A 69,571-nucleotide genomic window follows, 5' to 3' on the forward strand; every position below is an offset into this window, starting at 1 on the left:
AAATAGTGTTTTGGAACATCACTCATAGGGAGGTTACAACACGGAGAATACAAGGTAAGAAAGTAAGCAGATTTTCGCTAAATGAACATGTTCGTGGAGTCCTGTTGCTCAGTGGTTAGAGCACTCGCTTTGCAAGCGAGAGACCTGAGTTCAATTCCAGGCAGAGGGCGAAACCTTGGGCAAGTTTCCTTACTCCACACAGAGCCTAATAATAATCCCTCCAAAACCAAAAACAATAATAAATTGGTCATTTTCAATCCACGACTGTTTGTGGGACATTGCTGTGCGCAATTGGCTGCCGTGTTCGCCCACAAATATACAATCAATTCACTTTACAGTGTGTTCTCTGAAGCGCTTTGGGATGTCCTCCCGACGTGAAAAGCGCTATATCAAATGCAAGGATTATTATTATTATTATGTTCGTATCATACCAAATATTGACAATCAGGGGTAATCTACAACGACGACAAAATTATATTCGTAAAGCTACTTTCACGTTGGGAGGACATCCCACAGCGCTGGACAGACAGAGTTTTGGACCTGAGCTGGGGGTCGGGGTTGGGGAGGGTGGAGGGCAGGGAGCAAAGCAGGAAGATCGAAAGCACGGCCGAAGAGGAGAGTCTTGAGATGGGTCTTGAAGGAGGCAAGGGAGGGGGTGAGAGGGAGGGACTGTGGGATGGAGTTCGAGAGGGTGGGGCCAGAGTGGAAGAAATCCCGCCTGCCAATAGTGGGGCAAGCGTGACGGGGGATGTGAAGCAGGCTGGAGCTCGCTGAGCAGAGGGAGCGAGCAGGATGGTAGGGGGTTAGGAGGTCGCAGAGGTAAACCATGGAGGGCTTTGAAGGTGAGGACCAGGATCTTGAACTGTATCCTCTGTGTGATGGAAAACTAGTGGAATTGGCCGAGGATGGGGGTGATAGGGTCGCAGAGCCTGGTGTGCGAGAGGACGTAGGCTGCAGAGTTCTGGACGATCTGCAGCCAGTGGAGGGACGAGTTGGGGAGGCCCTGAGTTTGCATAATCAAGCCTCAATATAATGGAAGCGTGTATGAGGGTTTTGGCGGCCTGCGGTGTGAGACAGTGTCGGAGCTGGACGACATTGTGGAGATGGGGGAAGGCAGAGCAGGTCATGGAGCAGATGGGGTAGAAAGGGTAGTTGAGGCTCAAGACCCCAAGGTTCTGAACTGGCTTAGCAAGATGGAGAGTGTGACCATGGATGGATGCTGTCAGAATCTGAGGTGAGGAGGCGCTGACGGGAGCCAATCAGGAGAGCTTTGGTCTTGTTGACTTTCAACTGAAGAAAGTTAGCTCTCATCCAGGACTTGATGTCTGGAGTCAAGGGTGGAGGCAGAGAGGTAGAGTTGGGTGTCATCCGCATACATGTGGAAGTTGACCTTATTTCTGCGGATGATGTCACCAAGAGGGAGCATACAGATATTGAAGAGGATGGGACCAATGACAGAGCCCTGAGGAACCCTGCACGAGACAGGACGGGGGCTAGAGGAGAAGTCATTTGTGGAGATGACGTGGAGCCAGTGTGAGAGGTACCATCTGAACCAGTCAAGGACAGTGCCATGAAGGTTGAGGTGAGAGGAGAGGTGGTGTGGATGAGGAGAGAGTGATGGATGGGTGTCGAAGGCAGCAGAGAGGCCAAGGAGGCAGAGGGAGCCCTGGTCGCAGATGGACAGAATGTCATTTGTCACTTTGAGCAGGACTGTTTCTGTGCTGTGGGCGGAACGGAAACCCGATTGGAGGGGTTTGTGAAGGGAGTGGCGGGAGAGGAAGGAGCGAAGCTGAGAAGCAACAACTCATTCCAGGATCTTGGAGAAGAAAGGGAGGATGGAGTGGTAGTTTAGGACTAGAGATGGGTTTTAGGAGGGTTTTGTTAAGGATAGGAGTGATGACAGTGGTTTTTAATGAGGTGGGAACAGTACCAGAGGAGAGGGAGATGTTTATGATGTCAGTGAGTAGAGGGGCAAGGAGGTGGAGCTGGGAGGTAAGGCAAGGGGTAGGGATGGGGTCGAGGGAGCAGGTGGTTGGTTTGATGCATCTGTGTGAGATAGTGGGGATTGGTTGAGGCTTTTTAAACAACTGACTAACAAACACTGGTGTAATGCCAGGTGGGTACAGTCTACATAAAATTATAGAAATAGAAGATCAGAATTAGGTTGTCATTAATGAAATCGTTATTAAGAAGCGACTTCTAAACTAAAACTGAATTTAAACAAAGCATTATGCGTTGTGTATTTTATTGTTTAGTCTTATGATGACTGTAGGAATTGGGTGAGAAATGAGTTTAACCAACTGTCCAACAGAATAACCGAGACACGTGCAGAATTGAATAACTTTATTCCGGCAGCACATCCTGAAATACAACCATTTATATGAAGGTGAGACATGATTGCTGGTCTTGGACTTCGCAGATATTCATACATTTAATAAATACAAACACACTGCCCTAAATGATGCTTGGTGCTGTTTTTGATAATTGATTGGACCAGAAATCCAAGGAAAAATAAGGAGTTTCAGCTACTTAACGTGACATCGCTAAGCTGCCGAATCCACAGCTTGTACAAAATTAAGCCAACTTATGGTTCAGCTGCACATCATATAGGTGCGCTCCATAATTAGATAAGTCTTTCTGGAAGTTTGGTTTCGTGCACCACAACTGGAAGATAGAACACAGTACAGTACAGGAAGCAACAACTCGCATTTATGTAGCATCCCTTACGCAGGGTAGAGTCCCAGAGCACTTGATCCATGCATCTCTCAGCAGCAGCAGGGTATGAATTCCTATACGAACCTAGAACTTGGATATTGTATGAAAGTCCTTTTTCTCTTCTCTTCTCCTGAAGCTACGTTGATTCTTTCTGGGCTAGATTACAATAGATGTTGACAGACTCCATTAACTTGCGCAAGTGACTATTCATCACATGTAAACCTAAGCAGTGAGTGATTGTGGGCTATTTGACCAAACTGGGCAGCAAAGCTGTTCCAGTTGGTACCATGCACATCATTCTGTGGAAGGACTCAATGGATAGCAGTGAACCATGGGATCAGTGGTTGATTCTTCCCTCACAAGTCCAGCGCACTCGGGCAATTATATTTGCCCTGCTTGAGCTCAATTAACTCAGCACTAATTGGGAATAGAACTGTGACTTTCTGGTCAGTATGGCTTTGTTCTATACTATGGCATTGCCTTTACTCACTGGACTATTGATAGACCTATAAGATTCCTTGTCTTTTTTTAAAAAAAAGCTGAGTATTTATTTTAATTCCATCAACAATACATAGTTCTGTGTAAATTCCTCCGAAAGCAAACCTGTGCTTCTGAGAGATAGCTAAAAGCAATCAACTGCAAAAGGGATATCAGCGCAAGCACCACCTTTTCCTGTTTGGATCATCACACCCAATTGTGTTCTTTAATAGATTATATTTTTTGGAGGGGTTATGAAGGTTTTATGGTTGTTAAGTAACAATAAACATCTACGGCACTTTGAAGAGAAAAGATAGAAGAAAATTACAAAGCATCTGAATAGGCATTGCTGCACAGAGGCACACTTGTTCTAAATATCACACCACCCTATTAGTCATTTGTAGTCACATTACTCAGTGCTGAGTCACCAGACGTTTGTGCCAAGGCAAATTATGGCAGGAGACCACAAAGGAAAGATAAGACTTCAACTGTCTCTGCAGAGCAATAGCAAAACAAGATATTACCACTGCCAAAGATGTAATTTTGCAAAAGACATGAGTGTTCTGAAAATTTGCCCTAACTTAGGTCCAACTCTCTTTATAATATGAAACACCTGAGCACAAGTCTTAATTTTATTTAAAACATCCAATTATTTTTGTGTCCACATAGTACATGCATAAATATTGATGGGCTTTTATCCAATTCAGATTTTGCAGATTCTCCATCAACGAGCCATCTCTGGTAGTTCTAAACCCCAAGTACACAATCCCATAAAAAGTTACCAATGCTTCCTGCACTTAATAACAGCGTTATCCGTTCATTCCATCATCTATACCATGTTCACTTATTTCAATTTAAAACATTTTAATTTCTTTTAAAGAAAAGTTAGTTCTAACACAGTTGTGTTTTTGGTATGTCATGTGTGAACATATTTCAGCTAGGAGTTAAATATCCTTCAAATGCAAACCAATACTACACTTAGCCTTGATGATAAGAGCTTCACAATGACCGGATACGTTCAGTTAATGCTGGCTAATCAGATGCAAATCAACCTCCACCTTTTGTTAACAAACCCCCACACATCATGTACACACATTTCCTGTTTTTTGTATAAATGGACTTTACATTCAACTTGCTAAGTTTCATCTCATATTCCTGATCCGATTTACTTGATTTCTCCGATTCAATTAAAAGTTAGCTGTCAATCTCCTCTCACTAGTCAACCGGCCATATTAATTCATAACTTGATATTTTCTGCATAATTGATATTCCTAGAAGCACTTTCCCTTGTATTTTCCACAAAAGACTTAATCTCATGGAATGCCTCCAGTTAGGACATGTAGTATTGCAGGCAAAGGAGTAACAAAAATCAGCCAGGGTTCATGTTCCTGAGTACTATCCCCTGTTTGGAGGTCGGTTGAGAACAGAGATGAACTGATGGTTGAATAGCCAGTGAATTCTCACTACCTAAGGTCACTCACACATGGAGAATGATGAGGTAGAAGGAGGATGAATCTCACGGAATGCTATTACAGCATGAGTCAACAGAACTTGGATTTATACAGCGCCCTCCACGCCGGACGGCGTCTCAGAGCGCCTCAATGTCTTCAAAAGAGAGGTGAAAGAAGCATTGGGGTAAATATTCCCTGATTGGGGAAATTTACTGAATATGTTAGCTTTTGTCAGCCTGTCAACTTTTGAGATCACATTGGGTTAAAATGATTCCTGTAGCTTAGTGGTTAGAACACTCACCTCCCAAGCGAGTGGACCTGGGTTTGATTCCTGGCAGGGCGAAACGTTGGGCAAGTTTCCTTACTCCACATGGCTCTATTTACCTAGGAGTAAACAGTAAATAGTCGATTGGTGGATCGCTTTTCCAGGTGTAATAATCCCTTGATATATAAAAAAAATGTTTTTAAAAAAAACATGATCACTCAATCCTCAACTGTTTGTGGGACGCTGCTGTGTGCCATTGGCTGCTGCGTTTCACCCACAAAATATACAGTCAATTCACTTTACAGTGTACTCTCTGAAGCTCTTTGAGACATCATGAAGACGTGATAAGGTGCTATATCAAATGCTAGGATTATTATTATTATTAAAAGAAACTAAGTTATTCATAGTGAATCCTTTGCAACCTAGAAAAGTTAAAACGTGTGAAAAGTTAAGTGAGAGCAGAAATGTATGCCAATGGATTTGAATGGTCGTAGTGTGGTTGTATTTTTGAATGTGCTTTTTCCACCCAACCACCCAGACGTAGTGACATTTTAATATAAGATTTTTCTTTGAAGTGGCATGCTTCCTCGAGAGGTCCCACCCAGTAACCTAAGTAAGGACAATCCTGTGGTGTAGGTGAAGTATTTTCCTGATATGATATGTCTAATTAAATGCCCACAGTAAAACAATGCAGTTTTGTGAACCAGCACAAAACAAGGCATTAAATCCAATGCTGCTTAAGTTCCAATGAGGCCTAACCGGTTTCAAAGGTAACATATTTGCATATGAGTGTATCAGTGATACAATTGTACCATCGAACTGCTTTTTCTTTAGTGTCTTGTGAGCCAAACAATGTGTGTGTGTTTGAGTTCTAGTTGAGGCCTGATAACTTCTGGCTGACGTCAAACATCTGAACCTCCACAAGACTCCTTAATCCTCACCTGTATCTGAGTTTGTGCTGTAAAAACAAGCCACTTAAAACCACAGAAAACAAATTTTCATACCAACTGTCCTGTTGCTAAGCATTACCGATGAATGGATCATCCTATGATCCAACAGTGATAATTACCTCAAAGGTTTAGATTGTAGCTGTCAGTATTTTGCTCGATTGAAATCTTCTTAAGGTTTTGTAATTAAAAACGAGTGACATAATCGTTGGAGATAATATCGTTGTGAACTCTTCGATACACGCTCAGCGAACTAATTTATGGGATAGTTTACAACGGGTGACACTTTGTGAGAAGTCAAATGCATGTTGTGGGCAGCAGGTTGGAGCTGTTATACAATCTTCTGTGTATTGCATGCAGTTGTCACCTCCCACTTGGATTACTCCAAAGTACTTCTCTCCAGCTCCATCATTCACAAGATCAGCTCATTCAGAAATCTGCCGCCCACATACTGACCCGAACCAAACTCTGTACCCACATCTCACCAGTTCTGGCCCAGGCTCCACTGCCTCCCCATCACCGAATGGATTGACTTTAAGATCCTCACACTTGTGTTCAAATCCCTTCACTCCCTGGCACCTCCCTACCTCTCCGACCTCATCACTCTCCAATCCACCACTTGACTGGCACCGGCCTCCTGCTCGTCCCTCGCACCCGCCACCCCACCATCGGAGGTCGTGCTTTCAGCCACTACACCCCCAAAGCTCTGGAACACTATCCCTCAATTTCTCCACCTTGCCCCCTCTCTTCCCTCGTTCAAATCCCGCCTGAAGACTTTCCTCTTCGACCGTGCTTATGGTAACTTGCCCCTGGCTCGGAGTTAGGCTCCGCCACTGTTAAGCGCTCTGAGACACTACCCTGCGTGGAGGGCACCGAATACGTGCAAGTTGTTGTTGTTTTGTAGAATGCAGATTTTGCAGACGATACTCCATATGTTAAGTGTCTAATGTTTAAATCCAGATGAAACAATCTGAAGTCTGCCAAGCACCCTCTCTTCCTTCTTCCCCCAATTCAGTGCCAAATTACAGAGTAGTTTTGAACTGTGCTCAGACACTCACTGTGGACTGGGGTTAAGTTGATCAAATGGCAGACATATGTCACAGCCAGAGGTCACTTTCCATTGCACTTAGTCTGGGCTAGATGCTAACCTGGGTGCCATACAGGTGCTCACCCACTGTGCTACCTAGTGCGCACAGTCACTGAGCTAATGTTGCATCAAGCTGTCAGACATCATAAGCCGGTCTGAACAAATTAGCAAGACTCACAAGCCTGTATCCTGTGTTTTTCCTTTCAATGTCTTAAGCTTGGAAACGAAAGCTGATGTTTTCCAAATGAATTCCCCATTCCAGGAGACTGTACAATTGGAAGCAGATTACTGAGCTGAATGCATAACACCTGGAGATCTTACTGAACTGTTTCCACATAATTCTGTCCTTATGTGTGTTATTTCCTGATATGGCACTTGAAACCACGCATTAAAACTCTTATTGTGTGCTTCAGTAAATTGACGAGTCAATCTACTGCAACACTGATTATGGCCCAGATTATCTTCCACCAAAAATATTAGCAAATAATTATCTTTAGAATCAAATATCCGGCTATCGGGCCTTTTATAATTCATTTTGTCAAAGCACGTAAAGAGCATTGGTTTGTGTTTCTGGCATCACCAGGCCCAGTGAGTGGTAGGTGAAAACCACAGAATAAAAACAGACTCCTACTGTGAAAATAAAAATAAATTACATTTTTTTTAAAAATCACCAGCCTTCAGAGGTTCCTGACTACAGCAGAACCCACTTAAATACATACATAACCTTTCAACCCAGTAGCTTTCATCCTTTCATTAGCATGCTCTTATTATATAGGATGGAACAGAATGCCTTAAGGGGGTCAATACTCAAGTGCATGTGCGTTTGTTTTTTCTCTTTGTAATTATTCATTCCAGCAGCAAACAGCGATTGTTTGAGTTAAAATCTTATTCTATAAATCCCGCTTTAGCTTTGGGTGCTTCTACATTGCGAATCCACTGAGTGAGTTAAATAAGGAAAGAGTCGTGGCTGACAATAAATTCCACATGGGTAAACTCTGGCGATGGGTCTAATGTATAACAAAGGCTACCAGGGAACTACTTGAAGATTAAGCAATGTCTGGTATTCTGTAACAAGGCAACAACCACAGTTGAGGGGTCAACTGATGCTATAATCATGAAAGTAATTGATCAAAATTGTCTGAATGTATTCCTGCCTTAAAACGCATGCCAATATGGAAATGTGCAGTTCAGAAGGAGGCCATTCGGTATATTGAGTCATTATTGAGTATTATTCTAATATAATTACTGAACTGATCGTCAGTGGGGGAACTGCATGGTTGGTGACAAGTCATTTGCTGAGCTTTCCTTACTTTGCTGACGGAATGTACCAAACTGTCATTCAGTGCCAATCCTTCAACCCATAATGAGATCTTAAGCTTGTGTCACAAGTTAATTCCCTCCACTTCCAAGGTTTTTATCTTTCTTTTCTATGCATTTGATTATGTACTTGTGCTATCACGAGTAACATTTACATATCACCTTTTAAGTAGGTGAATGACTCAAAACGATAGGATTATCAAGTAACAGACTTGTTTCTGAAGGGAGTGTCACGTCAAACACTTGATGGTGTGACATCTCATGCAATTCATAAAACCCTGTGATTTTTTTCCATCTCTCCCCGCCCCCTGCCATTGAAATCTTGAAGTCTGCGATTGTATGTCCTCGTAAATGGGCAAGAACCTAATTCTAGTGGGAACGATAATAAAGACTTGATTTCCTAGAATTGAAAGAGAAATTTTATTTTGTACAAAATATAAGTTTCTTGTAGGCGTCACATGTAGTCTGTCCCATGTAGATATGTTCCATGATGGCAACTTGTACAGCTGGATTTCTTTATGAAACTATGCTTTTCCTTTCCATACTGTGGTCTCAAGCGCACATCTGACTCCACTTAGGTGAGTATTTGACAGTGACTATTTCTAAACTACTAAAAAATGAAAAAAGAAATTGGACATTATAATACACACAGTATTCATTCATGTCAAATGAATACTTTTAACGATCCAGTCCTCTTAAACAAACATTTTCCTGGCTATAGGACGTGTATTTGTAGTCCAGGTAACATAAAGACATATTCCTCAGACTATCCTACACGGTTTTCTGCCTTATTGATGTTTTGCTTTCTTGTTATTTCAAATAGAATTAATTCTAATAGTGGAAAATAGTATGTATTTTAGAATAAGTAATGTAATCAGTAGTTCTTATCGAAGCCCAGATAGGATCCATGGTATTTTGCTAAATAGAAAGCTAATTTGGGAGAATTCAATGCCTTGCCCCCTCCTTAGCCTCCTTCAAGTCTCATCTCAAGATTCTCCTCTTCGATCATGTCATCAGTTACACCCCTTCCCCTCCCTTCTCCCTCTCTGACTCCAGCTTGCGTCTGAAATGCTGTACACTGTCCAGCGCCTTGGGATGTCCTCCCGACGTGAAAGGCGCTATACAAATGTTGTTGATTATGTTCAAGTGATTCCACTAGAATAACACAGTAAAGTGCATTAGTAAAACAATAAGCCAGTATTAGATCTTGAATAATAGCAAATTATTGTGTGACTGATTGCTCACACAATAGCATAGTATACAGCTATCACTCTGTGACGGACTGACTAGTAAAAGGCTATGGCTTGAGTATAGAGAGCATTAATGCTCTGTTCAATACATCAAACAAACTTTGATCGAACAAAAATTCTAATCATTTGGATTGCTTTCCCCCTCCCCATTCACACAATCAGTTGGGCTGGACCTGATGCCTCTGTTAANTTTTTTGGCTGATGGGAATTTGGATCTCAGCAGATTGAAGCTGGGAAAACACGATTAAATGAAAAAATTCCTAGAGCCATATATTGAGCCTAATATGTACAAAAAGAGCTTGCTTCAGGGTTAAACAAAGTGATGGTACCTTGAGAGCAACAAATCACTTGCTGATTGGTAGTTATCAAGTGTTCCTCATCTTAACTAATGCTCTGACTACTGCAAATTTACCGCTCTATTTCTGTACTCACAGACTGACAAATCGTCTTCCTTTTTACATTATCCATTCCTATCAGATTTTATGGATTTTCTCTTCCTTTAATCTGCTCTCCACTCAAGACAAGTTCATCAAAGCCAGCCTCGACTTAAGTGCTGTAATTATCATTGTTGCTCTTTTCAAAATCCTCGCAAACACATGTCCTTTGAAGATAAAACATTGCATGCAATATTCTAAAATATGGTCTCACTTGTGATCTACATCAGGTTGCAATAAGTTGATTCATTTACAGTAAAATGGCTTTGAGTGCATTGCAGTATATGATTAGTTTGTTGATAGTAATAATCCTTGCATTTGATATAGCGCCTTTGAGACGTCTCAAAGCACTTCACAGAATATACTGTAAAGTGAATTGACTGTATAGTTTGATACTAGCTTCACTTTGCCTTTTCAGTGAATAATCAATAATCACACCAAATCCTTTTTTCTATCCCATTTCTGTGTCAAACAAATTACACCTGCACTTCCCTGTTTTATGATACCAATGTGGTTTTTTTAAAAAAAATATACAAATTTATAGACCACACGTGACAACCGTGAGAGAATGTAAAGCAGGTGGAACTTACACACCCATTTTTTTTCTTGAAGCAGTGAAGCTTTAAATGAGATACAAATACGAATCCTGTTCTATTTAATTCAAAAACCTTAGGGAAATGAATGTGTTGAACTTTCACAAATTAGGAGGCCAAGTTCAAAAGTGATAACGGCAAGTCAGTAGACTGAAGGTCAGGGAAACAAAATATCTACCAGTAGAATAACAGGACTTGTCATCCCCCTCCTCCCTGCCCATCCATAGATCACGCTTAACAGGAAACCGGAATCAATTAGGTTATTTCCTAAGGTCGGGGATGTCTGGCTTTGCATGACACAAATGGTGAGGCAGCCTGGGCCAGATGTAGCAAACAATTTTTAAACAGGCATTGATTTCATGCAAAAGCAACTTGACAACCGTACTTTGTTTTGGTGGGAGAGAAGAATGGGAATAACAGTGCATCATTTTTCTTCCCAGTCCTATCATTTCTAATCAACATGATGTTGCATTTCAGTGCAATTTATGCTATGGTATTGCGTGTTTGTGAACAAAGAAAAGAGCTTTGCCAGAGATATTTTAATGAAGTCATTGCCCCCCCCCACCACCCCCCACACTTTAAAGGGGCATTATTGCCTGAACAATATGTCTTACAAGACACTTTTTTAGAGCTGCCAATGCAGAGCTGAGAGATCCGAGGCACCCTACATGTGTGGTAGCTTTTAATAATTTATCATGGCAGTAGATCCGTTGTAAAAATCGTACATTTCTACATGCACATTGCTACATTTATACACACTAGAGAGTAATATAATCATTACCATCTGGTTCCTTTGTGAAATAGATCATATCTGCAATTACTTGTTATTTTTACCTTTATGTTTCTTGTCCGGTTCACCCTCCAATTTTCATCCCCTCCTCTCATCGTGCTCGGCTATAGCAAATTCAGCATTGGTCTCCCTTAATCAAGTGTTTATAAACAAGCTTGTAAACAAGCTTCACAAACAGGCTAACAGAGGTTGAGGCCAAGACTCTAGACTTAGTTAGAAACAGCTTGATTATCCAACGGGAAGACATGATGAGATGAAATGGACTAGAAGGCACTCGTCATCCAAACTTCATGTTAAAACTTCCAACTCCATCTTAAGACCCACGCATCAATGCATAGCCAAGATGATGTACAAACAGTTTATTTATTGGACTGTTGCTAACGCTATTCACGGATTGGCTCTGGGTCCCATCACCCCCATCCTCGCCCGGCTCCACTGGCTCCCCATCCCTCAGAGGATTGAGTTAAAAATTCTCATCATCACCTTCAAGATCCTCCATGGCCTTGCCCCCTCCTATCTCTCCGATCCACTAAGCCCCTATCAACCTGTCTGCTCACTCCGCTCAGCAAGCTCCGGCCTGCTCCATATCCCCCGCCCGATCATCGGGTTCGCCCTTCAGCCTCTCTGCCCCCACCCTCAGGAACTCCATCCTACATTCCCTTCACCTCACTCCTTCCCTTGCCTCCTTCAAGGCACACCTCAAGACCCTCCTCTTCGACCGTACCTTTGGCCACCCTCCTACCCTCCCTGATTCCAACTCCTCCACCCCCCGCTCGGCTCTTAATCCCAGACTGTTCAGTACCTTGGGACATCCTCCGCACATGAATGGTGCTTTAAAAAAAGGAAATTTTGGATTGTATTTAATACTGAACGGAGAATTATTTTGGGGGTTAGCCAGCATTTGCTTTTTCCCCTTTTCTACCTGATGAAAAATATTGGATGTAGGTGGTAGTGCAATGCAGAGCTCAGCACTACTTACAGTTCTGAGATAAGAAGTTTATGAAGTACTCTAGGTGTGGCCTCACTACATTATATAGCTCAAGTATAATTTATGAGAATCTAAACTCAACTAATTTGGCAATAAAGCCCAGCATCCTGCTTGCATTATTTATTGCTGCTCCCACTGCTCCATGATGAATGATGAGTCACATACCATCCTTAGATCTCTCTCAGGTTTCTTCTTTCTTTAGCATTTGCTATTAATTGGTGCTTTCAGGAAAAAATAACTGAACAACTCATCCCTTTAATAGAACTATTGGTCTGATAGCTTGTCGCAAACTCAATGGGCCGAACAGCCGTACAATGTTAATTTCTCTGATTCTCTTTAAAATGCTGTCCATTAACTGGTGCTGTATTTATCTCAGTTTCTAAATCGGTTCCCAAATCCTTGATATAATGTCACAAAGACACGTTAACATCAATTTTCATAGGGGTTTGAACAATGGGACATTGATAGAACGCTATTACACACTTGAATACTATGCACAACATTACTTAGGCGTTTCCTATACATCTCATCGAGGGATTAATCACAATAAGTGCTTTGGCACTGGCTCCTGCTTTCCCCCTCCCACTTTAGTGGGGTGTTGTCATTGTATTAGGAAGTTCTCAGGTGGACAGTCTCAGGAGCAATCAAGAAATGGGCTTTGAGGCATTTTCCTATGTGAAAGGCACAAAATAAGTTTAAAATAAAAAAAGAAGTCGCTGGTAACACATAGCAGGTCAGGCAGCATCCATGGAGAGAGGAAAGTGAGTTAACGTTTCAGATCGATGACCTTTCGTCAGAACTCATCAGAACACGTGTTACCAGCGATTTCGTTTTTTATTTCAGATTTCCAGCATATGCAGTATTTTGCTTTTTACTAAATACATTTAAATTGTTGATTCAAAATAAATAGTACCAAGTTGGCCTTGGGGTAACCTTCTGCTCCAAAATGCTAAATATGTATAGGAACTAGTTTGGGATGTAAATCAAGTCATTCACTACTGAGCCCAATTTTGAATCTTCCCTAGATTAATGAAATGAAACTCTTCGTGGCCCCATAACAGTAAAGTAATTTTTTTTTAAGTACTTCAATCTAATTCTTAGAAATGGATGAGATTGCAGTACAAATCCGTCTATATTTACCACTAAATGCTACCAAAATGTCGGTCTGACTCAGAAAGAGATCAAAGTATGAGTGCTGTAGGAAATGGAAATGTCACGCTTGTGCAGTATGATGTTAACTGTTAATTTTGTTCGACCAAAGATGAAAATTTGCAAAGATGAAACTTTGCTCTGCAGCTAATCCGTTACTGACTATCAATGTTTGCTGATCTGGAGTTCGCAACAGAAACTAGAGACTGGCACAAAAGTGAGGTTACCTGACAATGGAGAACCTCTATTCAATTTATTTCTTCAAATGTGTGTGCTCATCAAAGTAAAGGATGTTTATTCCTGGGAAATGGATCATGTCCCCATTTTGAGCACTCAGTGAGAGATTCCAAAATAATAATCCTTGCATTTGATAAAGCGCCTTATCGCGTCTTCGAGACATCTCAAAGCACTTCACAGAATATACTGCAAAGTGAATTGACTGTATATTTTGCGTGCAAAAACCTTTAACCATGCCCGCTAAAGCATGAAACAAAAACGGAAGTCGCTGGGAACACTCAGCAGGTCAGGCAGCATCTAAAACATGGTTGGATCTCCCTCCCCTCGGCACCACCAATGATCCTACCATGACTCCCATCCTACATTCCTTCCTCCCCATCTCTCCTTTCTCCCTCTCACCCACCATCACCTCAATGAAACCCACTACCTGCTGCCTCGACCCCCTCCCCATCAACTTGCTGGTCACCCAGCGCCCCCCTCCTCTGCCCGCTACTGGCTGATGTCATCAATCAGTCCCTCTCCTTTGGATCAGTCCCTGCCCCCCTCAAAACTGCTGTCATCACTCCCTCCTCAAAAAACCTTCCCTGGATCCCTCAATCCCCACCCATTACCGCCCTATTTCAAACCTGCTCTTCCTCGCAAAGTCCTAGAACATGTTGTTGCAAATCAACTCCGCGCACACCTCTCCTCCCACTCCCTTCAAACTCCACCAGTTTATTTTTCTACCTCTCTTTGTAACTCCCAGTCCCCTGATGTTCTGTCAGCTGCCTGACAGATCTCAGGGGCTGGATGAGCGCAAACTTCCTTCAACTGAATGTTGACAATACGGAAACCATACTCTTTGGCTCTCGTCAATGTCTAAAATCATACAGTTCTCACCTCCTCCACCTACCCGACCTCCCCCTAAAACTCTCTGAACCCATACGCAACCTAGGCGTCAGGTTCGATCCCCAATTATCCTTCCTCCCCACATCCGGTCCCTCACCAGCACCGCTTTCTTCCACCTTTGACGCATCGCCCATCTCTGCCAATACCTCACTCCAAAAGCCGCTGAAACCCTGGTCCTCTCGGCTGCACTGTTCAAAGGACCTCCTCTCTGGTCTCCCATCCACCACCATTCATAAAATCCAACTCATTCAGAACTCTGCCGCCCACATTCTTACCCGGACCAAACTCCACTCCCCAATCACCCCAGTCCTTGCCAGACTGCACTGGCTGCCTATCACAGAGAGGTTCGACTTCAAGATCCTCACCCTTGTCTTCAAATCCCTCCACTCTTCTGCACCCCCCCTATCTCTCTGACCTCTCTCCTCACAATAGTGCCCGTTGCCTTTGCTCCACCAGGTCTGGCCTCCTCCTTGTCCCCCGAGTCCTCCGCTCCACCATCGGTGGCCGTGTCTTCAGCCGCTACACCCCGAGGTTCTGGAACTCCCTTCCTCACTCCCTTTGCCTCGGCCCTCTCTTCCTATTTTCAGGGCTTGGCTGAAGACTTCTTTTCGACCACGCCTTTGGTCACCTTCCTCCCCCTCCCCCTGGCTCGGCCCCGGGATCCGTTACTGTGAAGCGCTCTGAGACGCCGTCCGGTGTGGAGGGCGCTATATAAATCCAAGTTGTTGTTCTTGTTGATCCTGAATTCCCAATCTCAGACAAACAGAACGCTGTGTGTGTCAGTTTCGTTACGTAAATGAGCCACCCTGTGCTTCCTCTGATTGAAAGTTCCAAAATAAGGGCAGTTTTGTGCTGCGAGGTTGTGCCTGCTAAGATCTGGGTTCAATCCCGTCAGACCATTACAGACAATCAATAGAATAGATTTTCACCCATCCGTCTGAGATGGATTCTAACCTGTGATCCTAACCAAAATTAGCAAGGCAAATGTACTAACTGATTGTACCATGCAGAATCCCCAGCAGAACCAAAGTCTATGGAAGCCATTAATAACAAGTAAATAACAAAGCAGTTTTTATAGCACAGTGCACAGAAAATACATCGGTCAGCCTGGGTTGACTGAAGCGCTCTTCAGTCATCATACCCACCACATCCACCACAACAGCCATTCCATACAAACGCAGACACACAGCAGGATAAGGAAATGTGTACCAGTGCAAGCACCATCGGCTCCACCACAAAACAAGCATTTATCAACGGCCTAGGATGTGGCATGCCCCAGAGAGGAAACGCAAACAGCTATCATTTTTAGCCGTTCATGGCAATAGGAGTAAGATTGAGAAGAGTTGGTTAGAGTCACCTTATCCCCATTTTAAAAAAAACATTGTATTGCAACGTCAGGAAGGGGACACGGGCTTCAGAGCTTTCATGACCACTGGGATGCTACCCTGTGTGAGGGGCGCTATATAATTGCAAATTGTTGTTGTTGTTGACCTGCATTCTATAGTGTCAGCCTAGCTCAGTTGGCAGCACTCTTGTCATGGAATCTGAGTTCTCTCAAATGATCAAGGTGGAGATGATTTACTCTGAATGTTCTTGTTCATTTATAATAATAATAATCCTTGCATTCAATATTGCGCCTTATCACGTCCTCGAGACGCTTCAAAGCGCTTTGCAGAATATACTGTAAAGTGAATTGCCTGTATATTCTATGGTTGCCAATGTAACCTTGTCTCATGTCATTATATGCAACTTGGATATTCACAATGGTAGACATTCTGATTTTTTTTTGCAATAGCACAATAGCTAGGTCATTATATTTCCACATGTGTGCAGTCCATGTCACCGGGATCCAAGGAAACCCTACTGTTCCTTAAATTTTTGTTTCTGTTTAACTACTGTATCTGATGTTCCTCAGATGTTGGAAAGTAGTCTTGGTAGTTTCATGTGTGATCTCCTGGATGTAGGTTTGAAGGAACTTCTTTGGAAATTCATAACCTATTGTTATCTTCAAAGCTAAAGGTAACACAATAGCCATCAAAGAGGATATTCCTATAATAATAATAATAATCCTTGCATTTGATATAGTGCTTTTCACGTCTTCTAGACGTCTCAAATCGCTTCACAGAATAGACTGTAATGCGAATTGCCCGTATATTTGTGGGGAAAATGTGCCAGCCAATTGCGTACAGCAGTGTCCCACAAACAGTCATGGAATGAAGTGACCAATTTATTATTGTTTTTTTCATGAGGGATTATTATCAGGTGTGTGGAGTAAGGAAACTTGTCCAAGGTTTCACGCTGCCGAGAATCAAACCCAGGTCTCTCGCTTGCAAAGTGCTCTAACCACTGAGCTACACTATCCATGGTATTACCCCTGACAGTTCAGGATGTTATCTATTGTGAAACTGAGCAATGCATGGCAGGAAGATCCCAGGTACTGTCCCTGATCTGTGTTGAATGAGATGATATCAGCCAGGGTAGATGAAAGGGTCACTACAATTGGTTTCAGTGTCGCTGGGTTATAGCAGGGAAAATCAGACAGGGTTCCTGTTCCTAATGTCTATTCTGTGATCACTGTGGGAAGGATATGCCTGTAAAGCCCAGCAATAGCACTGTGGGGCATTTTACTGAAATATCCCAAGTGATTGAGTAGCTTGCTGACACTCGGATAGAATATTGAGAGCCACACCTCCTATAGAACTATAATCCAGGCAAGAATCCAGGCTTCAGAATAACATTCCTGTCACTAATGGTGTATTTCAGTGAACATGTTTCTGCTGGTTCGAATGTTCTTTGGATAGGATACTTCATCCCCTTCCAAAACCTACTAATCCTCCCTCTGATCTCTCTCTACTATTGTACAGTTATTATTATCAAAAAGAACATTCCATTCACATTTTGCTACCCAATTATATGACTCAATTACATGATGTAATCTCCTGTGAGATCCTACTTCCCAGCCATTCCCTCCACTTCTCCAATTCTGGTATTATGAAAATAATCATCTCTTCTAGCTCTTTAGAGTGATATACATTCAGAAGATAACCGTCACAAAGCCCAAAGCAAAGAGAAATAAGCAATCAACAAACTAAACAAACGTGAAAGCCTGGAGTTTTGATAGGCCAGTGAACTGATAAGCTTCACTATGGAGCTATAACAAGTGATTTTTGCACCCAAAAATCATGTACCAAAATGCCTAATCTCAGAAGAGCCGTCTTGAGATGTGGCAAAATAGGGGTAACTCAATTACCATCTCTTCTTGGGCAGAGGGATGTTAGAGAGAGACAAAATCAGAGACCAGGTCATCACAGAGCCAGTTGGTAAACACGTGTCATAGTTAGAGGTCCAAGAACAGGTTGCATCAGGCTACAATGAGAGGAGAGGTATCTAAGAAATTAAATTACAATCATAGTAATTTTACAGCACAGAACATTTAACTCTTTCCGAATGGAGCTGTCTGCTCCAACCCCATTCCTTTTGGCTCTTTCCCCAAACCTTGTCTGCTCCACCCCTTTTCCTCTGGCTCTTTCCCCAAACCTTACAACATTATTTTGTTTCAATTGCAAATATTAAATGTGGTCATTTACAATTCTGTGCCTCCTGGCTATAGACCACGGAATAAAAATAGAGTGGTCAGTGGGTACAGCAGCAGATGGATCACATTACAGAGAGATTTTACGTTCAAGAGTGACAATTAACCAGATTCCCAGAAAAGTTGCATTTGTCAGAGTACTCACTGCAAGTGAACGAGGCCAATGTTAAGAGAGGGCCAGCCTTTAATCCATTTCTTCTGTTTGGCTGGTTGCCTTCCAACTTTCCAATGGTGAGGACTGAGCGAAAGACCCTCTTTTGATGTTTTTATCTTTGACATTTTGTCCTATAAATAATGCAGTCTGGTTCCCTTTCCTTTCTTTACTTGTCTTTTTTTTAAAAAAAGGCAATGTAGGAAGTTAATGTCTTAACTCCTTGCATACTGAAAGTTTGCCTTTGTTTGCCTACAAAATGCACTCCACATTAAATACTGTCAAGCACTTTGAGATGTCCTTCCAACTTGAAAGGTTCAATATCAAATGCAAGGATTATTATTCTAAGCACCCATTACCTTTTGTTCAAGTTAACAGTTTAGAAACACATACTTTCTGTACACTTCAGTTAAGAAGAAATCCTGAAGGGTACAAAACAAGAATAGAGCTTTTCAATCTCTTTCACACATTCTCCAATGTAACTATTTCTATATAAAGCGACCTGAGACACTACCCTGCCTGAAGGGCACTATATAAATGCAAGTTGTTGTTGTGGTTATTTTTTTTATCCTTTTTATTGTTTATTAGACGATCATTTGCCATTGCTTGAGGCAATTCTGCACATTTATTTTTCCCTTTCACTAGAAACGAATGAGTGGTAAACTGTTGCTTTGTGCCTCTGCTCATAATGCGTCAGGACAAAAACCAGGAAACACCATGTGATACAGTCACCAGCCAGGTTTCACCCCACAGTGGCAATTGTTTCCTTGAGCAAACTGGTTGAAGCAAAGAAAATGGGGATAGGGCAGGTAATTAGAGTTAGGTCAGAAGATCAGCCATGATCTTATCGAATGGCGGGGCAGCTCGAGGGGCCAAATGGCCTACTCCTGATCCTAATTCTTATGTTCTTATATATGCAGAAGGTTCTGCTGTCCTGATCAAACGGAAACCCTTGTTAGGTTTAGGGGTTAAGATTAGGGTCCGGGGTAGGGTTAAGGGTTAAATTCTTTCTAACCCAGGACACAGCCATCTTAAAGGCCTCCTCTCGGAGGTCAACTGTCCCGATTGACCTGAACCCCTCATTAAGGTCTGGTTCAATCTAAAAAATACCTTTATTGTCCTAGCAAAATTTTCCCAATGTGTGGTTGTCTATTGCCCACTATCTTCCCTCAGGTACGTTCAGTTGCAGTGCTGCAACTTGCATGGAGTCCATACCATGTTGTTTAGACAGTGGGGTGTGGAAAGGCGCAGAAAAAAAGAGCGAGAGGGGGGCAAAGGGAGTTTGTTTACCACTGGTGACACTGGTTCGTAGGCCTTTCGCTCTGAGGCCCAAGGATCCCAGCTCTACACCCTGTCGCTATGCTGTTTGGTGCTTTCCTGTTTGGAAGACAGAAAGAAGACTCCTGCAATGTTTCGCCAACACTATGGCTCTTCAAGGAGACTGGAGTTGGCTCGTTTGGTTAGAAATTTAGCAATTAGTTCCGCTCTCAGCAGTTTGTGAGAATGAAGATTCAATGAACCTCATCTTTGCTTTTGCAATAGTCACTGCTATTCAACTTCAACAGCTTTATTGTGTCCGGTTGGAATGTCAACTGTGCATTGAATATTTGAACTCATGGTTAGTTCTGACAAAGCACTAATGTATAAGGTAATTCTTTCCTCTGTGCTTATTAATCCTCATTTTACATTAGTGCCTTCCACATCAGGAGGACATCTCAAAGCGCTTCACAGGATTTACTGCAGAGTGTAGTGACTGTGTCTTTTGTTGGCCAATGTCTACTTTGAAGGTTTACAAATAGAAATCAAATATAGACTTCCGTATTCAATTTTCTACTATATCAAAGATAATAAATGTGATGCTATTTCCTCAAACTGTATTACAGTTTTATAACCAGACAAAAGTTGCGTGCGCCTTCAGAGGCAGCAACTTTGAATGGATATTCTGCTAAATAATAATAATAATCCTGACATTTGATATCGCGACTTATCACTTCTTCTAGACGTCTCAAACCGCTTCGCAGAATATACCGTAAAGTGAATCAACTGTATGTTTTGTGGGCAAAATGTGGTTGCCAATGGCGCACGGCAGTGACCCACAAACAGTCATGGATTGAGTGATCAAATTTTTTTTAAAAAAGGAATATTACCCCAGAAAAGCAATGCGGCTATCGACTAACAACCAGGTTCCTGCTTACTGTGGAGTAAGCAAACTTGCCCAACATTTTGCAATGCCCGAGAATCAAACCCAGGTCCTCTCGCTTGTGAGATGGGCGCTCTGACCACTAAGTTGCAGGACTATAAGAACAGCTGTACCCTGCAGTCGATTAAAGTGAATGAAATTTCTGGGCTGCAAGTACGATAGTGATTAGAACCCAATGAAATATTATGAGTCTGGGCAGTCATGTTCAAAAAGTGACTGAGCTGCACAAGTAAACTTAACATTTTCTAACCAAAATTTGCAAAAGATTAAGAGTAGGCAAACTGTTGGACTCAAAACTGCACGCTCAGGAAACATTTTGGATTAAAGTTCCCATCTAACACAGGGTGTGGTGAAATAATATTTCTTAATAGTACTTCTGATGAATAAAAGGTAACTGGATTAACTAAATTAATCTTCAAACTCCTCGCTTTCGACACACTTCAAAATTGTGCAGCAGTTGCTGAGAGATCCTGCAACTCAGGATATGATGAAACAGGACTAAATCTGTACAATTATGTCATTGTCAATGATGTCAATCGGGCTCCATTTGCCGTTTGCTAAATTTATCCTCACTCTCATTACAATCCACGTTCTGAGCCAGCAGCTCGAAGCATAACCTACTTGAAAGTTTGAAAGTCCCACTTGATATTATTGTCAATGACAAGATGGTCTCACTCCACCATCTAACCATGTTGCTTTGTCCAGCAGTCGACCAAATGCCTGTACAAATTGCTGTCGTTTAATTGCAATTTCATATAAACTGAGGAATATAGATTACGATTCCTACGATTTGAATTTGCGCACACCTTCAGTCCTTTAGTAGGGGAGAAGAGCACTCCATAAACGTTGATAAGGCACATTCATCTTGGCTGAAGTCAGCATCTAAAACCGAAAACCATTTGGACGTAACATCACGCATTGCATGCAAAAACTGGAATAGCGTGAGTCAGAAGTTTCAAAGAGGATACAGAAGTGGTGAATTGAACAAGCAGGAGGTTTTTTTTTGTGTAAAATCACTTTAATCAAGATCAACAGGAACAGTGATACTTTGACACATCTCTGTCTAAATCCCAGGGATCCACTAGATCTCCCTGGTTCACACTTTCAAGTTTAAAACAAGAATTGTGTATCAAATAAAGACATTCTCCCTCCCCCTGTTTGTGGGTGGGGAGGGGGGAAGATAAGTAGGATGGCCTGGGGCAATGACTCTAAGGAAACACAGCCAGTCAAAGCATGTTTTGCAGTAATCCATGGCAGACCTGAAGGCTTCAACATGTCCTCAGTCATGCAAACTAATGCCCTAACCTGCTAGATAAATGCCTGCTGCAAAGCTCTCCTTAGCGTGAGAATGACTCAGGGTCATTGTTGGGATACAGTAAGATAAGTTTTACTCTACATTTAATCCATGCTATATCTCATTTGAAAGTGCTTGATGCTGACTTTTGTTAGCGTTCATCTTGATATGAATAAAATCACCAAAGTACACCTTTTTTTTAAAAAAAGTACATGTTATCTATAAAAACATACATACATCACAGGCAAAACTTTCAAACATACACACTTTTCTGCACAGGCACGCACACTCTCGCACGCCGCAAGCTACAAAGAATATTGCCTTTTATAGGTTGAAATCAGTTGCGTGGAAATTGGAAACATCTTTATAGCTACATCTGTTTCAATTGGGACATGTGCTTCCTCTCTGATTAAAGCACATTGACCAAAAATACTTTATGGTAAAATATTACACAAAAGGACGAAAGTCCAACTTCTAAAGGAAACCATTGAGTTGTTTATTGTGTTACTCTGTCGTATTTTATGTGTTCTTGATCTTTTATTGGTTTAAAAATAATAACACCAATATTCTGTCTTCTGAGCTGAGTGAATGCAGGATTCAGGTCTGAAGAAACTTCTTAGGTCTATCTGGATGTAATTCTGCAGTGGTGACTCATTGCTGTTTTTCTTATTCTTGGCCTGGGTTCTCATGTGAACAGAGCTGTTTGCATTTTATCTTCACATTCTTTTATGTCTGTGAATCTATTTCTGCCAACTGCCCTGTGCCTGTTTGTACCCATAACATAGAGTGTTTGGGATGTCCTCCCGACGTGAAAGGCACAATGCAAATGTGATTTGTGGTTGTTGTTGCCAACCCTCTTACTCTGTATCTCTTCCGGTAAGAATGATTTGGATAAGCGGTTTTGTTGTTTCATTTTAGACGCCAAAAGCCAAACTTTATGCTATTGATTTGCATTGGTTGCGTATTGGATATTCTGTGCGTTCCTTCTAATGGCAACAGTGAGCACAAGGGTGGTATGACTTGAACAGCAATAATGGTCATTTTTGCAGGACAGGCAGGGTAAAGGGCTGATTATTTCAAATGTGATGTTGTGCGACACAGTATTATTGCTTCTCACCATCTTCAATACGTATGTGCAGTCTTGTGGGCTACGTAAAAAAAACTATGTAAAAAAACTAGAGAATATCTGGGGATACAGTATATAGTTTGGGACACGACATGTCACGCGACTGCAGGATGGTGGAAGACAAACTAGATGGACCTCGGTCTTTTTCCGCCCAGCAAATTCTTATGTTCAGGGCAGATGAATAGATTACATGAGAGCAGAATACACTGGTTTGAGTGAAGAGCAGGTAGTATTAATTTGTGTAGAGGCTCTGATAACTACACCTTTTTTTACATTGGAGCAATAACTTAAAACAAGTGAAATCTATTCTCTCTTATTTTGCCCTTTCATTTTTCTTCCTTTATCCACTAAAGGTAGAGTACAACGCCGTCAGTGGCAGAAATCTTCTGGGATTTCACTGAAACAGTATTTTGCCTGAATGAGCTTAGACTGGTGAGTGTTGGCAGGACATTACATTGTAGGAGGTATCACAGCCATGTACAGTCTTGTCCTTTACTAACATCCACACACAATCGCTTGCCAGCAGAGTCCCCGAGACAGCACTGAGCAGCAGAAATATTCGCTGATGTTTTCCTTCCTCGCCCTTTGTTGTTGCAGCATTTTTGCCTTCAGGGATGAAGGTGTGGGACAGTTCAAGTCACACCCAGAGGTTTTGGTTTCTAACTGGAGAAAAGCTCCAGGGTATTGGGAGGGTGTGTGCTGACTTTTGAGAGTGAATGATCTGTCCTTTTAAGGAATGTTTTGAGCTCATCAAGGAAAAGGTATCACTGCTGTAAATTGAAGGATCTCAACCAGTTCCTGGTAATTGTAGCCTGATGCTTTGCGTGTCAGACGTTTGTGAGTTCAAGCCCCAAATCGTGATTCTGAACTCATAGTTTAGGCTGATTGGTAAAACTCCACAGGGTTCTAGTGTTGGATATCTGGCTTTATTGTCATGGAGGAGAATACGTCTTTTAATATGACATTATTGATGGCATCAAGTTATCTGAGGAGAGATTGCTAGCATTTGGAAGGGAACGGACCAATTATGAATCATGATGAGCTATGGACCATTAAATGGGCTTAATGTAAACGAAGATCAATGCACATTGTGGGCATTTTGTAAAGAAACTAAAAACATGTGTGCTAATAAAGGGATGTTCATTAGCAACACTAGAAAAGAGTGATTGTTGGCCTTTTATTAGAAGTATACAACCAAAATGAAGCTATTACCATTTTACTGAGATCCATCCAGGACTTGAAAAAGCTTATTGTATCCTTATGTGGATTTTTGGTGAGGCCACATATAATAATATGCAGCATTGTTAGTGTCCGTGCCTTTCCATGCATGCTAATGGTTCTAAAACCAATTGTGTACATACCTCACCTTGTCCTTTGCCTGGGTAAAATAATATTGTGTATGGAAAACTTTCCCTGATTGATTGCTTGTTGTTAAGTAAACTTTATCTTTTTTAAGTGTTTATTGATCCTTTGGTAGAGTGCTTCCTTGTCCACAATTATAGGTTTTTTTCTATTGGGACGCAAAATCTCATATCTGGTCCAAACTACAAGGCCAGATTCTAATAACCCTATCAGCAGAGTTCTGAACACACACGTTACACGTTCCTAAATACTATTTAATCATGACAAGCAACTAGAAATACCATTCAAGACAGATTCATTGAATTGCATGTCCATTTTGCTTCCTTGATGTTGAGGTTATTGGGGAACTGGGTAATGTGATCCATGTTTCTACTAGGTTAGATATCTCCTTTACCAACATCCCTGTAGTTAGGTACCTTTCCTGAATATATTTTTTTACAGGATTTCTTATGTTCTTCATATTATCTGCAGACATTCTATTTCTAGCCAAATGACTGGTCATAGGTAGAGCTCCTTTGTTCAGCGACAGCCTTCCAGTCACTAACAGATGTTTAGTGTTATCCAAGCTTACATTGGCGTCCCATGCGTCTAGGCCAATGCTGGGCTTGGATACTCCACGCCTCTGCTCCATGCCAAATCCACCTCCTCCAGTTTAATTGTGTTTAATTGTTACTGAGTCATCCACTTCTGCAACTAACCAGCATTGTTGCGTCTCCCTTAACCATGCCTGCTCCGGTTAGTACAAGTTGTGACACAGATACGTTCGAGAATCTCAGTTCACCCAGAAACCAAGGGAGCCTCCTGCCTTTACGATCTAAGTGCGACCGACAATATGATTAAAATATAACCAGAAAGGAAACACAATTTAAATATATTTTAAGTATTTCTTGAAATTGTAAATGAAGCCTGGTCTCGGCAGGTTCATTTGGGAAACCGCTCCTCTTTCTCTCTCTCTCTCTCTCTCTGCCAGCACAGACAGCACAGGGTTTCCCTTTGCTTGGCCAAGCAGAGGAAAGGAATTTGCTTCAGTTGTTTTATCAAGTGCTAGTCTGCATGCAGCAATAGGAAAGAGTAGACTGGTTCACTCAGTCTTTCCAATTTGTCTGCCAAACATCCTTTTGCAGAGGCAGGCTTGAACTGGTGCTGGGGACCAGTGATCCATCTGTTGGGGAGGAGTATTGAAAGGATTCATAACTGATTGTTATATAAATGATTCCTACGTCGCATCTATGTCTTTCCTGCCTTTGTTGTTAAAAAAAACTGCTCTGTGCCAGTTTGACATTGTGCACATTGCAAGAAAGTTTTGAAACTACTTTTTATCATTTACTCTCTGTCCCAATCTTTTTTATTGTCCTTTTCTTTCTCTCTCTCGCTCATTAATTCTGCAGCTGGGTTTACCTCTGTTACGTTCTCCGCAGCTTTGCCAACAACAGCAACAACAATAACTTGTGTTTATATAACAGCAGTGTGGCTTGACACCGAGCCAGAAAGGCACAGGGAAATCTTCAGGTGTGATTTGAAGATGTATAGAGAGGGATTCAGCTAAGGAATTCCAGAGGTTCAGGGCATAATGGCTGAGGCATGTCACCCATCATTCTCTGGCCAAGCAGACAGACAAATGACTTGCTCCCAGACCTGGAGTAGAGAATGTGTCCAGGCCAATTTAGCCGTCCTTATTTCAATGGAAGGGGGAATAAGGGACCTAACCTGTGCACTATAGCTTGCGACGAAAACACGGCCTGAGATCATAAACATAATATACGGTAGATTATAAATACAAGCCTGCCTCTGCCACTTAATAATTCAATACATTGGCGGCACTTCAGTGATTGTGTTCCCTCACCTGCTGTCCAACCACAGCCCTTGACTTCAATCTTGTCTTGATGCCATGCAAGTTCATGAACACTGTGTAAGGTGAAACTTCCCACATCAGATTGTGGCAGTGGCAAATTTCACATCAATGAGAAGAGGCACATTTGGATTTGGCGGAAAAGGTAAAGAGTGAAAAGAAATTGTACCAATTGCTTTTCCTTGCAAAGCATCGTCTCGACCTGAAATCTGCATTTATCTGCATCTGGAAGATCGAGCAACTCTCTGATGGGTTATGTTGAGTGCCCTTTTATATTTTGGAATCAAGTTGCGTATTTAGTTCACCATTGAATGAAATTCAGTTTCAGCACTTTGGATTTGGTTCAAATGTAGCCACTGTTTGGTTTGGATGTGTTCCAGGTATGGCTTGGAGTTCCCTCTGATAAGGCTTCAGTTTGGTTTGGAATTTGGATGTGATTTGCTAGTTGAAGTTGGGATTAGTCTATAAGCTGTCTCAGCCTTGGCCTAAATGCAACCTTGCTTTAGATTGTATTTATAATAAAAGTTTACTTCTCCTTGTATTATGCAGGGCAAGGATGGAATGCACAAACTGTTTCGAGGAGAGCTGGACAGGTTAGGGGTGATACATACATTAGAGTCTCCAAGTTCAAATCCTAACGTTTGCTGAACAGTCACGTGCACTGGTATAATTTTGCTGGTTATTAGCTTGATGACGCCCTCTGGGACCCTACCCCAAGTGAAGAGCACTATATCAATGCAAGTTCTGGTTGTAGGGTAATTGGAACTTTATTTTAAAGGATATGGAGGTTAAACAATCTGACAGGAGATATCATATATTGGATGATCAAGGAGTTTAAGTAGCTTTAAGGAGTTCAACCAGGTGTTTAAGCAGCTAAGTAAGGTTTAAGTGGAACTGTTAGTTACAGCATGGGGGTATGCTGTCATTTCTTCAGAAAGAAAAGGGTTAAAGTTCTTATTGTGCCACTTGTGTAACCACACCAGAATTCCTGTTTACTCAGCAGGGCAGGGGTTAAAGCACAAATCGCAGCACTTTCTGCCTAACGCAGTGTGTGCAGTTCCTGTTACATCAGTTAGTTACATCAGTTGCGGTTGTGATAACCCAGTGAAGGGATTAAAAGTGAAGGGATTGTGCAAGGATTAAACGATCACTACCAAAGGTGCGGTGCAGCAGCGAGGCAGCAGTTAGATTTGTTTCACAGAAAGTGCATGAAACTCCCACTATGGTTGAGTGAGTTTATGCAGTGATTGGGTTCACCAGACAGAGCAGGAAGGCCTCAGATTCTATTCCCGATGTGTGCAGAGTTATCTGATCTCCTTCGGGGAAGCAGGCAATAGGGGGGTGATACTGTTAGCCTTGAGGCTCTGCCAACTGAGCAAGGTACCAAAGGAGAAACCAGTCCTTGTGAAACCACTCCCCCCCCCACCCCATAAAAAGGTAATAGGAGTCAAATACCTTCAGGAGGGAACAATTGTCAAGGAGCAAAACAAAAAAAAGGCACCCACATAAAATTTCAGCTTAAGGAAAATAATCGCAGATCTATATACAGTTCAACTGGAATCCAGAGAGAATGGAGACGCACACTGTTTGAAAAATATTGTTTCTTAATAGGAAGTAAGGAAACTGATCAATTAGGAAGAGTGTTTCCAGTGCCATCTGTTGTGAAAAACATTTGATTTTTCATGGCAGACGTCATCTTGGGGATCTTGTGTGCCTTATCCACATGCCCAGTGACCTCTACCCCTTCTCCTTGGCGTTGCTGAGGATTGCCGATTCATAGGTGAAGCACAGAGGTCTGTACAATTAGTGCTTGGACGACTTTGCTTCTGAACTTGACCTTTCCGTAAAAAACACATTAACTTTGTAACAAACATGAAAACTTTGATTTTAGTACTTAGGGTTTCTTAACTCAACACCTGCCAATATACTGTATCGTAGGGAATCATTCGGTAAGAAATTAGAGATCACTGTTGCTAGCAATGTCTTAAGGTCACAATTCACTCATACACAGGGTGACCAAAAAGTCGTGATGATTACCCTTAAAAAAATCACCATTTCTTTAAGACTTATTAGACATTGTAATGGTATCATGACAATGCCGACAACAACTACAATTTGCATTTATATAGCGCCCGTCACGCCAGACAGATGAACTTCCCATCTGCTGGGTAATCATACAATCATTCCCTTGCCCTCTGAAAAAAACCCTGTGTAAGATCTGCACAGTGTGCTCCTTCCATTGCACTTCCTCACGCTCGTGTTCAAATCCCTTCACTCTCTGGCAGCTCCCTACTTCTCCGACCTCTTCACTCCCCAATCTACCACCCAGCGCTGCTGCTCGACTAGCACTGGTCTCCTGCTCGTCCCTCGCAGCCCCCGCTCCGCCATTGGAGGTCACGCTTTTAGCCACTACGCCCCGAAACTCTGGTACACTCTCCTTCCATCCCTCCGCTTAGCCCCCACCTCTCCCCTTTTTCAAATCCCGCCTGAAAACCTTCCTCTTCCACCTCCCACTACCCACCGCCCCCTGGCTTGGAGTCAGGCTCCACCACTGTTAATCACTCTGAAATGCTACCCTGTGTGGAGGGTGCTGTATAAATGGAAGTTGCTGTTGTTGCACTTGCTGGGGGAGGAACAGAGTTGGATCTAACTATATCAGTGTTAAAGGGGTATTTGAGTAGTACACAAACAATCAATGCCTGTTTTAAGCGCCTGTTGCCTCACTGAACACCGTTACCTCTGAAAATAGTCAATACAAGCTTCCGAGGAGTCTTCAGCTCATCTCCAAGAAGCAAGAGTGTTCTGTCTGCCATGTTTTGCTGGCTCGCTGTGAGCGCACCCCAACAAGCAAGTCACTGGGGAAACTCAGAACAAAACAGGTGCGCAGTTCCATTCATCTTTCATTCTACCTCACAAAGCATAAACAGCAAGTTCCTTGCCTCAGTACCCCTTTGAGTACTTTGGAACCTGTTCCAGTTCTAATTGAATCGATTCTCAAAGTCTACTGCACTCTAACTCCATCATAAATCTCTGCGCACTTGACCAGAGAGTTTGTGTGGCATGTAGCGAACACTGTTGGAACCCTGACATCAGCCGCCAACGTTCCCAGGCAGAACGATGAAGGCATTAAAATGTCTGCTTAAGTGGTTCCAACTGATAAAAGTGGAATTTGTATGTCAGGTGACACAACAGTGCGCACTGGAGGTGATAATAATAATCCTTGCATTTAGTATTGGCACCTGGAATGCCAAGAATGTCTCAAAGTGCCTTTAAATACATAATAGCCCTCTCATTTGATACAGCGCCTCATCACATTGACGAGACGCCTCAAAGCGCTTCACAGGATATCCTGTAAAGGTGAGTGGCTGGGTGTGTTCTGTGGGCACTGTTTTACAGGGTTCTTGTAAGTGTACATTAGTATATGAGCTGTAACTTTAACAAGGACTCATATCTTTCAACACTGGCACTAGTGGCTGGTGGGGGAAACTTTACAGGAGAAAACTTTACAGTGCCCTCAATGAGCACAGCAGTGGATTTTCAATGTCCTCTTTCAGCAAGTGGTGTTTATTCTGTCTTTGAGCTTCTGCGCTCAAGGGAAGGACAGAGGAAATGCAGCAGGAGAACTGGTGTGTAAAGGTTTACACAACAGTACTATAAGTGACATATACGTGACACGTTCTGTAGAAAACAAATCAGTGTTATTGATATTTGATATTAGTTCCTTAGACAGTTGGAAGAGTGAAACCTTACAGAAAGAGTTGCTCAGCTTCACTGCCATATTGATTCATTTCCACCAAAGTTAAGAGCATTTGGGTGACTTTAAAGACTGATATAAGTCAGTGAGGGAAATCAGCAGAAAGCTACACCAACATATTAACAACGCCTGTGAGAATTCTGTGCTAATGTGGAAATACAAACTGTTTTATCTGTTTAACCCCTTCAGTAATTGAGGAACCTTTTCGGCTTCCAAACTCCCCACGGTTTCTCCTGGGCTGAATATTTCTAGCTTTCGCGGAGAGGGCAAAGGCTTGCTGCCATGAAGTAGAATTTGAGCAGTGTTTAAGGCCATTGCTTAATTCACAAAGACCTTAGAAAGTGGCGTGTGTTTTTTTTAAATAAAGGCACTGTCACTTCTCGTTCGGATTTCTGAGCAGAAACCTTGCAGCTGCCCTAGAAATGATGTGTCAGCTGCTTTGAAACTACTTCCTTCCAGCATCTTGTGCTTTCCTTATATAACAGAGCAGGGCTTGATTCTCGGCACAGTGATTCAGCAAGTGGCAAACCAATGAAATGAAGAAAGGCTCACAGAGAAACGAATAAAGAAAGGGCTTGGTATAAACTAGTGAGAGACCCTGTTTATTTTTGGGGGGTGGAGGGGTTTGGGGGTTAAGAGAAAGAAGAGGAGCGGTAGGAGTTGGAATGTATCACCCGGATTATAAAGCCAGATCTTAATCAATTTAAGGATCATGCTGGTAAAGGATGATTACTGGAGCTGTAGATGACTGTTGGCTTCCCCCAGTCTTGCTCTGTGTCTAAATGTGCGTGAGATTGTTGATCGACAGTGAACTGAAACTCAATTTTAAAAGGAGCAACATTTTATGTTAAAAAAAGGCTATGCCAGCGCCTTAAGCAGCGAGAGGNAAAAAAGATGATGTGTGTGTGGGGGGGAAGTGGGGGGGAGTTGGGGGAATAAAACAGGCAAATAAATCTGGTAAACAAATGCTCATTTAAGTCAGTAAAAGAGAGGATGTGTGTGTGTTTGTCTATGTCCTGACTGACAGCTCCTGCCACCCACGTTGGGTGGGGTGCCTGTGACTGAGCCCTATCATTTATCACTGGCAGAAATTCCACATGTATTGCATACAGCAGGTGAAAGTTGCTTAGATCACTGTATGTACTTCACAGTTCAGTAAAGAAGTTCAAGAGCAAGGTTGGGTAGTGAGCAGACTCTGTTGTGACTCAGTCTAGGAGCAACTATTTATTGACAGCAATTAAATCTCCACTTCCAACCTCCCTTTCTCTCCCTTGTTCTTTACTTAAGCTCCAGTCTGGGGTGGGGTTGTGGGGGGACTTAAAACCCCCCCAAAAAAACTATGAATGATCTGAGGTTTATTCATTCTACCCACTCCCTCTGACTGTGACCCTGCCTAAGAGAGAGGAGGAGACTTTTAACAGGAGGCTGTCCTTCCTTTTAAAAAAAGAAGTCATTTTTTTTCCTCTTCATAAGAAAGTTGAGCACATTTGACCAGCAGATGGGATGTTGTAGAGCTTGAAGTACAGTAACGATGTTGAAATACGTTCCTGTTCAGCACAAGTTCTCTCTCTCTCTGAGGGACAAGACCAGCTTAATTGTAAGTAGTGATTCAGAACTCTTTGTAAGAATTGCCTGTGTAGAAATCTTAATTACTGTATATTCATCCTGTACTGAGAGATGCATATGCACAATAACAGGGGACTGTGTCTAAAGGCAAAGTTGTCTGTGAATCATTCTCTTTTGAAAGTATTTCTTACTCTGGTGTCACTTTGCCCTTGACTCGTTGCAATGGTAGTGGGTTTCTGTACACATAGCACTTGTTGCTGAACTTGGCTTTAGAGCAAGTTTTGTTTCAGACCAGTAAGTTTGTACTCTTTTGAGGTTTTTTTTCTCTCCAAAAAACACACAAGCATCGGATTTTAGTGGGGAAAATAAGCCTTTCAACAATCTAGTTTTGCGCTTCGCCGAGACAGATTTTTCATAACATTTCAGCGTTTTGTTTGAGTTGAAGTCGAACAGAAACGGGTGACTAAATATGAGGAAAGAAACTACCTTTGTCTTCCTCAAACATGGCTGGGGCGAACCATGGAGCGTGGACGGGGAAAAATCTGCATGGAAAATACTTCTCATCTGAAGAAGTTTTTGTTTGTTTTTCTCTTAACCCTTTCCTCGTCGAGTCCTCGTGATACCGATGAGCTCGGAATTCCGATGAGTTCTTATTGCCTGTCTTTCACCCCCACCCCCGCTTCCTCTCCCAACTTATCTTTTGTTTATCTCCAGTAGTTATCGTTGTGTTTCACTGCCAATCATTGGTAGTTCTCGCCAACGTGTCTACCGGTTGCCTTTCTTGAGAACAATTCTCAATCTCTTGCTTGATGTTTTGACCTCATGAGATGATTATTATCATCAGAAAAATTCGCATCGAGTGCCTCACTCCATTCACCAAATGGTGGCGAAATTTGATCGTTTTAATTTTCTTCTTCTTCCAAAGAAAATGGAGCTCACAAAGAGTTGCCCACCTTTGTTGCGCTCAAAGCGTCCACCCAAACTTAAATATGCACTGGAGCCAGGGAGAGAACTAGTGCGACAGATTAGATCTGAATTCTGCTTGGAATTCATTGCACAAACCCGAGCCCTGCTTTAGTGCTTAATGTTGCTTGACCAAAATACTCATAAATCATATTTCCTTTGTAGGGCGAGCGCCATTCAGTTGTTTTCTTATTGCTATAAGACTGACTTTTAACAAAGGAGTGACTCCTTTCCTCCCGCCACTTTAGTTATATCAAATAGATTCTCATCAGCGCTCTGAATTCTGCCTGTTGATCAGCTTTGTGTTCAATTGCTTAATTTTATTGCAGGTTCTGCAAATATGAACTCAAACCTTATTATTGCGGAGATTGCAAAAAGTAGTTCCGGGAGGTGGGGTGGGTGGTGTGGGGAGAGGAAGAGATTGGTTTTAGATGTTCCACTGGCTTTGTGAAAACTTCAGCAGGACTATGTAAAAGGCGGTTAAAAGTCCGAAATTTTGCCTTGAGAACTACTCGGCTGATTTGGGATTATCTACCCTACTTACGATATGGAGACAGTGAGGTAGACAGTGTGGGAGGAAGACAGACAGAGCGAGGAATTCTGCCACAACATGACCTAAAACAATAATTTTAGACATTGAGTAAATGACTTGTAATTTAGAGAATCTGGTGGAAAATTTCATTCTATGGTGTTCCTGTCTGTCAAACCCCGATCACCAAAGCCTTCATTCCATAATTTGAAATGTCTGTGTTGTGTTGCCTTATTGCCAGGTCAGATGGCCCATTTTTGCCTGTAGTTAATGACCATAATTGGTACTTGAGGTTTTGGATATAAATAATTAGCGTCATAGACTGAGTAATCTTGAAGTCTGCCTTTTATTTCAATAACCTATTCCACATCCATGCAAAGTACTAATTTAGAACTGGATCTAGCGAAGCAGTCATATTGACTTTAATTTCGGAGCAACATTTGACAAAACATTTGGTCAGTCATAGTTTAATTTGTTTCCCAAATAAGTGAGTCCAGCCCTTGCGTGACAGCGTAATGCACACAAAAGGAAATCGCAATGTTCTTGGCGGCTTGGAATAAGGCGAGAGATTCTATACCAGTGGTATGTCAGGCAAAAATTGGTAATTGGACGAAAGAAAGAATGTACCTCTATGAGGGCGTCTCTTTTTAATGCAGACGTGGCTGTATGTGAACTTGACTCCACAGGTTTATACGAGAGAGGGTTCCGCTCAGTCAAACCTTCCCTTTTGAACGGCCTGTTACTGGGGTACTCCATTCACTTCTTCCATGCTCTCAGCAAAATGGTATCTGCCTCCCATTCCACGTGTACAGCATAATATGGCTTCAGAACTCAGTAGCGGAATTAGCTTCTCAGTACAAATCGCTAAGGATCCCGCTGGGTGGGAGCTCTGCAAATACCTAATGTTTGCGTGAAGCAGTTATTGTGTTTACTCACTGGTTTAATGAGTTTCAGAGACAATGTAATTAGTCAATTTTTCCAGTGAGTGGGGGGAGTGGGGGTTCGGGGAGAACAAGCGAGGGGACATTTTAGATTCCAAAGTTTAGATTGCTGCCATGTGGCGTAGCCTTAAATGGGACTGTGTGGAGGGGGGTGAGGGGGATGATGTTATTACGAGTGTAGATGTTCTTGTGCGGAAGATTACAAGGGAGTGTCTCGATGTTCTTCAATATCCTCTGTGACCAGAGGTTCGCTGACGTGAATCTATACATTGAAAAATTTCGCTCATTTTGAGTGCGATGTTCTGTCCCTCAAAAGCGCTTTATTTCCTTTTCAGCAAGGTTCACTGTTCCAGAAAAATAAGGTGTTTATTCCATGCCTCCTTTACAGGCACACATATATTTTAGTAAATAACATAAGATAAGGAAACTATTTTGGTGGATTTTTCTTTGAAATCATCCAAACCACGGAATAACCTGTGACTTGAATCCTCGGATTCATCAAGGGGAAAAAATAGGACAAAGTCTCTTTTTCTATACACAACTAAACTTTTTTAAAAGGCATTCCCCAGTTAGTCCCAATTATCCCCTCCCTAAAAAAAACACATTGAAATTAACCCTTTGACAACTAAAAGCTGTGAACTGAAGCCTTTCCGGGCTTCTGAAATTCCATGTCTCTATTGAAATATTATTACAAATACCGGATAATAACAATAATAATCATTTGATATAGCACCTTATCAGGTTTTCGAGACAACTCAAAGCGCTTCACAGAGTCTAGTGTGATGTGAATTGACTGTGTATTTTGTGGGTGAAACGATGTATCATAATCCACCACAAATAATGTACCAGAAATTTTTAGAGATATTTTTCCTAGCATTGAGGAAATGCACAGATAAGAGAACATTACTGATCAATATTCATTCTCTTTTCATTTTATAACATTTGTTTGACTTTAGTGCAAAAGTGTTCCTACAGCCAAGCCTTACAGTCTAATCCCAGCAAAAGGCCCATGATTAGATGGAATATTTCCCTTCCTACACCTAATGGATGCGGCATCCCTTGCTAGTGCTTTATCTCATGTTAGTCATTTTAACTGTGTATCTGTTAGACCAGTGTCTGCGGTATTTTGAAAGTTAGGAGGTGTTCTTGAAGGGTTGGGCATTGAGACACGAAATGTGGATGGCACCAAAAGAGGGGATTCTTCCGATTCTTGTCGGTAACTCCCAAATCCATCAAGGAGGGAGTAGGAGGAATTAAATAGAAAAGGAATAGGAAAATATCTCTAATTGACGCTCTCACCAATTTAGTTGTCGTTCAAGTTTTAGTACTATCAGCAGCAGCTTGAGAAAAGTAACGTCCTTTCTGCCTTCTGGGCATGATACGTGGCACAAATCAGTATGAGCGGAAGCTTAGAATACAAGCATTATTTATACGGTTTGAATTTCGGAAATATTATTATTTCCCTGTTGTTGTATTAATTCAACAATAGCTTGAACTTTATTGGGTTCGTCTGTTAGAGAATGCTCCTCTACGGTTACGGCATCGAGATTCCCTGGGTGGTGGATTCCGAGTTATTCTAATTGGCCATAGTTTAGCCAGAACATAAGAAAACTACAGTTTCAATCCCTCGACTAAAGATAGCAGACACCAATACATACACCCATTGGGCTGAAAATCCATTCTCTAACAGAGACGGGAAGATGGGCAAAGTTTCTCGGTGAGAACACCACTTAATTGGGAGTCATTTTTTTAGCCACTGAGTTTTTAACCTGAAATGAGTTTGTTTCATTTAATAATAAAACAATAATCCTTGCATTTTATATAGCGCCTTATCGTATCTTCGAGACATCTCAAAGCACTTCACAGAATATGCTGTAAAATTAATTGACTATATTTTGTGGGTGAAACGTGGCAGCTAATTGCGCACAGCAGTGTCCCACAAGTAGTCGTAGGTTGAGTGACCAAATTATTTTTAAAATGTATTTTGAAGGAATTATTATCCCCGGAAAAGCGATCCACCAATCGACCAACAACCGGGTTCCTCCTTACTGCTCGGTAAACAGAGGCGTGTTGGAGTAAGGAAATTTGCGCAATGTTTCTCCCTGCCTGGGAATCGAACCCAGGGTCCTCTCGCTTGCGAGGTGAGTGCTCTAACCACTGAGCTACAGGACCCCAATTGAATGCAGTTAAGGGAGCTCATGATCGTTAGAGAGTCTGAAGCCACTGAATGAATAAAGCAGTGATCACATAGGGAGTGGCTCGAGGTGCTAAGGAGAACTCAAGAGGTGACATTGAGAGACTACATTGTGACGCATAGTCGGGTGACATGCGGAAACCCCTCACCGTGCTTAAGAGTATCCAAATCAATCTGAGCTTTCCATGCATCCTACCTTCACATGGAAATCCCAGTGAGGTGAAAACTTGGGTAATCCCTAAATCTTTGGCAATAGGTATTGTTACACGATGTGAGCCATACTTAATGTCAACATAATCTTTCTTTAGTTCAGTAGCAGTGCCTTTAGTCACAAAATTTATATCGAAACAGCTCTTAATTAACAATAAAGTCACACCTGTAATTAAATAGTAATAATTATTCAAAGTGTGGTGGAAGGAGTTAATCCCATCAATGGCACATTGCATGGTTCAGTCTAGTTTTACAGCAACCGATATTATCTGATGTGAATTCCTTCCACGTACAGGAATTTTGCTTCTCAAAGAATCATTTCTTTTGGATTTCTTTTTGTTTTGTGTTGCAATCAAACTACAGTACCTTGTATGATTTTGGAGGCGGGGTGGGGAAATGGAAGATAAGAAAGAAAGAGAGAGCGAGAATGAAAGACAAACAGACAGACTAAGAGATAGGGAGATTGACCAACCAGCCGATAAATAGAGCCATCTCCTTATCCAGGCATTGGTAGGTCAGGACTTCGGGGCACTCAAATAGAACAGTCAGAGGACTCGATTACACTTAGCCGGGAATCGAATTTGCCGTCCCTTTGTAAAATGCAAGATTTTCTTTGCAGCAGGTAAAGCATCAGTTACCGCTGTGGGGCTGTTCCTAGCTATTACACAGGACCCAAGCCTGCCACAAGACACCCTGATTTAGGCGTTGCCTTCAAGAAGCTGTACTAATATTTCTAATTTAGAAGCCGCACCTTCTTAAATATAATGACCTGAAATTAAAGGGGAGTGGAAGCAACTGGATTCCATCTCGTGTTTTCTCGCGCTACAGATTGTGCAACTAAAATTCTGAAATTAAAATTTCTTCACTCTTCTGTTCTGATGTGTAACGCAGGCTCAGCCCAGATCACAGCAAAACCTGCTGCGCTGCAGTAAACACCAGCCTATTTCTTTTTTAAAAAAGGAATTTTTGGGGTATTCAAAATGCTTCCTTTATCCCTGCTTTGGGTTTAAAAAAAACAGGGAGTAACAGGAGCTTGTGGACACTCTGTACATTGAATGGCAGGTAATAATCCCATCCTCAAAAAAATGTGATCACTCAATCCACGACTGTTTGTGGGGACGCTGCTGTGCGCAATTGGCTGCCGCGTTTCGCCCACAAAATCTACAGTCAGTTCACTTTACAGTATATTCTGCAAAGCACTTTGAGACGTCTCGGCATTTCAGGGTAGGATCTTTAATTAATTTTTCAGGGTTGATATTAGCGACAGTAGAAAGGAAGCAGGTCGCTCCTGTCTGTCCAGATTCAGTTCCCACAAAGCTCGAGTATCAGTTCCTGCACACGTAAAGTGCACACTGGATAAAAAAAAAGGGTACAGTGCATTGTCTGGTGCTATCCAGTTTGTGTACATCTCATTATCACCTCTTGTTCGTGTAGAGTACATACCAAGTAAAAGTACAGCTCACTGTATTGTATATACAACATACGTGTTTCATGTCGGCTCCTGCACATATTCGATCGACCAACAATTAGGGAAACGGTTTCAGGAAATGCAGGATTTTGCGTCCTGTACTGTGAATGCCTGATTGAGCACGTTTCCCTCATTTTGGATCGAGCACATTTTTTTCCATCGTAAGGAAATGAATCACAAACTCACCCTTTACATACCTTCTCTAAGTCTCTGCACACGTTTCCATGTACGGTATCATGCTATTTCTCAAGACATGGAACAAATATGACTTATGCGAGGGCTATAAATTTTTTTTAAGAATCATATGTCTAATGCAATTCTATATCAAAGAAATTCTCTTACAAGAAACTATTGAATATCCATAAGTGCTGAAACTCATTACAATTAAAAATAAACAGTATGAATACATAGTGACATGCAAAATCTAAAATGTATATATTTTCAGAAAATTGTGAGCAGACTTTATAAGTAGAATGATATGAGAATATTAATACAGTAAAATAGTATAACTTGCTATATTCCATACGAGCTCCAATATAGGAATATATATATAAATATACCCTATCTGCACTTTAAATGCTTAAATAAGGTACTGCTTAAATGATGATCTGGATCAACACATTTAGATTTTAGTTAATTAAAATTGGAGCATAATTTGCAATACATATGAATAAAACCGGGAAGTTTTTTTTCGTTTGTAGAATTGAAATCGTAACTGTAGTTGTACTAAACATAATGAAAATGCTTCTGGTGATACTTGCAAATTGTAGAACAAGGAATGCAAATGTCACAATTCACCTGCTTTATCTGTACACTAAAAATGGGTTGTATGTCGTTTCCTAACATAGGGAGAGGTAAGTGTACAAGTGTGGAAGTAAAAGTGAGCTGTGTAATCCAAAGAGAAACGACTTACTTTTTAATCCAAAGAGAAACGACTTACTTTTTACAAGACACAATCTGAAGCAAAAGGTTGGTTGAGGCAGAATAAGGGAACTGTGCAGAATTACACAGCAACACACTGGATGTTGCTAATGTGGAAGCGATGGAAGGAGAAGTGACCAGATGAATAGCGATTGAGGTAACGAGTTAGATGAACAAGACATCCACGACAGAAACCAAGAGAACAGCAGATGTACAGGGAACAATAACTAGACAATAACATGGGAAGGCATCTGAGAAAAAGGTACACGGATAGATTACCCTGCTCCGAGGTGAATGTGTCAAATAATGGGCAGATGAGTGACCCTGAAAAAATAAATGGCTTGGCACAGAAAAAAAACAATATGCAAAGGCGACGTGATAGAATAAATGTCGCGAAGGAAAGTGTGTAGGGGAAGATCAAGATCAACAGCAGCAAAATCAAACTGAACAATCAGCTCACATCCTCCTGTCCACTGCTCTCAGTTGTTTGTGTGATGCACATAACTTAATTTTATTGCCATGCAAGCGATCTTTTGGATTATGCTTCACTAAATTGTGCTGGTTGAGTTTGACACCGCACCAACATTGAACGATAATCATGGTTGCCTAGAAGTGACTTACAGCCAGCCACCGACTCGAGGGCTAATAGAATCCACCCAGTGGGCGCCATTCGCAGGCAGTGTTGCTATCGACTAGTTTATATACAGCATAAAATAGTCTCCGAATTATTAGGAGAAAATAATGAGGATTTTTAATAACCCCACTCTCATGCTTTGTAACTGTTATTGGATCTTATAAATTATAAGGTCATTAAAATCTTCATTAGGTGACTTTGCCTTTGTACGCGATTCGTAGAATTATTATTTAATCTCTGCAAGACTGCTAGAGGTGCTCCTTTGCTGGAGGCACTCTTCTTTGGATGGGACATTAAGTTGCCATTTCTTCTGCTTTTTGGGGTGGTCCAGGTGGGCAGAAAAGATGCCAAGGCATCGTTTTGAAGAATAGTTAGGAATTCTCTGCTTTGGGGCTTACTGTTCCTCCCTGATCCCAAATCCGCAAAAAACAAACCTGAAAATGAAGTCCATTTCATTGTTGTTTTGGAGCTATATCAGGAGTCAATTAGTTCCCTGATTTCACCACACGTCAGAATAATAGACTACTTTGAGAAGTTTCAACATGACTAACACGTGATACAGTATTATTATTTCACATGTCTGTGCTGATGAGCATCCTGGTTTTGGTCAGTTTTGTGCCGACCGTAATTCTCAAACTCCCTAAACCATGAAATTCTCTAAACTTGTATCTTGTATCTACAGCAATAACTGCATCGTCTGTGATTTGTGAAGCGTTATATGGATGTTTGTAATGAAAAGGATGCAACACAATAATGATTAACATTTTTTAAAAATACACTTACTAGATCCATAACGAAGAGAAGCAAAGGTTATTTTGTTGGCCAATTTTCTCCCCCTTTTTTGCCTCTGCTGAAGATGCTGAAGGTACAGCTCCACCAATAGACCCTCTGGTACACACCAAAGTGTCCGTTCTCCGTGTGTGAACCTCGGAAATGAGTGTCAGCACATTACTCAATTATGGGGGGTCAACACAACTAAGCTGGACGCTGTCCTCACACAAGTGCACCTTCCAGCAGAGATCACTGGAATATGAGACAGTTGGCATTAAAGACAGTTGTGGTATTCCAATTGCTCCAATTGACTACCTTAACCTTCAAAATAAATAAAAAATAAATTGGCCACTCAATCAGCGACTGTTTGTGGGACGCTGCTGTGTGCAATTGGCTGCTGCGTTTTGCCCATAAAATACACAGTCAATTCACTTTGCAGTATATTCTGGGAAGCGCTTTGAGATTGTGTGATAAGGCGCTATATTAAATGCAAGGATTATTATTATTATCATTGACTGAGTTTGGCTGCCTTAGCACAGACCAAGAATTGAAATTGCACTGGCGTTGTGTTGACAGTCCCACTGGGTGTTTAGAGGAGCTGGACACAAGGTCTTAAGTACCTTTTCACAAGGAATAGACTTGTGTTTTATAACGAGAACATTTGCATCAAATGTTTTTTTTCATTTTAAGATGTCAAAAAAGGTGGCATGAAAATGAAGTATTTTCACATTTCACTTTTTTGTTTAATTCTCCAGAGCAGGAATTTATCATTTCTTTAATCGGCAATTTTTTTTAAGTGGCAGTCAGTTGCTTTGCTTCGAGGTAGGTCAAGTCTCGCTGAATTTTGGAGTCTCTGGTTTTAAGTCTGATTCCTTGATAAAGGAGTTTTGTCTTTAGCACTCTTTTAAAAGAGAGATTCGCCCCATTAGGACCCCCCCCCCCATAAACTTTTTGAAGAAGTGTCCTGATGGTGAGAATCCTGGTTATAAATGGATGCCATTTGTTATGTTCTCGATGCTGCGACTTAGTTTTTATTAGGCCCATTGAGAGATTTATAGACGTTTAAGCCAGAACAACCCCATATAAACAAAGCTTTGCAGTACACTGGTGACTACTCGTCCACAATAACAACTCGATTGGAGAAGGCCCAGTGAAAGGGGCAAAAATGGATCTTAAAAAAATTACAGGATTTTTGTGGGAAAGCTGGATTGCATTAAATTGGGAATTGTTTGATCGGAGTGTGTGATAGTCCCGAACACAGTCTGTGGGTCTGCCCTATCATTTCCAATCAGTCTGTCTTACTCTCATTCCAAAACTCACAAAAAAATAATTCTCTTGATTCATTCAGGCAGATCAAGTCCCGCCTAGTACACAGGAAAACCTACTGGGTTCAAAAGCCACTCTGGGGAAATGGCCTTAAAGGAACATTTGCTGCAGGACAGGGCGTTGTCTTAAATTTGGGTAAACTGCTGACAATGATCTGCTCTGAGAACTTTGATTGGACTCCGCCATGCGGAAACTCGAGGCTGCAGTAGAAATTACATCAGATGCAAAGGGAAGCTTTATTTCTTTTTCAAATCCTCCACTTTTCTCCCTCACTCGCTCCCAAAGGTCATCCGACTCCCTTTTAATTTCTGCTCTGATAAGGTTTGATGGTTGTTGGTCGCCATCCAGTACAGTGGCTTAAACGGCCCTTACTCACACGTGCGCCTTGACAGTGAGTGTTAGCAGGCTTTTCGACCGCAGGGGTGGGGGGGAAATTGACAGACTGCCGAGCCTGATCCCACCCTCGTCTGATGTCCACACATGCCCACCTCCCATTAGATAGAGGGCTTTGGATAATGATCAGAAACAGGATCTCTGACTGATTTTTCCCCTCCCTAATCCAGGATAACTGAGGCTAATTATAGTGCCCTGAGTACCGTCTTGGGTGAGATCTTGACTGTTTAGCTAAATGTTGCTTAGGGTCCACTGGACCATCTCGAGAGCTCACGATTTTTCGTAGAATCCAATCAGATGGCCACACTGCTTTCAATAGGAATTAATTATAATAATCCTTACACTTGATATGGTGCCTTTCACATCGGGAGCATGTCTCGAAACACTTCAAAAAGGATTTTCCTGTAAAGTACAGTGACCTGATGTTTTGTGTGGCCAATGTAATATTTTAATCGCACGCTACTTTGTTATTTAGCTTTAGAAACCTTAGTTATAGCAATTCAGTAGTTATTACACATAACTACAATTGATGTTATCTGTGTAATTCTGCAGAGGAAGAGACGGATATGGAATTAATTTTGAAGTGGTGGAAGTCATCCCCATATCATTGTCTTTCCATTCCCTGTTCTGGGAGTTTAATAATGGCTCTAATTTCATGAAAAGCTCATTTTCTTTAGATCTAGATGTCAACGTTGGATTTTAGGTTATTTTCAGTCTGTTTACCATGTTGCCAGATTCCCAGACTTTGGCAGAAAAATCTTGGGAATTCTGACCAGCTTGAGAATCATTACAACTTGTGGTTTGTGCACAGAACCAAAATAGCCAAATGACTCATAAGTACCACAAAGTACCTGACAACCGTCTCAGCATCCAGTCTCCAGGGGTTTGTCACCATTTGACTCCAGTTTTCGCCCATTGTTAAAATTATATCCTTGTGTTGCATTTTTGGTTGGGATTTCCTATTATGAAGATATAATGGAAAAGATTGCAATTTTAAAGTAACCCACTGTGCAAGCACAAGGATCCGAGTTCTTTCCATCAAAGACTCTGACACAGTTGTTTGCAGGGTAGCTGTCCTCATCTGCCAATAAATGTCAATACATGTTTTCGGATTAACTAACCGATAACAGTAAGTAAGTAAGTGGAGAGAATTAAATTGAGGCTGGATGACACAGATCGTTACTGGTGCTTGAGCCTGAGATTAGCTATGTTTTTTTTCTTATTATACATCGATGTCTTTGTGAGGAGGATTACATTTTATTCGGGGCTCCTTTTATTTGTTTTTATGGTCACACATCTTTGTGAGTGACAACATCTTGTTTTCTGTTGGCAATGTTTCCTATTGAGTGGCAGTGCCAGACAGGGACGTGTGTCCATGAAGAGATCGTATGATTTGACCAGTGTTGACATCAGGATTTCTTTAACTGAGTGACACGAGGAATGCTGCAACCAGCGTATACCGAGTTTTGTAAAGGAATAGAGCACCCTCTGCCACTGAATCACGTCATCAGTCCAACACCAAACTTGCTCAACACAGAGAAGCCAGTATCCCCTGAAGTCCCCAGAATTACACTGCAATCTTTTGGTAATGTTTATTACTGGTGATCATTTAACTGTCACATTCTCCATACCAATAGCATTTTTTTAATAAAACATCCCATCTGGACTGAAAGGCATCAACACTGTACAGTATTCAGAAAGAAAAACAGGACGTTTGTTATCACTTTGCAGTCATTTTCTGTTGAACTTTGTTCCATAGAAAGTCTCAGTTGAATGGGTGAAAAATAATTGTATCTGCCCTGCACCTCTCGCTATCAATCAGAAGAAGTTTAGATGGAGGCTGTAGCACAATGAGAGAGAGGACATTATGTGGAGGATAGCTGATTGCTTTCCTTGGCTTTAAAGTCAAAACATGGCTCAGAGGAGATCTTATTCCTTTGTAGAGATTATTTCTCTATTTATTAGATCTCTTTGCAGTGTGATAATCTTGCCCAAACATAGTGCATGCTCTCCCGTTGCAATTAACAGGTAGACCATCCCTCTGCAGTACATACTGTATGATGAGTCATTTCTCTAATGTAAAAGGGTTTTGCTAATAAACTGCAATATCCCTCTTTACATGTGCTTTGACTTAAACAGTATATTGTTTATCTAAAAATAAATCGGATATATTTTAGGATATTTGACTTTGTCCTCTTTATCCTGTATATGTCACTGCCGGTAATACACCCAAGTCTATGTGTACCTGTACACAAGTGGAGGATTGCACAGGCACCAGTACTGAAACAGTTAACACCTCTTAATACGGTGGATAAGTCAGATGAAAGGCGTGATTCTCCATAGCCCAACACGTCCAGTTTTCCATAGTGACTGTTAACAGAGAGAGCTTTGAACTGAGGCAGATGGGCAGTATTCACAGAGACTTTGTTTTATTGCATTCTTCAACCCCCATTAAAATTATTAGTCTTCTACCTCTCTCTGTGTGTGGGAGGGGCAATGGGCTGGCACCAATTCCTTCTGCTGCGATTTGAGTGAAAAAAATGATCCTGATACTCTCCGTGTAAAGATGATGGCTTCCATTCAACTGCTGGGAAAAGCAGAAACTCTCTGCCACTGTTTACCCTGACTAACACGCTAGCCATTGAGTAAAACTACTGGTTCCCGGCAGTCTAAAGGGTAGGTTTTGCAATCAAGGCAGCCTCTTAAAAGGGGTGAGAACCTCTACAGATGAATACTGCCTCAGATGGTGTCTCTCCTTGGTCTCTCCTTGTTGTTATACTGTCTCTCCATGGTAGTAGATTTACTCCCGGTTTTAGGCCTGGTGTATCATTTTTTACAGAGCGTGTTCAGAAGCTCTATAAGCACCAATTATGTGTTGCGCTGAAATTGTCTGCCACGTTTTGCCCACAAAATGTACAGTCAATTCACAGTTACAGTATATTCTGTGAAGCGCTTTGCAACATCACGAAGACGTGATAAGGCGTTGTATCAGATGCAAAGGTTATTAGTAGTATAACATGGGTACGATGAAAGATCAGGGAGTTGGGATTGGAATAATTAGCTCAAGTGCATCAGTTTGCACCAATTTGTTGGGCTAAATGGCTTCCTTCTATGCTGTAATTTCTAGGAATCTATGAAAAGGGAGAGTGAATTACAAACTTCAATTGATGTCTGCGCGTAATCTGGAAATTTTTCTTTTAATCCTTTGTCACCCAAACAAAGCTTCTACAGCTGTTCATTTCCATGGATCAATCCCACACCATTTATTTAGGTTTCTGACATTTGGAAAACCGTCAACTAAAACCATATCGCTTACCATTGAGAACACTGTCTAGCAAGCTTCCCACTACGTGTCCAGCTAACACCAGGAGAACTGAGAACCTAAGTCACAAGGCGTATTTTTCAGGCTCCTCCAGAGGAAACCATGCCACTGGCTGCAATGATGAACACTGACAGTAATGCGCAGTGGTCTAATGGTTCCCACCGACCCTGTGGCGTTTGCCCTGCGGTGGAAGTGCAATGGGTTTCACATCACCATAACATGTACAGATTTCAACCAGCTCAGCAATGTAAGCCTTGAACAGGAGACCTGGGTGTGAGAAGTCACAGTAATCCTACCTTTCCCGATGTGAAAGGCGTTATACAAATGTATTTTTGTGCACTCTACGGCTCAGTGTGCTGCAAGGTCCGAGCCCATAAACTACCATCCTGGCCTTTTAATTGCTGTCACATGCCTTAAAACGAGCAAAACTACTCTCTGCAGATCCCAGCGCTCATAACTATTCACACTGGGCCAGACGTAAGCAAGCCAGACTCCCGCATCGGGATTCTTTTTAATTGTTTTTCAAATCAACAGCAACAAGTGGAGTTCAAAAGAGCTTTTGATATAAAAGAAACTACAAAAATAAAGAAATAAAACCAAGTAAGGGGCAGGAAGTGTACACTTTTTTTATATATTGTTGAGTCGTAACTTCTGTGAGTAGTGGCTACAGGCAAAAATATTGTTTGGGATTGGGTGGGGGTGAGGGGGGCGTTGAGTGGGTTGGGAGTTTCAGCACCTTAGCACCAATAAAGCTTCGGCTACACTCCATTTCCAATACTGGTGGATATTTGTAGAGCTTCTTTAACTTGCTTCAAGGCCTTTAAACAGCATTGATTCCAACATGTCTGGAAAATCTTTTCACTGTGTATATATATATATATATACATATATATATACATATATATATACATGTATATATATATGTATATATATATATACATATATATATATATGGATGACCAAAAATTTGTGATACCATTACAATGTTTAATACGTCTTAAAAGAAATGAGAATTTTTATTTTTAGATAAGAGTAGTTCGATATCACGATATGACTCTTTGGTCACCCTGTATATAATACAGATTTGATAATATTTCATTTCAGAATATACCTTGAGGTGCTTTGTTTCGATGTCATTGATATACGAGGTGTGTTAGCTGCCTAAATGCTAACAGGCAGAGAAAGATGTGCGTTGTCTGCATCTGGCCCTCCATAAAAGCCGGTGCGCTCGTAAATTATCACAAGGCAGGAAATGGCTCCCTTTCGTTTTCAAAGGGAATTCAAATTGTTTCTTCCCTCCTTCCTGCACTTGCTTTGCTAATGGCATTTATAAAACCTTTAATTAGTCAGAAGCTTTGAAAAGGCTCAGCCTCAATTACAAATGATTTAAAGGACCCCTTCTCGCCCCCACCCCCCAACCCCGGGCAAACAGGAGCTGGATTGAAAGCAATCTTTATTACCAATCAAGCTTTGGTGGGGAATCTGAAGGTGAGAAAGCTGCTAACAATCCTCTGGGCAGACTGTGATCTGAGAAAGAGGAGAACTCATGACCACCCTTTTGGCGCCTGGTGATAAACTGGCCGAACAAACAAGGCGTCACTTACCTCTCCTAACAAGAGGAGAGCTTGCCTCTCTGATCCAGTCACAATTGCCTTATAACCTTCAGGCAAGCGGAGAGGGATTATGGTGTCCTGATTGCTGGCTGGGAGCCCTTTGTGAGCCGTAGAGGAGAATACTGCCCCTCGGGCGGGGAGAAATCCTCTGATCGTCTCCCGTTCCCAGCGCGAGGATTGTTTTTCTTTCTTAAAAATAAAACGGTAAAAGAAATTGCAGTCATAAAAAGGCAGCGACTTCCTGACCAAATGAGGACAACTCCCTAAACTAACTAGGAAGCTGCAAATTAAGGAGTCAAAGTGCGTAACTAAAGACGGAGAAGTGCTCGTGGAGCAAGATCAACAATTTTTTTAATGCAGCCATTTTGCGGTCAACAACAACAACTTGCATTTAAGTAGCGTCCTCAGGACGGTGTCTCGGGACACTGAGCTGGTGCTGCCCTTCCTTCCTCCGACAGCAAAGTACATTGACCCAGCGTCAATGTCAAGAGGACATCCCAAGGCGCTGGACAGTCAGGGATCCACACCCGAGCTGGTGGTTGGGATCAGGATGGGTGGGGGTGGTGAGGGTAGGGACAGGAGCGTGACTGAAGGTGCGGTCAAAGGGGAGGGTCTTGAGACGGGTCTTGAAGGAGGCGAGGGAGCACCACATGCTCCATCCGGGTACAGTGTCTTGAGGTCCTGAGGGCAGCCCAAATATTCTCTTTTTTGTAGGTTTTGACCAGCACACTGCATCCTGAAACAGATGTCACAAACTGTTAGCACAGCCATCAGTACAAAACACCAGGCAGGTGATAAACAGGGAGAAAAAAACTTATTGGAAGTTAAACTTGGATTCGGATAAAGCGAATAAGCCACTCGTAATTGTACCATATTTTTTATTTTTACATTGCTTGTCCTTTCATCAAAATCAGACGATAACGATCGGAAGGCTGTGAATTTTATCATGAGGAACGAGAGCAACAGAGTCTCCCTGTGGCATGTAGTGAATGGAAATTCGTGCAGTTAAAAATAATGAGCTGGTTCCTGTCTTTAGAATACGGCTCTGTTACTTTCCCAAGCGCAATTACTTCGAGGAAAATTGAACATGGACTGAACGAAAGCGCATGTTTCTTGTACTTTATGCCAGCTCCTTCTTAGTTAATCTTGGTTTAAGTATTTGCATCTCTGCATGCAGCTGTCAATCTATGTCCCAGGATCTGTGTGTGTGAGTGTCTGTGTTTCTGTCCGTATATTTGTGGGCCTCTCTCTATGTATCTAATAATAATAATAATAATCCTTGCATTTAATATAGCGCCTTATCACATCGTTGAGCCGTCTCAAACCGCTTCACAGAATACACAGTGTAAAGTGTAGCGACTGTGTGCTTTGTGGGCGAAAGGCAGCGGCCAATTTCTCACAGCAACATCCCACAAACAGTCGTGGATTGAGTGACCAAAATGTATTTTCTCGGGAGGGATTATTCACCCCGGAAAGCGATCCGCCAATCTTATGTCTGTTGCGTCTGTCTGTAAGTTTGCGTACGTTTCTGATCATCCATCTGTGCAGTGCATCTAAGTCAAGCCACCCTTATGTTATGTTAGTGGTGAGGAACAGAGCATTTTTTTCCCCATTTTTATTCCCTGAGTGCAGGTCTCCCAGCTTGGTTAAGAGTCTAGGATAGAAGCACAGAACTCCCTTACATTCCCTTGCCAAAACATACAACTAGGCAGAGCTGCTCCTACTGTGCGCTTATAAAATTTGTGTTTCCTGCAAAGTTTGCAAAGTATATTTTATGGCATCTCTGTATTAGAATCATGAATTGGTCTGAATTTTATCAGGTGTCAATGGGCACTTTGGCCCTGAGCAGTTGTGGCTTGCCTGTGGTAATTTGGACCAAAATAATCCAAATTCACTGGGCGTAGGAAACCTTTTTCCAGGAAACCCTCATCAATCCAGTATTATTTCAGGTCTTTATGTAAAAGTACATATTTCTAATCATCAGTGCTATCCTAGGAATACTGCAGATTTCAAAGAACAGTGTTATTCTGTAGCAGTTACCTCATAACTGCGTGGAATTCGCTTTGCAGCTGTTTTTAGTACTTCAAACAAACAAGTCGTTGCGCAGACGTCCTGGAAGTGACCATGGGATATTTTATCTCTGCCAATTTTTGTCCACTGATTTTTCTCCCTTCCCTTCCTGCTCATCTGAAAGCTTTTAACTCCCTTTCTTTTCTTAAATATTATGTTTCACACAACGGATGATACACTGGCACAATGACGTCAGGACATAATGGCCACCACCAACACGTTTTGAAACAGTGCTAAAAAAAAATGCAATGGTAACAGTGCAGGTAGCAGTCGGCACAGCTATCTGCTGGTTCATGATTGTAATGTACTCGCACATCAGTTTAGCTGCAGTGATTTTAGTGAGAGCAGTTTCAGAAACTGAGACTCCGTAATTAAACGTAAACGCCTCATACTCAGTTTTAGTCAGAACTTCCACTAAATTGTGTAAAGATGTGCCTGGCAGCCAGAGAGGTAAAGACTTTACATCCTGCTCTCCGTACCATGTACAGGAGACAAGCTAAGCTGTCCCTTATGTGCAGCTGTTTGTTTTTTCTCTGCTTTTCTGCTCCCCGTGCATTTGAACACCACAGGTTAAAAAAAAAAGGGTCTCGTCTCCCTGTTGACAGATGTTATCCTCAGCCAGTCTCTCCCTAACTCCCACACACCCCTCCTTCCGCCGCCACCGTGATACAAATTGCAAATTCATGGTACAGTGAGTGAGAAACATTGCTTTTGAGTCCAACGCTGAAATCCGCTGTGGAAGGTTCAAAGACACGAACACTTCAGTTGACCTTTCGGTATCAAGAGCATCAACAAGTAATGTAGGACCTCCAGGATGCTCTGAAAATTGCCAAATATACACTGGACAAAAAGCTGTAGGAACGCCTTTATAAACAGAAGCCAGATCTACAACATTTTTTTTTTAAAAAAAGAGACTGTTTAGTCTGAAAAAATCTTAAAAGAGGAATGAGAATTTTTTTTAACTGACTAACCAGCAGCGTAATTTCCAGTATAATTAGAACAGGTAGGAGCAGACATTGCCTCTTCTGTTAATCTCTCTGGGGGAAGGAAATCAAGAAAAAAGTGGTTCAAGTCCAAATCGTATCACATGATGAGAAGTCACGTAATCAGGAATTTAGGCCCTACACCCAATGCTTGGCCGAGCACCTAATGTAAATATCTCGAAGACGTGATAAGGCTCTGTATCAAATGCCAGGATTATTAATATTAGAAGTCAAGTTTAAATAACCCGAACTACCAGATCAAAGGATCGTTGCCCACACCGTCAATAAAGCCTACTACGTTCAAACAAAGATTTACCGTCTGCTAAATGCTGTGAAAGATGTCAAATCCTTCTCCCTGAATTTACAGCAAATATTAATTCAGTCTCGGGGTGCAGTTAGCATGACAGGTAAGTCGTCAGGTTTTGTTTGACTTTTTATAATGTCACTTCAGACCCCGGAGTCGATCAATAGCTTGTAAATAATTGACATAGCCCTTCTCTCTGCTCAGGTTAGAACTTTTTTTGTGACTTTTCTTTTGCCCGTGGTTGGAATTTGCTTCTAGTATCTCCCTGATGTTTCTGAAATTGATTTATGACACAATACATTACCAATTTTATTGTTTCAACATAGAGATCTAATGGATAGATCTTTCTGAGTGTGTGTTAATCAAGGTGATTGAAGACAGCCCCCTCTCCCCCCAATCCATTCCTTTTGTAACATCAGGTATATGCCCAGGCCAGGTATAGCTTTAGCCACCTGAAGACTAACACTCTCTGCTTAGCTGCAATACTAGAGATGACTATCTACTGTGTGTCAGTTCCATTTCCCTTATTGGAAGCTGCCGATAAGGGATTACGATTTGTCCAAGATTATCGGTAGTTTTGCATCAAGACATCGTGCTCGGTGGGTTGACATTGCCTTAAATTATTTAGTGTAGGAATGTTGCAATCTACAGAGAGAGAGACCATCATTCTGGGCTGAACACAAACCCCAGGAATGAAGCAAAACATGCTAATTTACTGCATCACCCACACTGCCATGTATTACCATGAGGAACTGGCAATCATCTAGTGTACTCTAGGTATACATCATGGTAGTATAATAATCCATTGCACTGTTAAAGCAAATGCTTATCACACAACTTTTGCCTTGGCAGGTATCTTACATGATGAAGGCTGGATTCCATCACTTGATGCCTGTACGGTTTGGTGGGAGCTGAACGTTCATTCGGTTGGAAATGTTTTAGAGCCACTTTTGCAAAAGGAGACCGATTGAAAATTGCACTGAGCTGTAGGGTAAGCTGTAACACCTGCCTGAGTTCAGATATTAATTGATATTTAAGAATTGTAAACCTTGCTTGCTGTGCTGTTCTGTCACCTTTGTAATTTCTGAAGAGAACTACTTGTTCTCTGGTAGTTGTGGGCTTGTGTGCGTGTGTCATGTGAGAGACACTCACACAGAACATGTGACATTAAGGAACCCAACACCATGGGATAGAATCCAATAACATCTTTTTAAAAAAAAAGAAAAGATATTCTTTCGCCTGAAAATGAAAGTCCACTCATATCAACTATAAAACATTCGCTATAGGTGGTAGGTAACTCAATGACTTGTGTAGTGGTTTTCTGCTCTAATGCTGCCAAGTTCCTGTATCAAATGATCAATGAATTGTAGAAGTATGAAATGCAACAACTGATAAACAGGTCATTTTTAGTCATCAAATTGAATGTGTTTAGTTCTTTATCATTATGATATTATTTATCATTTGTTTCACTTAATTACCTCTGCTAACTCTTTCAAATGTCACTGAGGAGGCAGCCTCTGAGAGACCAGGGTGATCGGCTTATGTTTCTCCTCTATTTCACCCTGTGAAGAAAAGCCATATCTTTTCCACTAATAGCCTGGGCATGCATTCAGCTAGTCTCAGACCTATGTCTTACTTCCTGGCCACCCATATTCTGCATAATCACGCTATCTCTGAAGAATATCTTTCAAATTATGCATAAACCCAACATTTATAAAGTAAGTACAGGAGGTAGAGCAGAAGTGAGTCCAGCTTGGAAATTCCCAATATTATCTTTGGATTCTCTCTCAAACGTAATAAGCCATCAAGGAAAACTACCTTCCAGGCTAAACACTCGCTATACAGGAGTGGAACTTGCCAGTCATTCTGGCATCACTGCTGCTCCCAATTTCCTCTGAAAAATATTTGCATTGGTGCATCGAGCAAAGGCTTTTCAGTTCTTAGGTTTTGTGTTCTCGTTTTTTTTAATACAATATGCAGTATTTTTCCCCAATTCTGGGGAAAAATGCAACTGACAAAGAGAAGTTGGAATCCAGCAAGCTCTTCCACGAGGAAGTGGCACCTTCACCATCCAAAAAAATGAAAGGCTTTAGAGTATACGGCTTTCAATTGAAGATTGAGTTATTTATTCCCTAGGTGAATTCTTGAACACTGATGGCTCTTTATTTCCAGTTGGAGGGGAAAACACATTGCAGTGATGGGGTTCATGTTTCAAGAGGTGTTAAATATACTGGATGTTGTTTAACCTTTTCCCCAGTTTGTCTCAATTCTCGTTTCACCCACAAAACACAGTCAAACCCACTTTACAGCATATCCTGTTAAGCGCTTTGAGACGTCTCGATGATGTGATAAGACGCTATACCAAATGCAAGCATTATTATTATTACCTCTCTGCAAGACTTCAGTGTGTTGTGCCACACTGATAGAAACTCACTAAACATATTTTTGAAGTTTCATGCTATTTCCATGTACTCTGGGGTTAGGAGATATTTTGTGCAGAAGCGGGAGAGGAACCCATAGACAGCGGAACATCATTTTAGGAAATAGGGCCCAAGTTTAAGGAGGAAAACCCATTCAGCTCAGCCTGTCTCTTCAATTTCTATTTGCAAAGGCCATGTTTGTTGGGTCAGATATTAGCATGGCATGAGAGACCGGAAAGAGGTGAAAACAAAGTAAGCTCGAGCTCAACAAGGATCTACACACGGAGATCGACTAGTTGACCTCATTTAGATTGCTTTCATTTCTCTTCCAACTCAGCACCAAGTTCATATCTCTGTACATCAGATAAACGAAGAACCTGTCCATATGAATTCTTTAAATGATTCTACATTCCTCGTGCTCGGAGCCACTTTATTCTCTTTCAAGTGTTGTAGTTAATACTTTCTTTCACATTTAATTATGGCCTCCACTTGTAGTTCAGCACAACACAAGCACATCTCCGATTTCCCTTCTCTTCATGACTTTCAGCACATGGATCATGTCTCTCATCATGTTTTCCAGTGAGAACCCATGGATCTCTCGTAGCTGCTCCTCAGAGTTCATCAGTGTAAAAGCTAAACCTCCTACATGTTAAATCAAATACAAGATTACAACCCCACTTCCCGTCTCCACCCCCTCCCCATCGTCTCCCCCCCCCCCCCCCCCCCCACCGTATTACATATCATGTGGAGCCACCGATTCTTATTTATCTAATGGCAGCCACAACTTGTGCGCACTGAAAGAACAGCAATGGCCTGCCTTTTCCTTCCTGAATGTTGATGTGAGCCGCTTTCAGTCCACAGCTCAGTACAGGGTGAGTACTCTGTAATTCTGTGTAATTTTAACATTGTCTCGTTCATTTCTATCTATTTTTGGATTTTGTTTAAACAGTGAGCTGATATCATCGGGAGACAACTGGGAAGGATTACTAAATCTTGTCAGCGCTGAGTTAACATTGACAGAGTGACGGTAATTAACAGGGAGGGGGAGGAAATTCTGTGGGTTAATGCAGTTCCCTCATACTGCTAGGCTGCGTGACTACTACCCACTTCCTCTAATGATGTCACCGGTATTTGATGTTTAATACAAATATTTAACAAAATGAACAGAAATCAACCGATGGAAACCAGCAGCGATGTTTGAGTTTCATGCGACGGGTTTCTAACTGCTGCAGTGTCCCACAAACCGTCGTGGATTTGAGTGACTAAATTATTATTATTATGATAGCAAGGCTTTAAGCTTTCTCTTTAGACTCTCGCCACCTGTTGGATTTTGACGTGTTTTTAGTACAATGGAATTTTTATTCTTTATCCTGTGATTTCTGTAGCCTGGGTTTCAAATGAAGCTGAAGGGCTTCAGAGACTTGTTTTTCAAGACAGCACAAGATAACAGTCCAGGGATAACACTCTCTCTCTCTCTCTCTCTCTCTCGCCCCTGAGCTTCTCTCCCTCAGCTCGATTCTCTCTAAAAGGCACATTTTTTTATTGTCTGTCCGAGACACTGGAGGCATTCACAGCTGGTTCAGGGTGCTGTGAGATGACCAATTTTGGCAGCGTGGAGCAAGACAAGAGTATATGCCAGCTTTCCCTCAAAAGGATTGTTTCAAGTCTATTCATTGCGTGTCTGATAATATCGTGATATTTTATTTTTAACTGGTGACATTACTGCTTCAGGAAGCTCCCCCTCTTCACCCGCCCATTACTAAAAAGTTTTGATTCTGTGGTCATTGAATCATGCTTCCTCTCTGATACAACCAGACGATAATGTCTGTCAAGCTCTTCCTGTCCAGCTGTATGCAGTAATAAAATTAATGTTTGCATTCGGCTTATTGCATCAGTCGGGGGCAGATCCACAAAAGGCAGAGGCCATTGACCAAACTCCCCCCTCTTGTGACTTAATTCCTCATTTTACTGCTTCCAGTTTCTGCGTTTCAAAATGAGTGTTCGAGGTAAAGGTGATGGTAGCGGGCTGGAGGATTTGAGACTCCTGAGGTGCGGTTTCCTGATCGTCACTCTGATGCTTTGAATCATTTTGCAAGATATGATGCACGTCCTGCTTCACCCACACACCCACCTTCTGGCAGATCAGCCTTTTCCCCCCCCCCCAGTCGCTCCCTCGTGACTGGGTCCGCTCCTATGTGGGATGCTGTCTCTCCCGACGTGCTTTAGAAGCGCTCCGAGACTCTACCCCACGTGAAGGGCGCTATATACACGCAAGTTATTGTTGTTGCCCTTCACAATCTTGCTCCCCCTCTTTACCTCCGCTGCCCGGGTTTCTTTCCGCTCTCCACACAGCTCTCTTCGTGTGCCCACTAATGATGTGCGGTCACAGCAATGGCTTCACATGCATCACAGGTCTAGCAATGACAACCAGCATGGCCTCCTACCTCCATCTAACACAAACTTTGCAAACGTCTGAAAGCATCTGCTGTTTTGTAATTGAGATGCCAAGATATGGCATAACAGGAAATGCTTTGGTATGGCATTGGATTACCAAAATAGCATTACGCTCGGGTGCTAAAAAAAACCATTACCACACAATAGTTAGTTCCTGTAATCCATTGCTGTCCATTGCTATATATCTTCTATACCACACATTTCTTTTGTTATCTGTAGTTTATGCCAACCAAGTTGGCACATCCTATCAAAATGTTGCTTTACATGTACAGTTCTCATGTGATGAGCTGTTATATCTGGTCCATTTGAAGGCATTGAACAGAGGTTCAAAGTGTATCCCCCTAAACTCTTAAGGTTTAAAGTCATAAAGGAGTCAATGAGGGTCAGACAATCTGGGTTACAGACTGTTTCTGACGCTCATCTTCTGCTGAATTGGACAATTTCTGCTTACTGAGCTCTCAACATTGTATCAGGACGGCTAGGAGTGGGGGAGAACACGCTCATGAACCTTGAGTACAGAGGGGAATCAAAAACAACAAGAGGAAAACATCATTTATTGAGGAACTGTGAGCGTGCTTGTCAATGTTGCTGCCCTAGACTTGACTTCATCTTCTGTTCAAAGCATTTTTTGGTAGATCTTGTTTTCACATATTCCCACATGATTTCACTTTTACTGCCTCAATTCACAGACTGCTTGTGTTCAACATATTGGGCTGTATCTGTGTTGGCAGGCATCTGTCTGAGTGAGAATGTGGTTGAGTGAGATTTTCAGTCTCGTACCTGTTGTAACACGGCGTCAATAGATCTCTAATGAACAGAAACTTTACGCCAGGAGTCGTAAATATCTTTGAGTTTAGAAAATGATTGCTCAGGGGCTCCATCTGTTCCTTAGAAAAGACTCTTTCAGTAAAATATGACCAACACTGCATTTTTTTTTGCAACGGCTGATGCCTCCCAATTGATAGCAGAGACCATAAAATGTTTACAATAGGGTCTGATTTGCGGTTTGGGTTAATGGTTCGTGTTCAAACTTTGTGGATTGGGTTTAGTCAAGTGCAAAACACAGGTACGCAGAGAGAGGTGCGCAGAGATATTAGTTGCCCTTAATTATGTATTTGACAACTAATGCAAGGAATTACTCAAACACCTTCAGTTCTGTGTTCACAATTGCAGGGGCCACAAACATAGCCTCGGTTTCTTTGGCATCTGTTGTTTTTATTTGAACTTTACAAGTCTGTGAGCACAGAGGGAAAGCTGGAACGGGCTCCCAAACGCTCACATTCTCAAAAAAAGATGCCTTTATTAAAGTTTTCACAGATGGTTTCCCTGAAACCGATCTGTCTGCACAGCTCGGGAGAACATTAATTCCTTGGCTTTTTGCAGATGGAATACCAGAGAATCATTGGTCCTGAGGTACAAAAGGGGAAAAAGGGAAGGGAGGAGCAAGGAACGTAGAGCATCTGTGTAGAAACTATGAATCACAGCTTGGGAACAAACTTATAAAAATCGTTCTGAATGGATCCTAAGAGATCAACCCACACCCACCTCACCCCTTTTTCACGTGGGCGCTTTTCTCACTTCGCTTGTTAAAAAGAAATAGGATAAGTATTGGAAGAGAAACACTGTAAACGTGTGCAGGAAAAGAGAAGGGAAGTGGAGTTACAGAATATTAGCACCAGTAAAGGAGCTAACAAAAGCAGAGACTCGATGGACCAAATGACCTTCTTGTAACAATGATTCACCGCTGCTTGTCCTACAGAAGATAAACTGTTCCGAGTGTCTTTTTATACAGTACAACTAAGCATTTAAGTTCCACAGACACCTGTGAAAATGTGGACGGCACTGCCCCAGAAAGCTGTAGATGCAGAATCAATTGAGTTGTTTAAAAAGTAGATGGAAACTTGGGGAAATAAGGGTATTATGGGATGCGGAGAAAAGACTGGGAAAGGGGATAAAAAGATCTTCTATGATCAAATAAGATAGCTGGTGGGTTGAATGGCCTCCTCTTGCTCCTCTTTGCCTAACTGATGATGTCTAAGTGTTTCTCAACGGGTTTCCTTGATAAGGAACCGAGTGGCTCAAATGGAGGCTTCCAGTAATGGATGTATATTGTGACAATCTGCAGGAACTCGCTCAGCCCCAACCCCATCTAATTCCTGAGGTCAATGGAAATCCCCCAAGACATTCTGTAAATGAGACCGCATTGCGAACAAATCACTCAGCAAGTTGTTCGCATTTGCTATTCTGTACTCTGTCGTGTGTCTATTTAAAGCTAGTGCCATAGCAAACAACATCAGCAACAACAAATTCCATTTTGTACAGCGCCTTTTACGTCATCCAGACATCTCAAAAGTTTTCACGGATGTTGTCATTTGGTTTCCCTGTAACGTGTCTGTCTGCACGGCTCGAGAGAACATTAAATCCTCGGCTTTTTTCAGATGAAATGCCTTCACATAATATACTGTAAAGTGGATTGACTTTATATTTTGTAGGGGAAACACAAGCTCAGAAACCTCCTGCTCCCCCTTCTCCATCTACCATAAAAGAGATGATAAACTTTACCTTGTAGATAACCACAGGGTGACACTGACCTATGTCTTCCAGCAAACCTGCTGCAACTCTCACATCCCTTGGTTCCCACGATGTGTTCTCAAGGGTATGACAAACACTTGCGATTCTAATCGCTATGAAATAAATGATATGGACAAGCTGTTTGCTCAGCATGAAATCCAGGCACACAGTAGTAGCCCAAGGCACCTCACAATAAAAGAAAAGTAGTCTCCACCCAACAGGTGCGGTAATAACTGAAACAGTGATAGTAGCGCACGTCAGGTTAGGTGTGTGGGTGTGGAGCAGGGCGAGAGATGCAGGTGAGATAAAAGTACTGAGTTTCCTTCAGAGGAATTGCTTCCTTTTGGGTTCCAATGTACAACCCCCCCAAAAATGCTACAGTTGGGAATAAATTTGCAATCTCATTCAGAGGAAAATGTAGTCTTGTACAGGAGATGGAAGTAAGTTGTGGTATTGCTGTCTTGCTTCTGAGGTTGGTGCTTAGGTGTCCGTTTTGGAGGTGTAGAGGGAGCTTTGGCAACATAGACTTGGGAGTGGCTCAATCTGAAATTTCAACAACAAAAAAGTTTACGAGGTTCTCCAATCCTCAGCTATATCCTCAATTCTTTCGTGCGTGCGAGGGGTGGAGTGAGGGAGGTGGAGGGATGGGGTTCAGGAGGAGGAAGCATAGGGAAGGAAAGAAACGAAAAGCAAGACCAAAGGAAGACGAATACAGTATTCAACAAGGGCATGGATGTGTGTAAAATGTCTCCGGTTACAGTAAATAATGTATCGACAGAGAAGCTGGTGTTTGAGGACGAGTCCTCCCTGCAGTTTGTCTTTCCTTTGTGGATTCTGCTTCACGTTCCTGTGGCACCAGCTCAACTTGCGAAGGATGTTTCTGGACTTCTGCTGAGGACAAGCAGAGTGTGAAAATCGCTTTGGATGTCTACTTTAACCGAGATTTTTGCCACGAACATTTGCAAGTCAGTGTCTGAACCAGAAATATCTCGTGGCACAATGTGCAAGATCACATGGCGAGCTTAGCCAGCACGCTAGCAATCACAGTCTGACGTATATACTACCCTGCAGCTGGACTGCAATGTTTCTCCTGTAAACAGGCTCCATAACAGAGAGAGTCTTATTATACAGCCTCATTACATGCCTCATTGACACAGTATGTAATATAATATAGAGAAACATATCTCGCACTATACACAGTAGTACGTACAGACTGTTTCATGTCCCCGTAACATAATGTTCTATTGTCTAATCTACACAGAACACAGAAGTGTCTCATCAATAGCGAGTGTGTTATTACTTGATATGAACCTCAATTTCATGGTCTACAAACAGAGACTAAGTTATTGTTTAATGAACAATAAAGTGTAGCACCTCAGTTACGGAAAGCGAGTGGCTGAGAGATGTACAGAGGAAGCTACCAAAATCCATTGTAATTGCTGGGTAAGGACCTGGCAAATAAGTGATTAATATTGCACCAGCAACAGAGATGCGACACAAACCGAGTTACTACACAAGTTGGAAATGAACGGGTTCAAGCAAACAGCCAGCTGATCCGTTCTGTACCACCTCTTTAAAGAACAGGCAAAATGTTCGTAAAAGTTTCTTTTAATTAAATGCTGGTCTTTTACCCACCTTTTCACACCTGCTTCATTTACCATTCAGTATGGGACCAAGATCAAAAATGTCTCAGCAAACACAAAACAGTAATCTCCAGTTGCCTGAGCCAAGAGAAAAAATGGTTTCAATATGAAGTTTAAATAGCTCATAATCTGCTATCAAGATAGATAAACCCTGTCATATTTACTGTACAAGATTCTCTTTGACGTAGAATTTTCTTTCTTGGAACTCTGAGCTTCTGTCAGGAGATGTTAATTAACAAGAATTGTCCCTCTCTGTCAGACTGCCTGAAGGCTGTGATTATCAATGCTGTTAAAATGCAAATAATAGTTTTCCTGACATGAAAGGTGTTATACAATGTAATTTTGTTGTTGTTTTCCAATTCAAGTGCCTCCTCAGCAGAGCTCTGACCCTATTGCTAGCAGCTTTAGGAGCTGAATGGTTACTATAACCGCTCAGAATAGCGAATACATAGCAGGAGAAACAGCCCTGTGTGGCATTCTACTGGATCCTGAATCAATATTTGAACCTTTAAGGGCTAGACCTTTCAGAAGTCCTGTTACATTGAATCTTGTAAACCATCCCAGGCATCCATTCTTATTATGTTTGACTGAATTAAGTCTGTGCGAGTGCGCCCACCTTTCATGACATGAAACGGATAAAAGAACGAATCCGGCCATGCTTGTCAGAAAACACTGGGCTGTTCTTCACACTCCTCTACTCGATTCCGTCACAGAGCAAACTGTGCCCAGGGCCCAGAAAAACATGCCAGATGCAATCATGAGCTGTCTGAGTGTCAGCACAGAGAACAGGCTGAGCTGCTTTAGGCCAGAGAGCTTCGTACCTGAGAGGGGAGAATTTATTCTCCAGAAAGGTGAGGGGTGGGGAACGGTGCCTCCGGTTTTAAGTGTGCACTTACTCAAGTCATAGAATTTCTTTGTGTCTGCCAAGGTGAGGCTGATTTGAGTGAATGGAGCATTCTAAACAGTCGAGCGTGTCACTCACTCCACGACTGTTGCCGGGACACTGCTGTATTTCGCCCACAAAACATAAAGTCAATTCTCGAAGCCGTGATAAGGCACTATATCAAATGCAAGGATTATTATTTCTATTATACTGGGAAGTGGGTCAAGTCTGCTGAAAATCATCTTAGGTCCCTCCCATAGAAGTAAAGGAAACTTATTCCACCAGTCTGGGTTGCATTTAAACCGCAACTCTGAAATGAAAGGTCATTGTTCTAACCTGTCAATATTCACTTAGTTATTAAATTCATACGTTTATTTTATTTTACAGACATCTTTCTCTTCTATCAGACACCTGGGATGCAGGAGCAAGTTTATGCCATCCATTGCTTTGCTGACTCCTGACAGCGGGTAAGTAGAAGAAAGGATGATGTGTGTCAACCTTCTTATCTCTGAAATGTAATTACAACAAGCGTCTTTTTTTTCAACAATTTACTGCATGTGCCTCTTTGCACTCTCCACCTCGCTCAGCCAGTCTGGAACCTTGGGGTCTTGTTTGAACCTCTAATATCCTTTCTACCCCACATCCGTGCCATGACCCGCTCTGCCTTCCCCCAACTCCGCAACGTCGCCCGGCTCTGCCACTGTCTCACTCCGCAGGCCCCCGAAACCCTCCATGACCCTACCGCCCCCATCATCGCCCGACTCCACTGGCTTCCTATCACACAGAGGATCCTACTCGCTCCCTCAGCTCAGAGGGCTCCAGCCTGCTTCACGTCCCCTGCCCCACACCCCCCACTATTGGCAGGCGGGCCTTCCACCACTCTGCCCCCACCCTCTGGAACTCAATCCCGCAGTCCCTCCGCCTCGCACCCTCCCTTGCCTCCTCTCAAGACCTTCCTCTTCGACCGTGCTTTCGATCACCCTGCTCCCCCCCCCCCCCACCCTGACCTCCACCCTCCCCAATCCCGACCCCCAGCTCGGGTCCGAAACTCTGACTGTCCAGCGCCTTGGGAAGTCCTCCTGACATGGAAGGCACTTTACAAATGTAATCTTGTTGTTGTTTAGGGAGTGGGTGTTGCTCAGTTAGTTTGAAAAGTTTTCAGCATTGCTCAGTTGTTTTGCCAGCTTTCCCTGCAACTAATCATATGATCCAACGCACATTGCACAGATTTCCTTCATGTTATTTTGGTTTTGCATTTGATCATTTTTAGCTGTGTTTCTGTAATGATAGAGGTGCCGGTCAATAGCACCACAAGTTATCATTAGCAGCAACTTGTGCTAATCATTTGTTGTCGAGTCTTAGTTTGGTTCTAGGTGTGAGTTGCCTGATGAACCCAAGGATGGAATCTGCTGTGGTGGGCTGGGTTCCTGGCAGAGTGATTTGATTTAATAATGTAAAATCACATTGCCAGGGATTACCAACCCGTCACAGGCCACTGTCGACCGCCCCTCAAAGAGAAGAGCATCTTGCCATTGGGAGAAAGAGGCAGATGTGGTGTGCCTCCTATCTATCTGCCACACGCAGAGAACGGGACAAGAGAGGAACGTCTGCGCCAGTTCCTACCTCTTTAATGGAACTAGAAGCGCCATGGGTAAGGATTAGGGCACTGAAATATCTACTGTCCTGGCTGGTTGATTTTATGAATCTTGACAAAAAAATTCAACGAAATATTTGATCCTATTAATCCTCTGGCATTAGTGCTGACATACTCAGGGTGTGGGTGAGGGGGTGACAGAAGCACTGATGCTCACTTCAGTTCCCCATTCCTGAAATGAGCCCCTTTCCAAATAGTAATTTGTGACCAAAAGGAAAAAAAAAGTTACTTCATTTTAAAACAAAAAACACTTCAATCTATCTCAATCCCACTTACCGGCAGATCAAAAGGCCTTGAGATTGTAATATTCTCTACCATAGCAATGAAACATCTGCTATGCATGTGCATCATCGTGGGGGAGAAGGTTGCCGACAGTAGGGTGGGCACCCTGGGTGGCTCTCTGGGCTGCAGAGTGCCGTGCAATCAGCTGGTCCATTTTACAAAGGTGTACGGACACGAGGAGAAGCTGAGGCCGCCTGGAGGAGGACTTGTTTCTAAGCCCCGTGCGGTGAAGGACTTAGCTAACTCTGTGAACAGATATCTGAATGCCTTCAATGTTCACAGTGGCTAAGTTCCGCACCTCAGGGGATGAATATCGACAGGATTTCCAGATCACCGTTCGCAGTCTGTCTGTCGGCACAATTTACATCGTTGGTCTACGGCTCTCACTGATTACAGTTCCTCAGGTTGTGTGTTTTGATGAGTAACTTCAGAATGCTTCACTCTTTAGAGGCCAGAAGAGTTGTTATATGTTTCCAGAAACGTCGTAAGTGGATGATTAATCTTCAAAGGGCCACATACGTCTCAACAACGTGATAAGGCGCGATATCAAATGCAAGTATTATTATTATTATACAAGGTCATTCACTCATTCACAACTCCCACCTCATGCTGTCCGTCAGTCAAGCAAGTTTTGTCCTTCACTAGATGCAGGATTGTCTTGTGGACCTGTCTTTCAGCCAGTGGAAATCCTTCAAAATGGATCAAAGTCCCACATTGGAAATATCTTAAATATGGATTAAAACCTCCAGTGTTGACATCACGCAGGACAATAATGTTGAATAAGTCCCTTTTCTTTTTCTGCTAATGTATCAAGCCAAAAGTGAGGACTCCTCATTCATCTCTGGACCTGGGTTTCAATGCAATCCAGGCCTTGCTCTGGCAGCTATTAAGTCCCAAAGTCAAGCTGTAGTTTGAGCAGTTTCATACCAGTTCCTCATGGACCCAGCAGTAACAGAACAAATTGGTTAGTTTATAATTTGGCACCAATTATCAGGCCACAAGGATAGCTGAAGTGGGGAAAGAGAAATGTCATTCTGAAGCACTCAACAGTTTTCTCTCTCCCCCTCCCTGTGACTTACATTATGCAGCATGTACAATTCCTGAAGTGGTCTAAATGCCCTGAGATTGATTAAATGGCAGGGTTATTACACTTGTGGCCTATATAGATGAACAGGCTGTAATTTATTTGTGCCTGTGATGTATGCTCGAGTTCACGGCGGATTGCGTGCTTCTGAAAACCGCTTTAAGTCTAACTTCCGTAGCTTGCTTTTATCTGTGTGTGTGCTGTGTTTTGTTTGGATTGTCTGAATATGAAACTTAATAAAATTTTAAATATTAAAAACACAGGAACAAAGAGACATCCCGTAAAATGTGCAGATCTAATATTTTTCAGCGTTTGTGTCATTTAGTGCTACATAGCAAGCTGCTGTTTCTCCTTAAACTCTTGGATTTAACGGCTTTTGTTTGATGCAAAACACATTCCTCCAGTATCTAGTTCCCGGACTAATTCACTTTTCTCATTTCGTCTGTGCAGGAAAAACAAGTGTTCAGCCACTAGCTGCTTCAGGGAGATTGGCAGCTCCCTCTGTCACTAACCAACCAACTCTTTTGCTTCTCCTATGGAATAAAGGAAAAACCGTCAATATGTTTTTGTTTTACAAAAAAATTTAATTACGCAACACAGTAAACCTCACGTAAGTCGTATCAGTTGGGACCGTACATTCAATATGACTTATGCAAAGTATAAATTATGTCAAACTTGCGTGGATTATCTACATTAAACTTTTAAATGGAACTTGGGCAGATGTATGACTCGGGCGATTATACGATTTGAACAATTTGTGAGTTTTACTGTAGATTTATTTTGGGTTAAAATGGAATGCAAATTCTGTCAGGCAAGTGGAAAGAATTTTTTCCTCAACATTGACATCCCTCAACTAATAAATACAAAACCTATCCCATTAAATACATAAACCTCAATAAAAATATCCCTGCAGATTTTATATAGAAAAGGGCAAACAGAAGTTTTCACTGATTAAAGCAGTCATACACCCCATTTATCAGTCTTATTAATAGAGTGATTAACATGGATCAGGCTAGTCATTCATTAAACCATTCCCAAGCACATTTGTTAGGTATTTTGACACATTCATTGTTAACTGATGCTCAGATTTAATTTGTTCAAGACTGAGTTTTGGAGTCCTATTAAAGTACAGACTCATAAGAAGAATGCTAATAAAATATATTTAGCTCTACATGGTTTCTGGAGGTTGCCTGCAACGTACTACTACAACTTGGCTTCAAAATCCTTGTGCCATTCATTCTATTGGGTGCTGCTGCAGACTCAGCTGATTCTGTTTTCAGACTCAAATACCCACTGATCAACAAAACTCTTTACCAGATATTTATTTCCATTTAGGATAAATAGTTCTTTGTTCACTTGCACACAAGCACTGGCGCAACACAAGCTACACAAGAGGCAAAGAGTAGATCTGTGTGGAGAATGCAAGAATTTGGCTGGAAACCTCACTACAACTTACTGCTGGCAATCTGAAGCACATGATCTTCAGGTAAAGGCCTACAGTGTGGTTCTTTGCATTTCATATCGCATTTGGGATCCGCCTCTCATTTACATGGCTGTGAGTCACTTGGTCCTCCTACCTTTTAGATCTATTTCCTACAGAATATTAGTGAATGAAACAGGATCCACAACTGCAAGAACTGGGCTCAATCTTCTGTGCCTACTGAGCTGATAACAGTTGATATTGTTTGCACTGGCTCAGTTCAGCAGGAACAGGAGTTGAGCCCCTTTGACCACGTGAGAAAGAAGAACATCATCTATAGAATGAAATGGATGAAGACCAGTCTCTGTGTTTTGGTTTTACTGGTCCCCGGGACTTATAACAATGGCTTTTTTCCCCCAAATGGTTGTCCATTCAGCATGGTACTTGAATCTCCAACACATTAAACTTTCAGCTTGCCGGCTGTTAACACTTTGGAGTCTGCCTTAGATAACCGCAGACCCTATGTTTGCAACCTGCAATATTTGTCAAAGGTTCAAAATGATGTAGTTAAATTTTTACAATTTTATTCCCAACGTGATGTTATTCCATTTATTTTCATCCTGACCATTTTACTACTGATGTCATTGGAGATTGCAAGATAGAGTGACGAGCTTGGCTGTGATTTAAACGATGAGTTTATCAGCCAGACAGTAGATTGAGAACGAAGGGATGAATGTCAATTTGGTAACTAAAACTGAAGATGTAAAGGGTTTTAAAACTTTGAAGACTTACTTGTAACACAATTTAAAGTACAGGGTGACCAACAAGTCGCAATACCATTTATTTTAATAATAATTACTTTATTTCTTCATCATTTCTTTAAGACTTATTAGACATTGTAATGGTACCATGACTGTTTGGTCACGCTATACAACAGATATAAACCAGAATGCTTAACGTTTACCAGTGGCCAATTTACGTCAAGCATTACCTTCTGTGCTGATACCACAGTATTCAGGTTTTTTCTGTTTCCTAGAATTCAATTGTTAGGAATTTTGGAGGAGCACTGTCCCTGTCCTTTGTGATACTCTTTACAATATATTACACAATGGCAGCAGTGGTTTTCCAATAGAATTTCTACAAGAAGATTTTTTTGGAAGATATGGGGCATTGCGAACTGTGCGAAAACGTTTATCTAAGTATTCCTCTGACTCTCCATTATAGCACTCGCAATAATAATAACAATCCTTGCATTTGACATAGCGCCTTATCACGTCGTCGAGACATCTCAAAGCGCTTTACTGTAAAATGGTTTGACTGTATTCAAGACCCTTCTCTTTGACCACTCCTTCGGCTACTCTCCTACCCTCCCTGCCCTCCACCCCTCCCCGATCCCAACCCCCATCCTGCTCGGGTCCAAATCCCTGACTGTCCAGCGCCTTGGGATGTCCTCCTGACATGAAAGTCGCTCTACAAATGTTATTTTGTATTGTATTTTGTGGACGAAACAATCCACTTTAATAAACTTTAAATAACGACAACGCAATGTAGCTCGATGCAACTTGAAGTGTCTCATAAAAATAGCCTTTGCTAATTGCTGAGCCTTAGAGTATAGGAAGGCGAGGAGAATCCATGCCGTGGTTGACAAAGAGCGACAACAGCACGCACTTTCCTATAGTCTGCTCAGTGCTGTCACGAAGCTGGCTCAGAACTCTGTGTTTGAGCTTCTTGCCAACAAGAAGTATGTAGTTCCAGTCAATGGAACAATCTGTGTTGCTTGAGTGTGCGTGAGTGTGTGAGAGAGAGAGAGAGAGAGTTCCACTGGCAGGAGAAGCAATGGGTCATGTTTCAGCTATTGTTGCAGATGTTTGGTTCAATACACACTGTTGAGCCACAGCTACAAAAGGTCCTGGCAAAAACATGAAAGTCCAGCCACTCCTGTGGTGGTTTTGTGTTCGTGATCTTGCAGGGAACTGAAAATAAAGTGACATCTCTATGATGCTGTAAAGAACACTTTAGCAGTTACGTTAGATCTAGGGGGTAGATTTTCCAAAGGAATCAATCACTCATAGTTTCACTTAAACAGTTGTAGCAACTACAATTGCACCAGTAAGTCCGACTGAGTAATGTACGGTATTTCTAAGCCGCTGGAACAAATTCCCAAGTCGAAACCAGTAACAACTGTTAAAACGAAAACAGAAAAAAGGTTAACTGCAGTTCTGATGAAAGGTTCATTAAAAATAAATGCTACGTTTGCTTGCCGCCAATTGCAACAAAGCACATTCATAAAAGACTGTCAGTAATGAATGCAATTAAACTGCAATAACTGACTTTCAACACGTCAGTAATACTCTGTGGTCCTTTCAAATGAATAAGCTACTGTGCAGAGATTTTTGGGAGTCTGCGCTTGTTCTTTTTCCTTTCCTCTGTCTGAAGACAACAGAACTAAATGACCTTGAGTTGTGATAGTCAGTTTGATGGTAAAACCACTGAACTAAGTCGAAACGAAAGAATCTGTGCACAGTTCTTGTTTATAAACTTGAAGATGGTTTCAACATATTGCTTTCTACACAACAAGAACAACTTGCACTTATATAGCGCCCTCTACACAGGAGAGCGTCTCAGAGCGCTTAACAGTGGCGGAGCCTACACAGCAGCAAAGCTATTCGTTTACTGTCTATTGAACATAGCAATCACATTCCCAGCCATTCAGTTCAAACTCTGACGTCTGACAAGGTAAGTACTAAATGCAGAGCAGGCTTCAGGGTCTCAGAACATTACACGTAATCAGTCTCCTATCAGCCTTGGAATTTGCTGCACTATCTTTTCAACATGACAATACCTTTACAAGAGTGTGTTACATAGCGGAGGTATGCCTTATAATTACAACGAAAAATATTGCTCCAGTAGTTTCAGTGATCAGCTGGAGTGATAGGATATGGGTTTGAATCCTTAAGTTCCTGTTCTCTAATGTTGCTGTGCAAAGGTCTGACAGGAACAGACGATTTTCTGGTATCGTTCCTGTCAGCATCCCTCAATTACGATTGGGAAGAAATGGAATGACAATAAAGCATTCTGACACTGCTAACCTGCCAAGCAAAAGTGAGATAATATATTTTCCTCCAATTCAGATTTTACCTCCAGCAGAGTTTTAATGGTACTCTGTTGAGATGATACAAATAAAGTCGTGAATTAAAAATACACACATTTGAAATGATTAACTGTAGTGTCAATGTGAATGTAGACCCAGAACTATCATGAGAGGTAAAGACAATTACAATTGCCTTATTATATTTCCAATTCACAGAAATAATGTAGCAGAATCTAAATGATCTGAGTTACCTTAACAGAGCAAATGTTTACTGGGACAAGGCTTTACCTTGGCCCTGATTCGCACCTCAGCTAATTCATTCGAACTGTGGTAGAACTTGAATGTTTCATATTAATGCTTGATTTAGTTAAACCCTTTGCAAGGTTTTATGTTTCTGGAGATTGCCAAAGACTGGAGCTTGTGATGAGCTGTGTTGGTCTGAGCTCCTCGCCTTGGGTGAAATTCTCCTCCAATCTAATGTATTTTATTTAAAAGGTGAGAATTCTGCCTCAAAGCTCCATAAGTCTCAACAATGTAATAAGGCGCTATATCAAATGAAAGGATTATTATGAGGAGCCTTGCAGATGAACATCCTTTCCTTTCAGAAGGCCTCCAAACTTGCCAATGCTATCAGCCAAGTGATTTCTCGTGTGTAGCTAATGTTTTCTGGCTGAAATACCTGTCATTCAAGGCAGTGTCCAATATTTTACAAGTGGTGGGATTTATTTTGCTGCTGATAGTTGGGGAAGGGAGAATACTTTATATTCAAAATATTCTTCCTGCCTATACAGTCAATTCACTTTACAGTATATTCTGTGAGGCGCTTTGAGACGTCTCAAAGATGTGGTAAGGCACTATATAAAGTGCAGAGATTATTACAACATCTCAGGTCATGCAGTGCTGCCCCAGCAACAATAACAAAATTACATTTGTATAGCGCCTTTCAAGTCGGGAGGACGTCCCAACACTGAAACCAAAACAATTGCAGCCTCTACCCAGACTGTACATGTTGTATCATTTGTTGTAAAGGTCCAGTGGGGCTCCAGGCTTTGACAGAACTGGTGCTCCAAGTATGCTGAACAAGAATATGTTGTGCATATTGTTCAAATATGGTTTCCTGACATAAGTCTTAAGAGCCTCAAAGGTCTAAGTTCCAATTAGAAAGTTGATACAAGCAGTTTCTGAGTCATCATGACGTGTATGAGATTCTGGGGGATGGCATTGGCTTAAACTATCATACTATCAACAAGCCAACACAGCACTACTCTGAGCAAAACCGTCTATTTAATGGATCGAGGTAGAGGCTTAGCAGCTAAAATGGAGTGAAATTCAACTCCTCCAAACCTCCGAGCGCTTGCTCTACCTCGGTTTTTTTTTCCTAGGAATTCTTTATGTTCAGGAGGACCACAACTAAAAAAGATTTTTTTGAACAAACCAAAAAATCTGCTTCTTGTGTTTATTTTAAAACTTTTGAGGTAACCTTGCCATCCTGGGTTTGAGTATCTTTATTCCTGTTAATAAGGGAGGACATCGTACAGATGCAAGTCATTATTCTTGAAGTATTGTGTATATTCTTGATGTCACTCATGATGTGGCCAAATCACCTTTCCCTCTTTCAGTTGCCCCAGAGGAACACTAGCTTTGGAGGGACGCCATGGCAATCTCACCAAACCTCCAATACATGGACCGATCCAGCAGCGGTTATTGGGTAATTATCAGAGAAGTTCTCCTTGCTTAATTTGATCTGAACTTTCATGTCTCCATTTGCTTGGGATCTTGCTTTTCATTGTGGTTTAATATGCAGTGCATTTGGCCACTGAACCACCATGAGGTCTCAGTACTTCATAAAAATGTTCACCCCTTCCCTTTAGATCTCAATGTCACGCAACCTTCTGTGGCTGAGAGGGCAAGGAAGCAATCTGCTCCAGTCCTTAAGTAACATCTG

At 41.8% G+C, this 69,571-nt stretch overlaps 1 long non-coding RNA gene across 1 annotated transcript; it reads left to right on the top strand.

Moving 5' to 3' along the window:
* The first annotated feature begins 31,489 nt into the window (after positions 1–31,489).
* Positions 31,490–60,678, top strand: LOC103182744. Its single transcript, XR_006085171.1, has 3 exons — positions 31,490–31,513; positions 50,977–51,115; positions 60,483–60,678. It is a non-coding gene; the product is annotated as an uncharacterized LOC103182744 (long non-coding RNA).
* The last annotated feature ends 8,893 nt before the right edge of the window (positions 60,679–69,571 follow it).

The sequence above is a fragment of the Callorhinchus milii genome, unplaced genomic scaffold (genome assembly GCF_018977255.1).
Source record: "Callorhinchus milii isolate IMCB2004 unplaced genomic scaffold, IMCB_Cmil_1.0 Scaffold5, whole genome shotgun sequence".
Lineage (NCBI taxonomy): Eukaryota > Metazoa > Chordata > Chondrichthyes > Chimaeriformes > Callorhinchidae > Callorhinchus > Callorhinchus milii.